At 42.3% G+C, this 72,089-nt stretch overlaps 2 protein-coding genes across 3 annotated transcripts; both read right to left on the reverse strand.

The window, feature by feature from the left end:
- Positions 1-28,017: 28,017 nt before the first annotated feature.
- mepce (methylphosphate capping enzyme) lies at positions 28,018-44,448 on the reverse strand. 2 transcript variants are annotated; one of them, XM_036580757.1, is made up of 5 exons: positions 43,904-44,448; positions 41,198-43,225; positions 34,762-34,980; positions 34,081-34,204; positions 28,018-28,853 (listed from the first exon to the last, which is right to left on the reverse strand). In XM_036580757.1, the coding sequence occupies exons 2-5, from the start codon at positions 43,166-43,168 to the stop codon at positions 28,801-28,803; spliced, it is 2,367 nt and encodes a 788-aa protein (XP_036436650.1). In that variant the 5' UTR covers positions 43,169-43,225; positions 43,904-44,448; the 3' UTR covers positions 28,018-28,800. The 2 variants fall into 2 exon arrangements, with proteins under 2 accessions (XP_036436650.1, XP_036436651.1); XM_036580758.1 differs by having other exon boundaries at positions 43,801-43,909.
- Positions 44,449-49,772: 5,324 nt separating this feature from the next.
- her1 (hairy-related 1) lies at positions 49,773-52,743 on the reverse strand. Its single transcript, XM_036581071.1, has 4 exons — positions 52,702-52,743; positions 51,976-52,071; positions 51,386-51,470; positions 49,773-50,473 (listed from the first exon to the last, which is right to left on the reverse strand). Exons 1-4 carry the CDS (start codon positions 52,741-52,743, stop codon positions 49,773-49,775), a joined length of 924 nt encoding a protein of 307 aa, XP_036436964.1.
- Between the last annotated feature and the right edge of the window lie 19,346 nt (positions 52,744-72,089).

The following is a 72,089-nucleotide window of genomic DNA, read 5'->3' on the forward strand; positions in this document are numbered from 1 at the left end:
TCACTGACGACCACAGTCCTATATGGATTTGTGCAATAAATGGAACGACCGCTAAAGCTAATGGCTCTCATGGCTCTGATTGCAGAGCCTGAATCTCATCTCTTTCAAAAACACACAAACCATGAAATCTGTCTATGTGGTGCCGCGAAGGAGAAAACAACCCCACAAAAATCTGTTTGTTGCTGTCCTTGCTGTGTGTGTGTTCGTGTGTGTGTGTGTGTGTGTGTGCATGTGTCCAATCTGCTTTTTTTCCCGCCACCGTGATGCATCCAGCTGACAGAGGAGAGTGCCAGAGCAGAAATAAGTCCTTTAAGAGCAGCTTCGGTGTGGAGACGTGAACAAGCACACATGCGCAGAGGCAGGTCTGAGGAGCTGCTGCGCTTGCTGAGCAGAGCGTTTTTTGGCAGGTAAAAGTGAAGGTTTTTGGGTTTGCTCAGAGCAGAGTGCGCTGATCCAGATCGGAACACGCACACCTGCACACAGGCTCATTAAACATGCAGAGGAGTTTGAATTTACCAGGAGGTTCAGACACAAACGGGTGCAGAAGCGTGAGATACGCAGAGAAACACACTCGGCATTTAGCTACACTCATCGGCCACTTTACGAGAAGCTACCAAGGTGCACGTCGGTACACACTGCAGTTCATCTGTTGCTGCACGGTTTATCGGCCCCCCTCTACTCATTCATCACTGGCCAGTTTCTGCTGTCCAGATATTATTTGGGTGGTGGTCCATTATAAGAACATCAGACACAGCGGCGTTGCTGGGGTTCAGGGTCACTACTAGGTTGATGACTTGGATTAACCTGAGCCCATCCAAACTCTACAAAACCTCTGCCTATCTGGAACCCATCTAGAGCCCTGCCTGAGCCCATCCAAACTCTTTGGGACCCATCTAGAGCCCTGCCTGAACCCATCCAAACTCTTTGGGACCCATCTAGAGCCCTGCCTGAACCCATCCAAACTCTACAGATTCTCTGAATTTATTCAAATTCTCTGCCTATATGCAACCTGAGTTCATCCGAATCTCTGCCTATCTAGTACCCATCTAGAGCCCTGCCTGAGCCCAACCAAACTCTACAAATTCTCTGCCTATCTGGAACCTATCTAGAGCCTTGTGAGTTTATTCAAATTCTCTGCCTATCTAGTACCCATCTAGCACCTTGCCTAAACTCATCCAAACTCTACAAATGCTCTGCCTGTCTGGAACCTATCTAGAGCCCTATCTAAGTTCATGTAAAATCTCTGCCTATCTGTAACCCATTTAGAGCCCTGCTTGAGCCCATCCAAACTCTCTGGAACCCATTTAGAGCCCTGCTTGAGCCCATCCAAACTCTCTGGAACTCATCTAGAGCCCTACCTGAGTCCATCCAAACTGTCTGGAACCCATCTAGAGCTTAAATGGTTCTTTACATTTCACCAAATGTTCAGACTGATGGAGAACGTGTTGCATTCTATATATAACTTTTTTGAAAATGGTTCTGCATAGCACTAAAATTGGTTCTGTCAAGCTGTCAGGTTGTGACAATATTACAGGGGCAGTCGTGGGCTGGAGGTTAGGGAACCAGCCTTGTGGCCGGAAGGTCGCCCATTCGTTCCCCTCAGCTGACAGTACGTGACTGAAGTGCCCTTGAGCAAGGCACCTATCCACCAACTGCTCCCCGGGTGCTGTGGATAGGGCTGCCCACCGCTCCGGGCAAGTGTGCTCACTGCCCCCTAGTGTGTGTGTTCACTAGTGTGCATGTATGTGGGTGTTTCACTGCACGGATGGGTTAAATGCAGAGGTCTAATTCCTCTGTGTGCAAAACACAGTAGGCTAATGATTCTGAATTATTCAAACATTTTCAAAAAGGTTCTGTATAGAACCATATATAATACATTCTCTATCAATAAGAAGAACCATTTACGCATGAAATGGTTCTATATAGAACTCATGGCTCTAAACAGAACCATTGCCTTTACTAAAGAACCCTTGAAGACAGATCTTCTTTAAGGGTGCAGTGATGAAATTAACATGATCAGCTCTCTGATCAGCAAGATTGATCGCTTTGTGAATATGAGGAATTCTGGATGTTAATTTCATTATTATTTCATTCACAGCTTTCTCAGTTATTAGGGAATCATACACAGCTTTGTTTATCATCGATATTTTTTCACCTACAAATAGTTTGAAACCTGGGTTTTAGTGTCATAGAACAAATTTATACACATTCCTACAACCAACCTGGTTTACATCATTGAAGGCGATGAACTTCTGAATGGTGGTGAATCTGATAGGTGTTTCTGATAAAATGGTAACTCACTCTATAAGCTTAAATGCATAGATGCTCAAAAGAACACAAGCACATTTGCATGGATGTTCACTAAGACACCCCCCTCAACAGAAAATAACAGGCACATAACTGCACACAAGCTCCGCCTGTCTGGGGACTGCTGAGAGTAAGTTCTCTACAGGCCCATAACTCACTGTTCTAATGAAGGGCTAATCAGCACTGCTGCTTTAGTGGCTCCCAGATGCTCCACTGTCAGCTTCCACAATCACAAACACACACTACAGCACATCCAGAGCACATCCACAGCCCATTCTGACTCTCTGCAAACGCTACAAATTCTCTGCCTATCTGGAACCTATCTAGAGCCCTGCTGCACGGTTTTTCGGCCCCCCTCTACTCATTCATCACTGGCCAGTTTCTGCTGTCCAGATATTATTTGGGTGGTGGTCCATTATAAGAACATCTGACACAGCGGCGTTGCTGGGGTTCAGGGTCACTACTAGGTTGATGACTTGGATTAACCTGAGCCCATCCAAACTCTACAAAACCTCTGCCTATCTGGAACCTATCTAGAGCCCTGCCTGAGCCCATCCAAACTCTTTGGGACCCATCTAGAGCTCTGCCTGAGCCCATCCAAACGCTACAAATTCTCTGCCTATCTGGAACCTATCTAGAGCCCTGTCTGAGCCATCCAAATGCTACAAATTCTCTGCCTATCTGGAACCTATCTAGAGCCCTGTCTGAGCCCATCCAAACGCTATAAATTCTCTGCCTATATGCAATCTGAGTTCATCCAAATCTCTGCCTATCTAGTCCCCATCTAGAGCCCTGCCTTAGCTCATCTAAACTCTACAAATTCTCTGCCTATCTGAAACCTATCTAGAACCCTGTCAGAGCCCGTCCAAACTCTCTGGAAACCCAACTAGAGCCCTGCCTGAGCCCATCCAAACTCACTGGAACCCATCTAGAGCCCTGCCTGAGCCCATCCAAACTCACTGGAACTCATCTAGAGCCCTGCCTGAGCCCATCTAAACTCTCTGGAACTCATCTAGAGCCCTGCCTGAGCCCATCTAAACTCACTGGAACCCATCTAGAGCCCTGCCTGAGCCCATCTAAACTCTCTGGAACTCATCTAGAGCCCTGCTTGAGCCCATCTAAACTCACTGGAACTCATCTAGAGCCCTGCCTGAGCCCATTCAAACTCACTGGAACCCAACCAGAGCCCTGTCTGAGCCCATACAAAATTTCTGCCTATCTAGAACCCATCTAGCAAACTGCCTGAGCCTATCCAAACTCTCTGCTTATCTGAAACCCAATAAATGTGCTATCTAACCAACCAAAGACCAACATTCTCTATGAAACACCATCATTCTCCACCAAATACTGTCACTCACCCCACAGCATTAATGTCCACAGCAGAATCAGAAGTTCTACAGTTTGTTTTGACTGTGTACACAAAGCTTTCGCACAGCTTCAGTCACTTTTCCCTGAAGACACTGAGCTGAATCCACAATGTCCTGTCAGCTTGAAATACAGTCCTTCTGTCCATCTCTCACAACAGAGAGAGACACTGGAGAGGGATTAAAAAAAAAACAAGCTTTTTCTTTAAATATAATATCAGGCTGTAGATCTAAGTATCTGTATGTATTAATAATATAATTCTGTGCAAAACTCAGAGACCCTTTATATATTTAATTTCTAGTCAAAACAGCCATTTAGTGCAAAGGATTAATTTTACAGGGAAAGAGCAGAAAATACATTTTACACAATCACACAGAATCCTCAACAACCAAGTCTGACACTATTAGAATTACTTTTCTGAAGTTATCAAACACATTCAGTGGTGTTGAGGTCTGGACTCTGGGGTGGTCAGTCCATTGCTCAGCTTCTTTGTTTGATGTGTCCGTCTCCTTTTCTCAGTGAGGTTCTTCTTGATCAGCTACACATCCTTTCAGACCCACAGCGCTGAGTCGTCTTCTCACAGTGGAAGGATGGACAGAAACACCTGTGGATGTTTTCAGATCTGAAGCAGCTTGATTTTCTCCTCTCTCTCAGAGATGAAAGCTTTAAGTGCTGTTTATCTGATGGGGGCAGGTTTGGGGTCGACCAGCTCTTCCAGGTGGTTGTTAGGAGCCTCATTTTCTCTGGAGCTTTTAGCCAATTTTGGGAAACTTCTGTTTTTTCACTCTGACTTTCTCCATCTTTATGCAAGTGGATTTTCTCATATCTAATCTCCTCACAAATATCTCCTGAAACATGAAGAACTGGATATGAAATACATGAAAGGTGGTCTCTGACTTTTGTACAGTACTGTATATACACTGATCAGGCATAACATTATAAGCACCTCCTTGTTTCTACACTCATTGTCCATTTTATCAGCTCGACTGACCGTACAGTTTCACTCTGTAGTTCTACAGTTACAGACTGTAGTCCATCTGTTTCTCTGCATACTTTGTTACCCTGTTCTTCAATGGTCAGGATCCCCATGGACCCTCACAGAGCAGGTACTATTTGGGTGGTGGGTCATTCTCAGCACTGCCTTAACACTAACACACCACCAGTGTGTTGTGCTGGTCTGAGTGGATCAGACACAGCAGTGCTGCTGGAGTTTTTAAACACCTCAGTGTCACTGCTGGACTGAGAATTGTCCACCAACCAAAAATATCCAGCCAACAGAATCCTGTGGGCAGCGTCCTGTGACCACTGATGAAGGACGAGAGGATGACCAACACAAACTGTGCAGCAGCAGATGAGTTATCGTCTCTGACTTTACATCTACAAGGTGGACCGACAAGGTAGGAGTGTCTAATAGAGTGGACAGTGAGTGGACACAGTGTTTAAAAACTCCAGCAGCACTGCTGTGTCTGATCCACTCGTGCCAGCACAACACACACTAACACACCACCACGTCAGTGTTACTGCAGTGCTGAGAATGATCCACCACCCAAATAGTGCCTGCTCTGTGAGGGTCCATGGGGGTCCTGACCACTGAAGAACAGGGTAAAAGTAACAAAGTATCAGAGAAACAGATGGACTACAGTCTGTAACTGTAGAACTACAAAGTGCACCTATATAGTAAGTGGAGCTGATAAAATGGACAATGAGCGTAGAAACAAGTAGGCGGTCATAAGGTCATGCCTGATCGGTGTATATATGTCTATGTACGCATATATAATATGAATTTTCTGTCGCTGTAGCACTGAAACACTGAAACAAAGCAGTTCAGCTCAGAGTAAAACACACTGCAGACTATTTTTGGAGGAGCCGAAGCAGCTCACTTTCACACTCACTGGGACATATTCAGTTTCTCCAATCCTCAAAACCTTTTAGGAGTAACTCTCTACTCCACAAACACACACACACACACACACACACACACACACACACACACACGCACACTCATATACACACACTCATCATCATCTCAAGTACGATGCACGTGCATACACACACATGCAGAAACCTTCCCTGTCGTTCTCCTCACACATTTCTCTCGCCCACTTCATATTGTCTACTTCTGTGAACTGACAAGCAGGCACTTGCCTCCGTTGCCAAGGGAACAGGCCGAAATCAAATAAAGCCAACGGGAGCTGAGTGACATGCACACTCATCCGCGGCTACACTGCTGATGTAACACACTCACGCATGCACACAAACACCATCAAAACAACATCAACACCAACAGCAGCAGCGATACCCCAAATATAATACAGCCTCCGGTATCAACACTAAGCTAAAAATGGGCTACAACAGCATAACAAAGCATAAAGGCAAACGCTGGCTTATTAACCTCTTTCTGCAGCACCCCCTAGTGACCATTCCAGCAGTGGAAATCGACTCTATTATTTGTGATAATAATAATAAAATAATAAAAATAATCAGTGTTGTGACTCTGTGTTGAGCTGCTAGAGAGCAATGAGGGTGAAAGGGGAGGAGGGAGGACCCCCCGCAGTGAAAAACACTTCACACCTCTCCACAAAGACGACCGTGCCAAAATAAAAAAACGGATCCTGTACAACTGACACAATAAATAAGCTGCCAGGAATCGATGGAATGAATTCCAAGAGTTGATTCCACACAACAACCTCAGTTCCAAGAAACAAGATACAGAGAAGAGCATCTGACAAAAATAAACAGTACAATATTGACTACATTTGACCTCAGCAAGGAAATTTGGTGAGCTAACGATAGCAACATCATCTGAACTAGCTGAATAATGAGGGCTGGCTAAGTTGTACCTGATTCTCAGTAGAAAAACACCATCATTTTCCACCAAACACTATCATTTTCCAACAAACACCATCATTCTTTAGCCAACACCATCATTCTCCGCCAAACACCATCATTCTTTACCCAACATTATCGGCCTCCGCCAAACACCATAATTCTCCAACAAGCACCATAATTTTTTACCCAACACCATTAGTGTCCAACAAGCATCAACATTTTTTACTCAACACTGTCACTCTCCAAGAAACTCCATTGTTCTCCACCAAACACCATCGTTCTCCAACAAACATCATACTCCTACAAACACCACTGTTCTCCATCAAACACCATTGTTCTCCAACAATCACCATCATTTTTTTACCCAACACCATTGTTGTCCAACAAACACCACCACTCTCTACTCAACACCATCACTCTCCAAGAAACACCATCATTCTCCAATAAACAACATCATACTCCTACAAACACCACTGTCCTCTACCAAACACCATGGTTCTCCAATACCATTATTTGGCACCATCATTCTCCAAGAAACGAGCCGAGATCCTGTTCAAAAGACACATTTAAAGTTTTTAATAAACTTTGCTGAAATATTTTTTAATTTCATCGAAATGTCACATAAAGGAGCCGAGGTCACTGCAGTGAGCTCCACAGCAGTGCTGCTGGAGTTTTTAAACACCTCAGTGTCACCGCTGGACTGAGAACCAAAAATGTCCAGCCAACAGAATCCTGTGAGCAGCGTCCTGTGACCACTGATGAAGGACTAGAGGATGACCAACACAAACTGTGCAGCAGCAGATGAGCTATCGTCTCTGACTTTACACCTACAAGGTGGACTGACAAGGTAGGAGTGTCTAATAGAGTGGACAGTGAGTGGACACAGTGTTTAAAAACTCCAGCAGCACTGCTGTGTCTGATCCACTCGCACCAGCGCGAAAACACACTAACACACCACCACCACGTCAGTGTTACTGCAGTGCTGAGAATGATCCACCACCCAAATAGTACCTGGGAGTAAGTGGAAGCTTATACCCCACCAATTAGCCTGCACACCTAAAACATCACTCACTCTCCTCACAGCGTGTGGAGCTGTTCAGTGTCTCTAATAGACTTGATGATGTGGTTTCTGACACTGTATGACTCACTGTTATCTACAAACATGGACCACAGTGGAAAAACGAAAGCAGCAAAAACTTCAGACACCAAACGTTCATGGGGGACAATGGGGAATTCGATTTTTAACCAAACTATCACTTTAACGTTACGGATTATGATAGAAAATGTCAAGAGGAAGATTACATAATCATTTTTTCGAGGCTAACGCAGCGGTCAGCACGAGAATTTTTATGAACACAAGCTGCTGGACATCAAACCAGGCTTTACATCTTTCTGCCAGGATGCTTCATTTACATATGTGAGTACATTACCTTCTCTCTCTCTCTCCCTATCTCTCTCTCTCTCTCTCTCTCTCTCTTTCTTTTATCACTGTTAACTCAGACTACAGAGGCCCCCTGCCTGTTATGTAGCAGCTCTCTCATCCAAACCTACGCTCCATTCCTCCCTCTTCTCTCTCTCTCTTTTTACTCACCATTCACCCAGGGATGAGGCACAGCATTTCCACCTCAGCCTACGCACAAGCAAGCGCTTCTCTTTCTTTACCTCCTATTCTCTCTCACTCTTTCTCTCTCTTGCGCTTTTTCTCTCTCTTTATCTCTTTCTTTCCCCTTTCTCCACCCCCCCCCCTCCCCCCGTCTGTTTCTCTGCCTCACTGTTGGTTAAAATGTGGGATTGTGTGCTTAAGGAGCCCACCTGTGAGAGAGAGAGAGAGAGAGAGAGAGAGAGAGGGTGGATACCTGCCCAGGAGAGATAGAGCCAACATTACATAAACGCTTCTTGGCCACTTTATCAGAAACACCTACCATGTATCTGCACTCAGAGCACCCTACTCATCAAAGGTGTGTGCCGTCAGATCTGATCGTAGAAAGTTCTGTTCTTCATCAGTTTCATCTTTGTACGATAAAATTCACGTCTGAGTTTAAAACTGAGCATAATAGTTTAACGACCTGAAAAAAGCTTGAAGCACTGAGGCTATTTTTAATATCATCTATAACACCAAGAATAAAAATAGAAAATGACAATAATACGAACAGTACCAAAGTGGATGTACTCGCACATTATATTCCGAGTTTTATTTAAAGACATCTTACACTGTGCTTTTGTTTTATACTGCTGACTCAAAACAAACAATACAAAACACAGCTAGTGCAGAAGCATCTCACACACTGCAGTAATACTACATTAAAATATGTTATTTTAGGAAAATAATAATCACACTACACAAACACCTCAAAACACCTTTTCCATAATGCTATCTACTAGCGTCCCTATGGGACTCTGGTGGTATGTTAGCGCTAAGCTAACAGTGATTCACATTGACGTGTTTTGGCCATTCTAGATTGAACATGGAGATCTGAAGTTTGTAGAAGACTTTACGTGTTTGTGTGAAGTTTGTAGAAGACACAGTAACATATATGTGAGCATGTATGTATAAAGAGTCCTGGCACTGAGCTGCCACCATCCCCAAAACTACCCAGAACACTGCTTAGACTATGACTTGTATTCGTAGTCAGTTATCTAGAACTTCCAGAAGACCTAGAGAGAAGTTTTTTCTCTCAAACTGGTCTCGTTGTAAATCATTCTACCATCTTAATGAAACTAAGGCATTTTGTTTCTTTCACATTTAATTCTTTCCAGTGGTCGTAATTTTAACACTACAAAGTTTGGTCAGTAGGGGGAGCAATGTGCTCACCGTTCCACCTCAATCTCCACCTACGAGCACAGCCATTTGCTCATGAGCAGCTGAATGCTGTTGTTTTATTGGCTCCCTACCTACCATCTGCATTAATCAGAGCATGCTTTATGTAAATGAGGTAGCGGAAGGCTGGCACTTGATTTCACGCACTGGAGCTGATTCATCATTGGCGCTCAAATCTCTGGACAATCTTATCAGCTCCACTGACCATACAAGTCCACTTTAGAGTTCTAAAGTTATTTGTAAGACCCCACGACCACCACAGAGCTGGTACTATTTGGGTGGTGGATCATTCTCAGCACTGCAGTAACACTGACGTGGTGTGTTAGAGTGTGTTGCGGTGGTCAGAGTGGATCAGACACAGCAGTGGAGTTTTTAAACACCTCAGTGTCGCTGCTGGACTGAGAATAGTCCACCAACCAAAAACATCCAGCCAACAGCGTCCTGTGGGCAGCATCCTGTGGGCAGCGTCCTACATTAGGAATAAGGAACTTTTCAAAGTGCTTTAAAAGACCTTCAGTTCAGGCCAAAAATATCAAAACACCTTTTCCATAATGCTATCTACTAGCGCCCCTATGGGATTCTGGTGGTATGTTAGCGCTAAGCTAACAGTGATGCACACTGACATTTTTTGTCCATTCTAGATTGAACACGGAGATCTGAAGTTTGTAGAAGACTTTATGTTGTAATTCACACCTTAAAAGACATAGTAATAGATATGTGAGCTTGTTTGTATCAGTTTTACAGTCACTTTCAGTAAAGAGTTCTGACATAGAGCTGCAGCCACTGTTTTACATTCCTAACAACTACCCGGAACACTGCTTAGACTATGGCTCGTGTTCACAGTCAGTTATCTAGAACTTCCAGAAGATGTTTTCCTCACTAAACTGGTCATTTTGTAAATCAAAGCGTGATTGGCTGATATCTCTGTCACTTCCTCATTGTGTTGGCAGTTAATCTAGCATGTAAGGCCTTCAGTCCAGCTCCTGAAGTCCTGACCAATGGGAGAGCTTGCTTGGCCGTATCGACCAAGATATCACAAAAAAAAATCGTGGATTGGATTATTTTCAACATTTCAATCCTTAAGATTTTAATCCTTTTGTTTCCAAACAAAACAACGAAATATTACTAGAACACCAGTGAAGTTCAAGTTCGACAAGCATGACGAGTGTTAATCAAAGAATTAACTCAAAGTTACAGATATTATGAAATCGTTAGACCTTTTCTGTTATTCGCTCTCCCACTGAACTCCACCCACACCATCCCTCCACCTCATCACCACGCTGTTTCACACCCTCACACTCTCACGCAGGGGTGAGACAGAGGTAGAGAGAGAGAGAGAGAGAGAGAGAGAGAAAGAGAGAGAGAGACTGAGCAACATATGAAGGAGGTTACCACGTGCAAGTACAGAGCGAGAGTGAGTGAGAGAGGAAAAAGATATTGAGTGAGTGAGTGAGTGAAAGAGAGACAAAAGAGAGAGAGAGAGAAAGGGACCGAAAGGTGGAGAAAGAAAAGAGTGTAAGTGAGAGAGAAAAGAGAGAGCGAGTGACAGTGAGAAACGAACGAGGGAGAAAGTGAGGAGAGAGCAGAAGAGAAAAAGAGAGAGAGAGAGAGAGAGAGAGACAGAGAGAAAGAGAGAGGGAAAAAGAAAAGAGAGTGTGGGTGAGAGAAAAGAGAGTTAAGGAGAGAGTGGAGAGAGAGAGAAAAGAGAGAAAGAGTGAGCGAGTAAAAGAGAGAGTGAGAGATGAAAAAGATAAAGCGAGAGAGTGCATCACATAAAAGAACAGAGAAGTACTGAGGCCAAGAGTATCTGTGGAGTGATCCACTTCACTCCATCACTCCATCATTCTATCCGTATTCACACACTAAGACGACCAGAGAGCTCAAGCAGGGAAAAGAGAGAGAGACAGAGAGAGAGAGAGAGAGAGTTTCTTATGCACCACAGATTAGGAATAAGACATTAACAAAGCCAAGAGAAAGAAGAGAGGGACATTAGAGAGAGAGAGTGAGAGAGAGAGAGAGAGAGAGAGAGAGAGAGAGAGAGAAAGAGAGAGAGAGAGAGCTTACCTTTGTGGTTACGATGCAGAGGCAGTCCATGGTAGAGAAAGCCCAAACGGGGGAAAAATCCAAACACCCCAGTCCCCCCTTTCCCTCACCCCTGCCTTCCCTCCAGCTCCTTCTCTCTTTCTCTCCTCCTTCTCTCTCTCCTTCTCTCTCTCTCTCTCCCACACACACATGCACACACACTCACACTCCTGCCTTTCCCCCTTTTACTGCTCTTCTGTGTCTCTCTTTGGACTGACTGAACCAGAGAGGGAAATAAAGGAGGGATGGAGGGAGGGAGGGAGGGATGGAGGGAGGGGGGGACGTAAAAGAGGAAGGGGAGGGACGGATTGAGAAGGTGGGATCCGTATTTCTGTGGAAAGAGAAAGAGCGGCAGAAGAGGAAGAGCACGTTCTTACGAGAGAGGAGATGAGAAAGAGAAAAAAGGAGGAGAGGAGAGGAGAGGAGATGAGAGGAGCAAGAGGGGAGGATGAAAGGAGGGGGAAAAATGGGTGCAGGGTAAGGAGGATGAGTGCAGAGAGGAGAGAGGAGGTGATGGAGGTGAAGAGAGGGGGGACCGCTCCGGCGAGAACGAAGAAAGGGAAGAGAGAGCGAGCGGAGGACAAGAGAGCGTGAGAGAGAGAGAGAGAGAGAGAGAGAGAGAGAGAGAGAGAGAGAGGGAGAGAGGAGGGGGAGCAAGATAAAGAGAAGATGTCAGAGAGAAAGAGAGAGAGTCACTTATGCATCACAAATCAGGAAGACACATAAAATATTAGACATAGCAAAGCGAAGAGAAAGAAAAGAGGGACACAAGGGATAGAGAGAGAGAGAGAGGAGAGTGAGCGAAAGAGAGAGAAATAAAGGAGAGAGAGAGAAAGAGAAAGAGAGAGGGCGAGAAAGGCAGAGAGAGAGAGAAAAAAAGAGAGGGAGAGAGAGAGAGAGATGCTGGGAAAAAACTGCTCTGGTTGCCGTGGCACTCTGCAGCTGTTGCCTTAGCAATGGTGCAGTTGTTGCCGTGGCAATAGCGAGGGTTGTTGTCATGTGGCTGAGGCACAATTGTGGAGAGCAGAAAGGAGAGAGAGAGTATGTAATAATCAGAGAGAGAGAGAGAGGATGACAGTAATTTTAATGTACCAACTGGTCCCTTTTAGATGAGCTCAATTTATCTCTGAAATGAGCGAGAGAGGGAGAGATAAGAGAGAGGGAGAGAGAGTGAGAGAGGAGGCTTCTTCACAATCCGTCTATTTATAGCGAAGCCGTCATCACAGACACTCTTATTTGCTTCTTTTCATGCCTTTGTGCGCGTTAACGCTCATACTCCCTCATTACTGTAACACTGCCTCCGATTCCAGCACCGCACACACAGCTGGACGGAAAACGAGGGATGGAGTGATGGAGGTAGACGACAGGGAGGGATGGAGGGAGGCGGGAGAGCGTAACCCCTTCGTTATGACACAGATGAAGCAGGGAAAGGAGGAGAGAAGGGGTAGTGCTGTTTTTTTTGGTCCAGAATAGAAAACTCGTTCACACCACGGCTTTAAGACAGCGGGCTGTACCACTGGACGGAGGTGAGGGGGGTGTCACAAGTGTCACAATCCAAACATCACCACCCTTGTTACTGAACAAAGGCCACCGCACCCCCCCATGTTCTAAATGGCGCCAGGCTGTATTACTGGTGAGGCGTGAGGGGTGACAGAGTGTCAGGATGTAAACATCAGCACCTCTTTGGCTATGGAAAAGCCAGCACACCCTCCGCACCCTGAATGGACTCACCCAACCAAGGAGCAATGGTGCAGCAATAAAGCAATTCTCAATGATGAACACATGCTTATTCCCCCGGGTGGAGAGGAGAGGCGAAGATCCAACCTGCTGCTGACACTCGCACAAAGTCCTCGGTGACCTTAGTGAACTTTACAGCTCGGCGCACTCTCGTACCTACACAAACACACAAACACACACACACATACACACATGCACTTATACACAAACATACAAACTTTACAGGACGAGGAAAAACAAACCTTTAACGAAAGTAAAGCTACGTTCACTTTACAAGCCTCGTTGCTCAAATCTCTCTGACACGATGGTTCACACTCGTTTAGATAAGTGACTCAAATCTATCACTAATGTGACAAACCAGCGTCCTGAAATGACCCTCATGAGCTCATCCTACTCAGTAACGTCACGTGAATGAATCACGTTCATCATCAACACAAACTAACGAGCAGAACGAGCTTCGCTGAGAAGATCATTAACTCTGATCAGCTCTCAGCTTCATTATTAGAGCGAGACGAAGGAGAAAAAGGTGAGATGAGCTGCTTTTCCACCGTTTACAGGCTTTAACTTCTGTTCGGCGCTGCTGCCATGGTAACACTGAACGATGGCGCAGTGGAAAAAAGCACATGAACTCCGTATCCGATCCAGGACCACATATGAAAGTGGCTCAGGTCGGATTTGAAAAGATCAGATTCGTGTCCACACAGCCCTGAAAACATCAGATCTGAGTCACATTAGGGCAAAAAATTGGATTTGTGCTGCTTCACCATGGTAATGTGAACTTAGTCTAAACAACATAAATATAACACACATACACACATACATACATCATCTAAACTGCTTATCCTTCTGGGTCGCGGTGGGGTGCTGGAGCCTATCCCAGCTGTCACTGGGCGGAAGGCAGGATACACCCTGGACAGGTCGCCAGTCCATCGCAGGGCATTATAAATAACACTTTTTCAGAAAATAAATTAAGTTATAATTAATAATAATCAACTTCAACAGGTATTCCGTCAAGAAATGTAGTTCCTTTAGATTTTGGTATCGTTGCCAAGCAACCATGGACGGCCGAATGAGGAGAGCGTTCTGTCGCCCATCACTGTACACTGCAGTCATTTCATGAATGTTTTACTTTTTTGTCGTATAATAATGAACATATGATAACACAGCACTGCTTCATGTAAAAACTTTCGCTTTGTTAGTGCTTTTTGTTCACTAAATTACCACCACGAGTCTTATTTAGCACAATGCTAACGGCGGTCCTCTTCTCACACTGGGGCTGAATCTCAAACGGCTCTCTGCTCCCTACATAGTGCACTACGTAGGAGTTTAACTACTGGATCCTGCAGCCCAACAGAGCAAAATACAGCTAAGAAACAGTCATTTGAGACTCAAACACATCCACACTCGATACATGATGCACTGTTTGGCTGTAGAGGCTAGAATTTCTGAACTGTCATAGCTAGAACACTATTTAGGGAGTATGGAGCCATTTGGGATTCAGTCTGGGTTTGACGCGACTTCTGACTGAAACACGGACATTTGAAGTGTGTAAAACATTCAAATGACATTTTTTAGACTTTTACTGCTACTCCCTAAATAGTGCATTATGTAAGTTTTGAAATTCTAGCTTCCACAGCCAAACAGTGCACTATTAGTCGAGTGTGGATGTGTCTGAATCCCAAATGAATATTTTAGCTATATTATGCACTGGTGTGGTTCAGGATCCAGTATTTAAACTCCTACGTAGTGCACTATGTAGGGAGCAGGGAGCCGTTTGAGATTCAGCCCCAGTGTGAGAAGAAGGCGCCGCTGGATTGTACTTTATAATAAATAAAAACTTTTTAATAAGTAACCCGGAAAAGTTAGACTTAAAACTATTTAGAGAGATTCTTTCTCTGTGTGTGCATACTGTTACACTAAAGTGCAAGGTTTATTATTTATCTTTTTAGCACAATTGTTTTGCTCTTTATATTGTAAAACACAAAAAAAGCCATTCACAAAAACAAAAACATATCGCTAGGAACAAAACCTTGTATCTCCAAAATGGTAACCTTACAGGAGAAGGAAAAAGCCTACTTTACTTTTAATGTAAGTCAATGGAACCAGACGTCTTTCAAACTAATTTTGGGTCGTTTCTTTTAATCCAACCATCATGAAATTTACACACAATATAAAGGACAAACAGACACTTTTAAATTAGATCAAAACCTGAAAAACAACAAAAATGGAGATACAAGGTTTTGTTCTGTTTTTGGATGCGTCAGTATGTTTGTTTAAAAAAGTGCAGCCTTACCTCAACATGAGGTCACCAACTTTATTACAGTCTCAGCTAAACGAGTCGCGCTGAACACCTGGGAATGGACATAGGTCAGAGAGGAGGTGGTGAAGAATGACCTCACACTGTGACCACATGACTGGGTGAGACTGTCTACTAAACCTGATTCTCAGATCTGTTTAAACCGGGTGAAGAGCTGCTCTGATGGATGACGGAGTTGAGGAAGGTTGTGCTGATGAGGTCTATCAGGAAGTGTGTGTGTGTGTATACTTTCATTTGATCTATTTTGTTCTTCTCTCATTCTAACTATGTCAATCTGCACAGAATATCGCACTGCAATTATACACAGTTTTGCTTTGGTTTGGTTTTGTGTGGTTTGATTTGGGTTTATTTAGTTTGCTGCTGTGGTTAGGTTAGATTTGGTTTAGTGTGATTGGTGTGGTTATGCTAGATTTGGTTTGGTTTGGTTCACTGTGGTTTGGTTTAGTTTGTTTCGGTTGGTTTGGTTTATTTTGGTTTGGTGTGGTTTGAGTTGTCGGTGTGGTTAGGTTAGATTTGGTTTAGTTTGGTTGGTGTGGTTAGGTTAGATTTGGTTGGTGTGGTTAGGTTAGATTTGGTTTAGTTTGGTTGGTGTGGTTTGAGTTGTCGGTGTGGTTAGGTTAGATTTGGTTTAGTTTGGTTGGCGTGGTTAGGTTAGATTTGGTTTAGTTTGGTTGGTGTGGTTATGCTAGATTTGGTTTGTTTCAGTTTGTTTTGGTTGGTATGGTCTGGTTTGGTTTATTTTGGTTTGGTGTGGTTTGAGTGGCTGTGGTTAGGCTAGACTTGGTTTAGTTTGCTTTGGTGTAATGTGGTTTGGTTCAGTTTGTTTCGGTTGGAGTGGTTTGCTTTGGTTTATTTTGGTTTGGTTTGAGTTGTTGCTGTGGTGTGGCTAGATTTGGTTTAGTTTGGTTTGGTGTGATGTAGTGTAGTGTAGTGTAGTGTAGTGTAGTTTGGTTTGTGTGCTTGGGTCAGATTTAATTTGGTTAGTGTGGTTACATTTGGTTTGATGTAGTGTGGTTACATTTGGTTTGATGTGGTGTAGTGTGGTTTAGTTTGGTTGGTGTGGTTAGGTAACATTTGGTTTGGCTTGGTTCTGTGTGGTTTGGAGTAATGTGGTTCAGCTTAGTTTGTTTTGGCTGGTTTGGTTAAGTTTGCCTGAGTTTGGTTTGGTTCCATGTGTTCTGGTTCGGAGTGGTTTAGTTTATACTGCTGTGTCTAGGTTAGATAAGGTTGAGTTTGGTTTGGTGTAGTGTGGTGTTGTTTGGATGGGTTGGGTTTTGTTTAGTTTGGTGGGGTTTGGTTCTGTTAGGTTTGGTTTGATTGGGTTCAATAGGTAGAACAGATCAAGTTCGGTTCGGTATGTCTTGGTTTTGTGTGGTTTTGGTTTGGATCGGTTTGGTTGTCTTTGGTTTGGTATGGCTCCGTCTGGATCAAAATCACTGAGCTTTTTTGGTACGGCAGCTTCATCCTGCTTTGGCTGACAGTTTGAGTGTTTCTTAATAAAACGCTGCAGAAATGCAGGATCATTTCAACCGTGGCTGTCCAGCCGATGACCATGAAACACGTCGCAGAGTAGGAGGGATAAATAGAGTGTGAATACAGGGCCAGAGCAGAGAGAGTGAATGTGGAAAAGCGCTTATCATCTACATTTCTCCTGTTGAGTCAGAATATAGACAAGCTACTTATACACACACTTCCAAATGCTTCTTCCACCAGCATTCAGTCTTAATTGGATTGACCTGTTTACATCTTTATGCTTCTATCAGTTACATAACTCCATGTATATATGTGTGTGTGTGTGTGTGTGTGTGAGAGAGAGAGAGAGAGTGAGTGAGAGTGAGAAAGAGAGAGGGAATTTGCACATACATTGGCTTGCATGTGTTAATTTTAGCATCCTTTGATTTGATCCTTGAATCCTTGACTTACAAAAGGCGTTAGCAGGAGTAGGCAATGGTGTAGGCCCAACGCCTCAGTGGAACTTTAAAGCAGAGAGTAGATAAAGTCTACTGAGCTCACTGCAGTGCGAGTGTGTGTGTGTGTGTGTGTGTGTGTTATTGTGCGGTTAAAACATTCAATACTGCATCACACCAACACACAAGCACAATGAAAGCGCCAAATAGTGAGGAGAACCAAGACTGTTGGCGCTAGGCCTTCAGTTCAGCCCATAAATGACCAAAGTCGGTCAAAAAAGTACACATAAAACACCTGCAACAATGCTAATTTCTGCCAGCACCCCTGTGGTTTTCTAATAGTATGTTAGCGCTAAGCTAACGACAATTCACATGAACATTTTTTGGCTGTTCTAGATTAAACACCATAGAGATAAATATCTATATGTTGCGTTGTCTGTTGTTGTCTATCTGAGGCGACACGTCTGCGCGTCCGCCATGTTGGAGAGGTCAAGATCTGCTTGTGAACAGATTCACTTGTACTGAGAGACGATGAGTCTCAGGATTAAATGGGCCACAACTTCCTTACTACTCAACCGATTTTCACCAAATCTGTTTAGTTATAATCCTCAGACACAGATTAATCTGGGCTGCACGGATCTGCTCTCGGTAGCTGTTACTACTTTAATAACTGATCGTGATAATTAGCCGTCCGGACCAGCAGGAAAGTATTCAGTCTGCACCTGACGTTAAAAACCGAGTTTAGCGTTTAGTTTAAACTCACACACATCAGCAGATCCATCAAGGAGTGAATCACTTCTAATCTTAATACACAGTGAGAAGGACGAAGCTGAAGTTGGCTTCCTATTCACCAGCTTCTTGCTCGAGTTTTCCCGTTCCACCTTAAATGGTGCAGCTTCAGAAAGTAACCGCTGCACCATATAAGGTGGAACGGGAAAATGCGAACAAGAAGCTTTTTTGACCCTAATGCTGCTAGTATGAACCACCGAGGGTACTGATGAAATAAGAACCCGTTTTTTGTTTAAACTGAGGAACTGACAGCTTATTTTCTTACCTAGAACTGGCTGGTCAGCTAGCTAACAGGCTGAACGATAGCAAACATGCTAAATAAGTCCATCATTAATATCACAGGCTTGAATTTAACCACTCACAACATGATTAACTGTAAAATCGCAACACGAAAGTCTAAAAATGTGACTTGAATGTCTCACACGCTTCAAATGTCCGTGTTTCAGTCTGAAGTAACGTCAAACACAGGCCGAATCCCAAACGGCTTCGTACTCCCTAGATAGTGTGCTAGGGCAGTTTGGAAATTCTAGCTTCTACAGGCAAACACTGGACTATTTGTCGAGTGTGGATGTGTTTGAGTCCCAATTGACTATTTTTAGCTGTATTTTGCTCTGTTGGGCTGCGGTAGCAAGTATTTACATTCCTACGTAGTGCACTATGTAGGGAGCAGGGAGCCGTTTGAGATTCAGCCCCCAGTGTGAGAAGAGGGGCGCTGAATGTGCTAAATAAGCGTCGCGGTGGTAATTTAGTGACCGAAAAACACTTATAAAGTGGTAGTTTTTACATTAAGCACTGCTGTGTTATCATATGTTCGTTGTTTTATGACAAAAAGTTTAAAAGTTTATGAAATTACCGTAACATGCAGCGTTATTGGAGAACGAACGTTCCTCAGCAGTCCATGGTTGCTCGGCAACGATACCATACAAATGAACTACATTTCTTGGCGGAATACTTGCTTATATCGATTTTTATTAATAATAGCGTAAATAATGTTCTGTAAAAGTGTGTATTTTATCATATTTCATGTTGCAGATGTTTTATAAAAGCAATAAGCTGCTTGATGCCGGGCGTTTAAAGTTTAAGGACGCCCTTCCCTGTGATAAGTAACGTTAGGAGTGACGCAAAGCCTCAGGTGGCTTATTGCCTTTATATGCGCTTCATCATACAAATGAATATTTTCCACCATATATTCTTAAATATGTGTTACGCCTACGTTTGTATATGTTGATGTATGGCTGAAATATATGTGATATAGATTTTAGATATATGTGTGTTTTAGCCATAGTTGTTATTGAGGGGATATTTCATTCCCAAATATTAAAGGGGACACGTTTAGAACTTTAAACAACTACGACTATATATATATATATATATATATATATATATATATATATATATATATATATAAAGTTGCCATATCATATGTGTCCATATGTGACATAAAAAAGCTGGTTATAAGGGAAATACATCTGAAAATCTGAATATCTTATCAACAGAAATGAACGAATAGAACCTATGTCAGGATGGAAAGACTTCTAGGATGAAGCTGAGAATGTAACCGCTGCACCTTTTAATTATTTGTCATTAATTATTTGTCAACAAACATATTTTTTTAGAATATGTTACGCATCTTTTGATCCATGTCCGTATGAAAACTGAGCACATGCTGTGAAATCCTTTTGTTTTTCTGTATTAAAACTCTCGCTGAGGGGTTGGAGAGTCTGCACTCTGTTTTGGTGTGAAACAGTGACGCCGTGTGGCCGCTTTGAGTATTGCAGCTTTAGTTGCTTCGGTTGCTGATGGACTTTAGTTCAAACGTCCTGTTTCTTAGTGTTTTCCAGTTTAAATACTTTCACATACAGCCAATCTATTATACAGCCTATCTATTTTACACACACACACACACACACACACATATATACATACATATCTGCAGTTACAATAAATCTACACTTAGACATTAAAGAGAGCTGTACAAATACAGTGCGTTATACTATCACTGCTTCTGTTGTTAACAGTATATTAATATCATCCGAGTTGGTTTGTAACGTGTGGGCGTGACGCCACACGCAGCCGAATGGCGTCACCACCGTCTAGCGGTAACGCCATTCCGATGCACATTCATGTATGAAAGGTGCCATAAAAAAAAAAACGGGTGACGTCATAAAAGAGCAGATGACGTCACACGACCTAAGTTTATATAAGGACGCCCCTGCAGGTCAGCGTCTGAACGTCATCATGCCCTGCCACTCCCGCTTCACTCGGCGCCACGCCCCCAGGAGGAGCGCGATGAAAAGCGCGAGACACCGCAGAAGGACCGTGGGCCGCCGGAGGCGGCGCTAGTGCGGTATGACGTCGTTGGGCCATAACAGCCGACCCCCCCCTCCGCCCCACCATCACCTCTCACCTGCATTTCAGGTCATCCCGATGTACAGCAACCAATAAATGGCATCTGAAAAGGCACGTGACTGACTCTGTCTCTTTTTCTCACATAGCTGATGTTTTTATATGAAAAAATTGGCCACTTTATTAGAAACACATACCTTGGGCTTCCACTCTCTTGCCAGTTTATTAGAAACACATACCTTGTACTTCCACTGACTGGTCACTTCATTGGAAACACCTACCCTGTGCTTCCACTCACTGGCCACTTTATTAGAAACAACTACCTTGTACTTCCACTAACTGTCCATTTTACCTTTGGTCTGTTACAAATACTCCAGGCTAAAAGTTTACAAGCAACATTAATACTATAAAAACAAAACGTACCTTTTTAAAGTATTTATTAACACAGAATGAAACAGTTCGACTCAATGCAGCAACACTGTGTGCTAACTCAGCAGAATGAACATGCTAACATGGCTAAAAATGAATGGAAGCTAGTAGGCACCGGTCAGCACAGTCTTTTGCATAATGCTATGACTTATTGATGAATCCAGAGGATGGACAACACAAACTGATGAGCTACAGTCTCTAACTGAACACCAGCAAGGTGGAGCTACAAGAGAGGGGTTTCTGATAAACTGGCCAGGGGGTCTAAAGGCTTTGCTTAATGTTCAGCTTATTTAAAATAAATATAAATAGAGAACAAACTAAACTAATTCACTCAGAGACGACAGTTTAAAAATAAGCAGAAAGCCATGATGGTAACAGTGACAGGAGACAATATCAGCAAAAAACATTGTTTATTATCCAACTACATTTAGTCATTTATTATAGTTTCACACACATCTTTCACTTTAACATTCAGCTGCTTTAGTCAGGGTTTAATACCTCGTTTAAGAACGTAATAAAATCTAAGACGGTTTAGTCCTCAGATCCGGCGTTCGTCTTCAGAAGCGTATTAATCTTGAGTTGGTTAGTCTTCTCGTCTTCAGTCGGGACCCTTTTACAGAACAACGTAAACACAGAGAGCTGATGAGAAGCTGCTGTTCTCCAACCTTCACGCACACGTATTTACACTTAGGCTGAACCTCACGGCTCACCCTAGCTCCACCCACACGCTCTGATTGGTTGCCTGTGTTGTTATATCTGATAATTGCATTTTTTTTTCCACCATAGCTGCATCACTCCACCGACCACCGGTTGCTAAGACACAGAAGTGATCGCTTTATTGGGTTGCTAGGTATGGTAGGTAACAAAAGTGGTCCCTTTAGTGGTTGCTAGGTAATGGAAGTTGCTTTACTGGTTGCTAATTAACAAAGCTAATGGTCACTTTACTTGTTGCTAAGTAACAATGATAATCGCTTTACTTGTTGCCAATAAACAACAATGGTCGCTTTGCTGGTTGCCTAGTAACAGTGACCATGGTCGCTTGACTGGTTGCCTAGTAACAGTGACCATGGTCGCTTGACTGGTTGCCTGGTAACAGTGACCATGGTCGCTTGACTGGTTGCCTGGTAACAGTGACCATGGTCGCTTTACTGGTTGTCTAGTAACAGTGACCATGGTCGCTTGACTGGTTGCTTAGTAACAGTGACAATGGTCGCTTTACTGGTTGCCTGGTAACAGTGACATTGGTCGCTTTACTGGTTGACAAATTTCTTCTGCCAAAAAAAGTACTTTTAAAAAAGACGGTTCTTTAGTAAAGACAATGGTTCTCTATGGAACCATGAACACTCAGCAAACTATTTGCATGACGACATGGTTCTTCAGATTGATGGAGAATGTGTTGTACATGGTTCCATATAGCACCAAAAAGGGTCTATTATTATGATATCAAGCTTGTAACAATAACAGAACCCTTTTTGGTGCTACATACACTCTTAAACAAAAGATGGTTCTTTGAGGTTTCTTTAATAAAGAAAATGGTTCTATATAGCACCAAGAACACACAAGATTGCATGATCAAAGGGTTCTTTGCATCATGACATGGTTCTTCAGACTGATGGAGCGTGTGCTGTCTATAGTTCTATATGGAAACTTTTTGAGAAGGGTTCCATATAGTACCAAAAAGGGTTCTGCTATCGTTAGAAGCGTCACATCGTAATATTAGAAGAACCCTATTAGGTGCAATACAGAACAAAAAGGTTCCATTTAGAACCATCTACAGCACGTTCTCCATCAATCTGAAGAACCATTTCACAATGCAAAGAACATTTTGATCATGCAAAGGGTTCTTTGTGTGTTCATGGTGCTATACAGAACCATTTTCTTTATTAAAAAGAAACCTCAAAGAACCATCACTATTTTCGAAAAAACGTTCTACATAGAACTAAATACAACACATTCTACTTCAGTATGAAGAACTTCACTATACAAAGAACACTTTAAGCATGCAGAATGGTTCTTTGAGTGTTCATGGCTCTATACAGAACCATTAGGCCTCATTCACCAACCGTTCTTATGGAGAACATTCTTAAGACCCTCTTACGCAGTTCTGACGAAGATTCTGACTCACCAACGTTCTCTAATGTGGGATTTGTTCTTAGGTAAGAACAGAATCGACACACTCAAGAGCACAAAGGTGAGAACAGTTCTGCGCTTTTAGAACACGTCACAAATCTGACGGAGACTTTTTCTTAGGATCTTTCTCAAGAACACATTTAAGAACAAACTTAGGAGGATACTGGAGAACGAGGCCGCATGTCTTTACTAAAGAACCCTTGAAGAACCGTCTTTAAGAGTGCAGTTCCAGCAGCTTGGAGGAAAGTGACCACTGTTGTTGCTTAGCAACCACATGTCAGTGGAATGATGCAGGTATGATGAAAAACCTGTTGAGATATAACAACAATGCTTTTCAACCAATCGGCTTGTGGGGGTGGGGCTGTGTGTTTATTGTGCTGAAACAGACCCGTGTTCACACCGGGGGTATGAAGGTTCTGGATTTCTCAGTGAACGCGTGTGGCTGACTGGACTCTGGGCCGGAGCTCAGCGCTTTAATAACAGGAAAAAAAAGTAAACAGTTCATTCAGAGTAAAAACGCTGATCTGGGGTCTGTTTCCTCTTTTCATCGCTTTCACGGCCTTTTTCTCCGTCCATTTTCATCTCCTGACGCCTCAAAACACTCCTGGCTCCTTTGTGGCTCTACCAGAGAACTTATAGAGAGGAGAATTTCCACTCTGTAATGTCTTCTGGGTTTCTCAAACACTAGAGGGCGCTCCCAAGGGGGTCCAAAATGAATGGGTTAAGATGGAGCATTTGGAAAAATCAGTTTATAAATCTTAAACATTTTTAATGTGTTAGAATTCATTCATTTCCTGAACACAGAACAGCATAAAACATTTTAACACCGCTGTTATATTTTTAAGAGCTTTTAAACTCGAGTTATAGGAGTTTAAAACAGCGCCACATGTACGTTCATGAAGTCTGTGAGCACGAACAGCCAATGAGCTGCTCCGCTTGCCAACCAATCAGCGTTCAGTAGCAGTAATGTTAGCATCCTGCTGCCCAAAACCCGTTTGCTGTAGAATAAAGGAAACATACAGGTGAGTTTTCTGTTTTTTTTAGTGAAATTCATCCTTCAACTTTCTAAAATTAAAGGAAAGTTCTGGTTCAGTGATTAGAAACTATTTTAACTTTTCGTTTTCAGCCGTTGAGCTCCATTTACTCCCATTCATTGAGGACTCGCTTGCTGGCGCCCTCTGCTGTTTGCAGTCCTGTTTTTGATATAACGGGGGAAATAGGAAGTGGCCAGACTCCTCATAAACCAGCTCTGGCGTTACGGCCTAATTTGTCAGGTTTTCTCACACTAGAGGGCGCCAGTGTTCAATGTAGATCTACCAAAACACCAAATAATGCAACTCTGTGGCATTAAAGGGCCCATATCACAGAAAACCACCACTGTGCCCACCAGATATGAGCTGACATGGTGAGTAAACACCGTTAAAACTGCAAAACGTCACGATCACTCCTCAGTCCATACATCACCGCTACCGGAACAAAACCTCACATCTCCAAAAGGTAACTTTACAGGACAAGGAAAAACGTTCCCAATGTTTACTGGAAGTAAATGGAGAAACATTTTTGTCCAAGTAATTGTGGACCATTTCTGTTCATCATGAAATTTTGACACAACATGAAGGGCGACTGCATTTTCTGAATTATGCCAAAAAATGAAAAGCGAGGTTTCGTCCTGACGGCAAGGATATGAAAATCTAAGCTGCAAAAACAACCTGTTTTGCACTCATTGCTGGTGATGTCACAACCAACACATTTGCATATACCCTGGTATTCAGCCTACAGCAGTTTAGCCCCACCCATTCTGTTAAGCCCCATTCACACTGACATTTAGAAGTGTTTACCTCTGGAATTTTGGGCCAAAGAAACTACAAACTACAAGGAAGCCAGTCAGAACAGAACAGAACTAATTTACATATCACTGCTGTCAGAACAAAACCTCATGGAAGCACTTTATCTGGAGGCGTGTTTGACACGATTAATAAATCCTTAGCAGATTATCAGTAACACATCAACATGTTGTTAGTATGTTCCATTACGCAAAACCTAACCTTACCAACCTTCCCCAACACCTAACCCTCACCCTGGCCCTAATCCTAACCCTAACCTCAACCCTGGCCCTAATCCTAACCCTAACCTCAACCCTGGCCCTAATCCTAACCCTAACCTCAACCCTGGCCCTAATCCTAACCCCAACCTTAACCCAGACCCTAACCCTAACCTCAACCCTGGCCCTAATCCTAACCCCAACCTTAACCCAGACCCTAATCCTAACCTCAACCCTGGCCCTAATCCTAACCCTAACCTCAACCCTGGCCCTAATCCTAACCCCAACCTTAACCCAGACCCTAATCCTAACCTCAACCCTGGCCCTAATCCTAACCCTAACCTCAACCCAGACCCAGACCTTAACCTCAACCCTGGCCCTAATCCTAACCCTAACCTCAACCCAGACCCAGACCTTAACCTCAACCCTGGCCCTAATCCTAACCCTAACCTCAACCCAGACCCAGACCTTAACCTTAACCTCAACCCTGGCCCTAATCCTAACCCTAACCTCAACCCAGACCCAGACCTTAACCTCAACCCTGGCCCTAATCCTAACCCTAACCTCAACCCAGACCCAGACCTTAACCTCAACCCTGGCCCTAATCCTAACCCTAACCTCAACCCAGACCCAGACCTTAACCTCAACCCTGGCCCTAATCCTAACCCTAACCTCAACCCAGACCCAGACCTTAACCTCAACCCTGGCCCTAATCCTAACCCTAACCTCAACCCAGACCTTAACCTCAACCCTGGCCCTAATCCTAACCCTAACCTCAACCCAGACCCAGACCTTAACCTCAACCCTGGCCCTAATCCTAACCCTAACCTCAACCCAGACCCAGACCTTAACCTCAACCCTGGCCCTAATCCTAACCCTAACCTCAACCCAGACCTTAACCTCAACCCTGGCCCTAATCCTAACCCTAACCTCAACCCAGACCCAGACCTTAACCTCAACCCTGGCCCTAATCCTAACCCTAACCTCAACCCAGACCCAGACCTTAACCTCAACCCTGGCCCTAATCCTAACCCTAACCTCAACCCAGACCCAGACCTTAACCTCAACCCTGGCCCTAATCCTAACCCTAACCTCAACCCAGACCCAGACCTTAACCTCAACCCTGGCCCTAATCCTAACCCTAACCTCAACCCAGACCCAGACCTTAACCTCAACCCTGGCCCTAATCCTAACCCTCATGTTTTGATGTTAAAGAGTCTGTCGAGTGTTTGTTTCATCTAAAAGGACACTCAAAATAAAATGTCTCCAACCTCGTATCTCCATTTTTCAGTTTGACATCATGTGAAAACGCCTGTCGTCCTTTACATTGTGTGTAAATTTAATAATGAAGGGACCAAAAGAAACGACCCAAAATTACTTGGAAAAACGTCTGGTTCCATTGACTTACATTAAAAGCAGAGTATGTTTTTCCGTCTCATGTAAAGTTACCATTTTGGACATACGAGGTTTTGTTCTGACAGCAGCGACATCAGTCTTAAAAAGGCACAGTAGCAAATTCTCAGAAATAAACAGACGATTATGTAAAACTGAACGACTGTTTAGAGAACATAAAAACCACGTCATAACATCAGAAAACCAAAATATAGGGATTACAACTTAGGACATGTGCCCTTTAAGTTCTCCATAACCACAGCATTGCTGGGTTATTCAGATTTGATGGCTTTTCAGATTTTAATGCATATAGCACATTAAACAGATCAGCATTCTCACTCAAATACACTTCACACACACATCCTGCTCTACTCAAAGCCTGTAGAGGATGCTGGGAGTGTAAAAATGCATTAATCTGAACCGACTGATGGTTTTGGAACGATAAGAATGAATTATAAATCAACTAATATAATATTCAATAAACTACATGCTTACGTTTTGGCCAAAAATAAAAAAAAAACACACATTTGAGCTAATATCTAATACTGCGTAAATAGTCCCTCCACTTACGTTTGTGTGTTCAGTGTTTTATAAAATAAATTCTGAAGTGTACCAAAATAATGAAAATCTAAATCATGAAATTTGAGATGAAGCATCAGACTGTCCTTGTTTCTACACTCATTGTCCATCTTTTCAGCTCCACTGACCGTATAGTTTCACTCTGTAGTTCTACAGTTACAGACTGTAGTCCATCTGTTTCTCTGCATACTTTGTTACCCTGTTCTTCAGTGGTCAGGACCCCCATGGACCCCCACAGAGCAGGTACTATTTGGGTGGTGGATCATTCTCAGCACTGCAGTAACACTGACGTGGTGGTGTGTTAGTGTGTGTTGTGCTGGCACGAGTGGATCAGACACAGCAGTGCTGCTGGAGTTTTTAAACACTGTGTCCACTCACTGTCCACTCTATTAGACACTCCTACCTTGTCGGTCCACCTTGTAGATGTAAAGTCAGAGACGATAGCTCATCTGCTGCTGCACAGTTTGTGTTGGTCATCCTCTAGTCCTTCATCAGTGGTCACAGGACGCTGTTGGCTGGATGTTTTTGGTTGGTGGACTATTCTCAGTCCAGCAGTGACACTGAGGTGTTTAAAAACTCCAGCAGCACTGCTGTCTGATCCACTCAGACCAGCACAACACACACTAACACACCACCACCACATCAGTGTTACTGCAGTGCTGAGAATGATCCACCACCCAAATAGTACCTGCTCTGTGGGGGTCCATGGGGGTCCTGACCTCTGAAGAACAGGGAGACAAAGTATGCAGAGAAACAGACTGACTACAGTCTGTAACTGTAGAACTACAGAGTGAAACTATATGGTCAGTGGAGCTGATAAAGTGGACAATGAGTGTAGAAACAAGGAGTTGGACTTGAAGTGGCCGGTCAGTGTGAACCCCTACATGGCATCTGAGTGATGTGCACTGATTAACTCAGCCCAGTTTCCACAGTAAGAGAAGGCAGTCGATTCTCGAAGGAGGTTTTATTGTATGAGTGAGCAGAAAGGTTGGCTTTAAACTGATCAGATTGAAGAGAAAAGAGAAAAATAGTTATGTTTGGATGGTTGGAGCATCTATAAAGACATAAAGGCCTGTTCAGATCACTCTACTTATCTGGAGGCTGTGAGTTGGCAACTGTTTTTGAATTTGAGAGGAAAGGAAATCACAGAAAAAAAAGGAAGAAAACAAGAAAAAGAACAGAAGTAAACGTCACCAACCTGAACGGGAGTGAAGAAAACAAACCAAACATTCCTTACAAGCAAATGAAAAACACAAATCTTCTGAGACATCAACTGAAAAACGTCTACATAAATCCTCGAAAACACACAACTTCATCGTTTGTGCGCAAAAAGAGAACGGGGGGCAAAAGCTGATCAAATGTGACCGTGTTAAAAAGCTCGAATCCTACAAATCCTTCTCCCTTTCGTTGTGTAACGATGGCGCTTCCAGGCGATCCATTTCAGTCTGACACTTTAGGCTGATCAGTTCTATTAGGGTTCCACTGGGGCTGATTTGTAACAAGGCAATAAAATGTTCTACATTTGCCCTCCAGCGCCTTCTTTCTCTGCACCAACCACGACGGGTTTTAAATACAGTTCCAAACACTCCAGAGTTCGAAGGCTGATTTCGATCTCACACTTACAAAAGGACGTTTAGTTGACTCATCAGTTCCAGTCTGTCGGCGAATGTGTCCTGGCTCACTCCTCATCGTTTAAACGACTCCTAGAGTGGTCAGCCTGGTTTTTAAGAGGTCACTGTCGAGGAGCTGGGCCTTTGTGAAACACGTAGATCGGCCGCTGAAAACCTGCATTAAAAAACAAAAACAAGGTTTGGGAGGGTAGCATCGACTCACAATGCAAATAGTCCTGGGTGATATGAACTCAAATCAATATCACGATTAGCTGAATGTTAACTAATGTGTTGAGATAAAGAAACATGCACTACTTGTGGAACAGCTATCAGTTTCAATGAGCTATTATAATATAAAACCCACTTTAGGGGACCTAAAGGGGCTTCTCTGCTTTTTTTCTTTCCTTTAGCATCTTCAACCAAGTTTCCCTCTGCACTCCACCAAAACACCACCACGCTTCAGACTCCGTCCTCTTAGGAGGCTGAGAAATCTCGGGAGCGCCCACCATGTTTACACTGACACAAAACAAACCGAATGCTGCGCCTGCGTCTGGGAGACCAGTACTAACTTTGGCTGATGCTGATGAGTTTTTAAAGTGCGGTAAATCAACCACAATATTAATCATTCAAATGTGAAACAATAACAGCAGCCATCTGGAATCTTAGTGTAGTTTACTGTGAAACCAGTATCTGTCCCATCACTACAGTAATGTCATTTAAAAGGTACTGGTCCTATACGGCCTCTTACACTTTTTCTCTGCGTTTCTGTTCAATATCTTTTTTTTCGAAGCTGTTGTCCAGTTTGGGGGTGGCCTATGCGCAAAACAGCGCTGTCAGTTTGATTGTGCTTTACGATTGGTCAACAACATTGGTTTGACACTGAAAAGCCCCAAACAAGTGGCTGCCTGGGGCGCTTCAGTCTGGCGACAGACATCACGCAGCCGTGGCAGTTAGGGCGTTAAATGCTTGTCGTTCCTTGTTAGATTAACAGCCTTGTTAGTATCAATTGCTGTCATTTAGTTACATGTTAATCTCCTGAACTATTTTCTATATTTACTGAAAAGTTACCTTAACTCTGTAGATCCATTATACAAGCTTTGATATGAATGTTAACTGAGACGTGCAGGAGTTATGCTATCATTTTAATCCCTTCCCTCTTTTTCTCTACGAAGGTGGGGAAGGTGACCCTTTTATTTCTCTGTTTTGGTTGGGGGAAGGAAGCTTTGTGGGCGGTTGTTCTTTTTGTTTGTTGTTTTGGCTTTAGCCCACCCTGACGTTACATCTCACGCTGTAGTGGCTAAATCTAAATCCATGTAAACTTCAAAAGGGTGCAACTTTCTGGCAACAGAAAAAGAAAAAAAGTAAATATAACTGCTTGGCTTTAGGACAGACGCTATTACAGAACAGTTCTAAAGTTCATAATCTCATCATGAACTCCAGGTAAGAAAACAGCATCACACAAACATCCTAACTAGACCAAACCTCCTAAATCCTGTCCTAACTTTAGGATGAACCCCAACAGGGTCCTCACTTCTGTTTAAGGTCCGTTTCTATGGTTTTTAGGCAGCTGAGTCAGCAGCATAGTTCACTACCAGCATAATGAGCTCCATTTATCTCTACTGTAAAACGCTGCTTTCACTGTGAGATGATTTTCTTTTCTAACTCTGCGTTTTAAAGATCTCAGACGCTGCAGACTCGATCTCCACCGCCCCTCTGATCACCTTCGTGTGTTAATGTTGATGATGAAATATTACAGTGATGGTGGTGAATAATGAGACAGAGCTGAACGTGTGTCTGTTTATTAGGAGGAGTAACGTTAGCGCGCTCGGCTAAAGCGTTTGGGAAATGGAGACAAACTGGGGAGCGGCGACACTCTGATAAACAGCAGGGGGCGCTCTCATAGCATTCACAACTTAGTTTATCAATTTAGTTTGAGCTTTTTTGTACATCAGTAACGGTAGCTAACTGCCTGGCTAACTAGCTTAAGGTTACTTTGATTACGTGTTTACCTTTCAGCTGTGCGCGTGTGGTCGGTTGCTAGGTAACAGACAACAGTTGACAACTTCAATCATGTAAGTTAAGATTTCCTAACTTGAGATAAGAAAAGAAGCTGTAAGATAAGATAAGATTCCTAAATTAAGGTCAGATTTGCTTCTGTAATATGAATGTTAATCTTGTCTTAACTTAAGGTCTGACAGGTCAAGATAAGATAAGTTTCTGTAATGCAGCCTCCTTATGTTATTTTACCCATGCTGCTCTCTCAGTTCATACTGCCTATATTTGCATTCTCTCCACTCACTCTATTTATGTATATTATATTTATATTATATTCTACTGTCCTTAATTGCACATATTGTAACCACAGCATAGCTTATCATGGTCACTTTCCTGCACGTTATCTGTAAATAATACTGTATTTTGCACTTCTGGTTAGATGCTAACTGCATTTCATTGGCTCTGTGCCTGCAGTCTGCACAATGGCAGAGATTGAACCCAATCTACATAATCTCCGAGACCCTCCTAGACTAGAGTGGGTTATGACAGTCCTACCTTGTACAGCACTGACAGACGTCTACTCCGAATGGCTGAAGACTGCGACTGTATTAACCATTTCTTCTCTGCCGAGCTCACTGAAGCCCAATCTGAATGTGTGTAAACAAACGTTTACACACTCGGCTGTACCGAGCAGGTGGATGACGTGTCCAGTCAGTGAGAGACTGACAGCAGACTGAACCAAAACACTGTCAATAATGGTGAAATAGTGTTTGAGGCTTTAAATGTTTTTAAATGAAAATGGGGTCCATGTGCTTTAAGAAGTGCCTCTTTTTTCCCTGTTACTGCTGAGAAAGAAAGAAAATAAATGCCGCTGTGCTTCACACCTCCACGCTAATGTGATATCAGTGACTGGGTATCATCTCTGAGCCCTGACTCTGGGACTTTTAATAAAAAAGCAATATGAAACCCAGAGGCTGAAAGTGAAGGCACGGTTTGCTAATTGCTGCTATGTTGGTGCCAAGCTTTGTTACACCAGATAGAATAAAGACTGCTGATGAAGTTAACCCTAGGGTACTCTGGGGTAATTGTTTGGTATTTGGGTCAATTACAATTGCAATTATATTTACATGAGACAGTCACACATGCCATATGTTGTGATTCTTAGAAGCTACTCAGATATGCCATTATTTCACACATAAATACTAACAGAAATTTGATCTTTATTAATTTGGCTAATTTTTAATCAAAAATTTACCTAGCGCCTGCAAAATTTTGTAATTTTTTGTTTATAGAGCTCTTAAAATGAGTGTCACCTCAAATACCTTTTCAGAAATTGTTAGTCCGGAGTGTCTGAGAGCTGAAAGTGCAAGAATTCTGATAGTGAAAAACCAATTAGCATAAGGAGGCGATGATTTTCTGTCCTCTTGGATTCATGCTGAGTGCTGAAACTCTGATGCACAGCAAGACAGGCTTTATTTTTAATTACAAATTGAGCTGCATATTTAATATCAGATATTTTTCATACTCAATCAACATAAACTGAAAGACAGAGCTAAATATTATTAAGTTTCATTAGTTTAATTAAACACTGCAGTGTCAGTGAAAGGCTGGCCGCTCATGATTAAACTACAATATTAACCCCACACAGTCCCGTCAATCAAGACGCTATCACAGTGGGAAGATCAGTCAAAATAGAGTTCAACAGGTATTGTGCACCTTAGCTTTAGTAGCACACGGGTTTACCAACATCAACAACGATGGCTTTAGGAGCGCGCCGGTTAAGCAACAGAACCCGAGAGGGAGTGTGTTATCACAAAATAACATCATGGCTGTGATTTGGTCGCCGTAGATCATCACAGCCGTGATGTTATTGGTGATAACACACTCCGAGTGTTCTGTCGCTTTAATACAACAGTTAAATAAATAAAGTAATAAATTAATAAACTGGGCCGTGAACGCGGCGTTTAATATGTTTTAATGTTCGCAGTTCCTTCACCAAATTAGAGTTCCTTAACGAGCAGCTTGTTGCTACGCCACAGTAACGAGCTCCACCCACTCGCTGCACAGCCGGCAGTTCGTTCTCCAGCTCCTTACACTAAATTCCCAAACTGTCATCAGCACTGAGCAGCTTTTCAGTCGGCAGCTGTGACAGAAGAACAGCTAAACAACCTGGAATCAGCCAGAAATGAACCCAATACCATTCGCCAAACGTGTAGTCTGATCTTCAGAGTCTGACCAAATCGGACTGAGCCATAAAACTGACTCTATCAATATCTTGACAATATCTTGACAATATCAAGTTCAGCTCAGTTTTGTCAATTTTTGCCAAATCAATATTAATGTTTTGTTCCAGCCAGTCTGTAAAGCATCTTACAGCCCATTTAGTTTGGCGTTCCCTCCGTTATATAATCCTATCCCACTTTCTGAGTGCAATATTCTTGAAATAGGGTAATTTTGGACAGTACCTGTCTCAAACTGCCGCTCTGTAATGGTACTAAATGTTGACTGCCCCAAAATGGCAGCGCCGTTGACGTGCCTGGCTGGACCCAACGCGGCATCTAGGTATGTATATCTATGGGCTAAAACCGTCTGAATAATCTGCTCCACTGACGACGTTTCATTCGGCACTTCGGCTCAACTCTGCTCTGACTGTTCGAGCAACGTTCGCCCACTTCCTGTAATCATTTCAAATCAAAAGCCCTTCTGGAATTGCGACTTCATGACATTCCATAAAATTCTGATGCCATGGCAATAATTTTGCAGTGGCAGGTCACTGAACACGGCCACATCTGTAACCAAGACTGGACGTTAAAACAGTCTTGGTTATAATTATTAATACATTTTAATTGGTTAATGAATACATTTAATACATTAATATATTTTATCGGACTCGCTCCAGTGATCGGATCAGCGTTCAGGTGCTGAGAGCTTTTACTGAACTGTGAAAACCTGCTTTTAGCTGCAGAGCAACTTTTTCACATTTTAAACTCACCCTGGCGCCGTTTTATTTGATTCTAATTAACTTTTAATTTGATTTTAGTATGTTTTGGTTATTGTGACATTTATTTTTAACGTTTCCTTTGTTTTTACTGAAAAATTAATATTACTTTTATTATTTGTTAGTTGCATTTTTTTTATACTTTTACCTTGAGCTTTTTAATTGTGATTATTAATATATTTTATCCCTATTTGATCTGTTATTTCTTATTTTATTTTTGTAATTTTAACAATTTGGTCTAATCCGCTTTTTTAAACTACTAAGTTTACTATTATGATCATTATTATGACTTTTTAGCATTTGATGTTTTTAACACTCATTTTTTCAATCCCTGCACAGCTACATCGTAAACGAGGGTCGTCCTCAATGCCCTCGGAGTTTAAATAAGGGTTGATTGAGATCTGCTGACCTCTGGATAAATTGTTGGGGGTCCCAATGAGCTCGTAGCTGGAGAAGCCCACCTCACTGGTCAGATAGGAGGAAAACTGCTCTGGCTTGAAGCAGATACTATAGTAGTTCTTGGAGATGGACTCCTACAAAAAAAAAACAACAAAAAGACAGACATTGAAACGTAGCATGTATTAGGTGCATGTAAATGAAAATATTATATTTGAGAGTTTTCTTAACCTTTACGATGGACATACGCTTGTCTTAGGCTGTAAGAGTCGACACAGTGAGCATCTAAATGTATCAATTTATCTACTCCAGCCAATCCAAGTCTCACAATTATTGTATTTTCCAAAGAGGATTGTTTTTCCTGTTGGCTGTTTCTCCCACTATCACCTCTAGTTTCTTCCACTACCACCTCTGTTTGCTAAAAACACTTGATGTGTTTCCTTCGTTTTGCTCCTCTGAGCAGACTAAACTAAATAACAGAAATCACAGTGAATACAAATTCAAAATGTATCTTGCGTCATTTACAGTATAGGACAGAATGCAACGCAGCATACTTAAGAAAACAATGAAGATTTTCTTAAGAAAACCTTAAGAAAATAATTAAGATTATCTTAAGAGAACAGTGTTTTTTTTTGTTTTTTTTTTTTAAGTTTTTGTGAATCCGGCCCCTCTATCCGGTTCTGCGTGTGTTTACCGTGAGCTTTTTCCTCTTGCTGTAGGAGTGCCACGGCTGCGGCTCGAGGATGAAGAGGCCGCCGGGTCGCAGGTGGCGGTAGACGCGCTGAAAGAGCCGCTTCAGTCCCGCGTCGCCCCAGTTCAGGTGAACCCACTTAGTTACGCTCAAACACAGAATCACATCAAACTCCTCATGCTGAGTCAGCAGCAGCGCATCACTGTCTAACACGTAGTTACCCTAGAGAGAGAGAGAGAGAGAGAGAGAAGGGAAAAAAGACAGATGTGAGAGAGGAAGAAGATAGAGTGTAAAAGAGACAAAGAACAAAAGAGAAGAAAAGGAATGTATGAGATGAAAGGGAAAGAGGAAAAGATGAAAATGAGGAAAAATGGGAAAAAAGAAAACATTTGTATAATTTTATACATATTACACAACTGAACACACAGACACACACACACACACACACACACACACAGCAGTAGTGGCAGTGTGAGGTGGTGGTGTCTTATACATGTTCTTTCTCAGTGTGCAGTGAAGAACCACGACTGTTTCTCGTCTGCTCTGTTCTTTAGAGAACACTGTTAATGTTCTGCCTCCTTTTCTGACCGACTGCATAAACAAAACAGTAACACTCCAGTGAAGCTCAGCGACTCCGACACACCCAGCGCCTAAACACACCAACACAACCTGAGAGCGCAGGAGAGTCAGAGTTACACTGAACACACACACACACACACACACACACACACACACACACACAGAGCTATCACAGCAGCATGCTAAGCTAAGCTAACATGCTACGCTAAACCCTCCTGCTGCTGTGTGGGAGTCGGCATGAGATTAAAGCTTATCTACAGAAACAGGATACAGCAGAGGCTAGGCTAACAACTAGCGTCCAGCACACTGCAGAATGTGATCAGACAGGTATCACCACACACACGTTTATACAGAGCATGAGGACGTACACCGTATGAATTTTATAAACATTAGTACCTACATTTAATAAATTATGTCCTGCATCTTGTGTGTATACATACACACACACACACAATATGAATGATAAACTCGAATGTATACACAGAGAGAACCTATATGTAATGAAAATATATCCCATATGTAAATAACTATACATACTATTATGCCAACAACAACAACACTGTGCAAAGAAAAACGTCCAGATTTGCTGATTTTTATTTTTCTACATCATTTGAACTCGGCATTTGTTCTTTACATTGTGTAATAATTTCATGATGAATGGACCAATAGAAACGCTCCAAAATCACTTGGAAAAAGCTCTTATTTTAAAAATAACTTCATTTAATTTTCTTTAACAGTCAAAATGTTTTTGCCTTCTCATGTAAAGTTACTATTTCCAAAAAACCATTACTTTATTTGGGCAGCGACAATATGCATGTATAAATTTTTACAAGTACCCACATGTAATAATAATAATAATAATAATAATAATAATAATAATATCAAACCATAAGTAATATACAGATTAGCTTGTATACATGTGTACACATTCATGTAAGTATTTATACAAATACCTACATGTAGTAATAATTTGTAATAAAAAATAAACCATTTGTAAAGTAATATGCAAATTAACTTGCGTTTTTTTTTTTGAAAAAGCACTTTACAAAGTCAGGGCCACGGAATAAACCTAGTTCTCCCTCCTCAGTCAGTCCTAAACGCCACAGGACTTTTACAGAGGAAAATGAGTGTTTAACGCCAAATTTACCGCGATAATGGTAAATGTTGTCATACTGCCCACCCTAATCCCCCCGGTCACTTATGCCAACAGTGAGGACTGTCCAACAGAAACGCCAGTGACTTATCCTCCTATAGGACAGGCTGGACTTTAGGCTCAGCTTATCTGGCTAACAGAAATCCTGCTTTACCACCACCCCCCGACCCCCCCCGACCCCCCACCTAACCAAGCTCACAGAGACCAACTGAACAGCAGGTTTTGATGGAGCACCTGAGGGAGACCTTTCAGGATAGCCAGTGTGTAGGTAACTTGCCATCTCACACACACACACACACACACACACACACACACACACACACACACACACACTTCTACATTTAAGTCCAGAAAAATAAATTGCTTGCCAAAAAAAGTATTCATTTCCCTTTTATACACACTGTATGACACCGACCCATAAACTAGGACTAAAGTGCATCACAGTTAAAGCCGGTTTCTGAATTTAGTCCCTGTTTATAGACGCAGTGAGTCACAGAGTCATAAACCACACAATCAAGTCTTTTATGCTGTTGCAGAAACAGTGCAATATAGAGCGTCAGCATTTTGTAGCGTGGTGTGAAATCTCAAAAACTTTAATCCCTATTCAGTTCACTAACGAATACCCACAATGCATTGCAAATTTCAGTGTACAGTTGATTGTGTACACTACAAATTCCAATGTAACTGTGGCTTATCAAACCAGTAGAAGAACCTGAGTGAGATGCGTCCAGAGCCGGGTTATGAGGAGCCTGGCCACTTCCTATTTCCTTCGTTATATCAAAAACAGGACTGCAAACAGCAGAGGGCGCCCACGAGCGAGTCCTCAATGAATGGGAGTGAATGGACCTCAGCTAAAAACGAAAAGTTAAATAGTTTCTAATCACTGAACCAGAACTTTCCTTTAATTTTAGAGAGTAGAAGGATGGATTTCACTAAAAAAAACAAAGAAAACTCATCTGTATGTTTCCTTTATTCTACAGCAAACGGGTTTTGGGCAGCAGGTTGCTAACATTACTGCTAGTGAGTGCTGATTGGTTGGCGAGCGGAGCAGCTCATTGGCTGTTTGTGCTCACGGACATCCTGAACATACATGAGGCGCCGTTTTAAACTCCTATAACTCGAGTTTAAAAGCTCTTAAAAATATAACAGCAGTGTTAAAATGTTTTATGCTGCTCTGTGTTCGGGAAATTATTTATTCTTTTACAATAAAAATGTTTCAGCATTTATAAACTATGATTTTACTCAAATGCTCCATCTTAACCCATTCATTTTGGATTCGCTTGGGAGCGCCCTCTAGTGTTTGAGACACCCAGAAGACATTACAGAGTGTAATTCTCCTCTCTACAAGTTCTCTAACACATGTCCTCAGAGCGGCGACACGCACAGACAGCAGAGGGCGCCACACTGAAATTATCTACAAATGTAAGTCAATATTAGTCGAACTACTGAAAATAATGCTTATATTAGCAAACAAACAATGCATACTTTACAATAAACAGCTTTACTGAGAGATCAACTTTAGGAGGCACAATTTGACTAAATTTATGACGGCTGGTCAGTTATTTACTCGCTCATCCTGACGTTTTACCTCCGCGTCCTCTGATGGTCAAAGTCGCTGCAAAAATATCTACCTATAAGGCTGCAGGCTGAGGTGACAGCAGATCCTAAGACATTCACATTTTCTTGGTGTTAGAAGATTAAAACACCCCGGAGGCCGATTTCTGAATTAAACGCTCACCAGGAGAAATGAGGAGCTGAACATCAGCATTAGATGATGTTCTGGAGATAAATGAGAAAATGAAAGATCTCCTTCCGCTTTGGCAGAGACTAAAAATGTCTGAGATGCAGAAGAGAGCTTTATAGATTAAAAATATAATAATAATAATAATAATAATAATAATACTACATGCAGTTGTTTGTTATGTAATACTTGAACAGTGAGTAGCAAAATGGACCCAGGGAACCTCATATCACGGGAAACCTGTTGGCTACGACACACAACAAAAAGGGTTCTTCTACTGTTACAACATCAAGCATGTAATAACAGAAGAACCCGTTTGGGTGCTATACAGAACCATCTACAGCACATCCTCCATCAGTGTGAAGAACCATTTCATGATGCAATCATGCAGTGTGCCTATCTAGAACCCTTGAAGAACCATCATTTTTAAGTGTGCACATTAGTCCCATAGCTCCGGTGCTAAACTAATGAAGACAGGGTTCCTCAGGAGATCCTTTAGTAAAGACAGTAGTTCTATATAGAATTATGAACACAAAGTACCCTTTGCATGATTAAAGGGTTCTTTGCATCATGAAACGTTCTTCAAATTGATGGAGTATTTGTTGTGTATGGTTCTATATAACACCAAAAGGTTCTTCTACTGCTGCGATGTCAAGCATGTAATGATAAAAGAACCCGTTTGGGTGCTATACAGAACTGTCTACAGCACATTCTCCACCAATCTGAAAAACCATTTTATGATGCAAAGAACCCTTTAATCCTGCAAAGTGCTCTTTGAGTGTTCATGGTTCTATACAGAACCACTGAAGAACCCTCATTTTTAAGTGTGTACATTAGCCCCGTAGCTCCAGCACTAAAACTAAAGAAGCAAACTAAACACGGTTCTTCAAGGTTTTTAAGACAGTGCTTCTGTATAGAACCATGAACACTCGAAGAACCCTTTGCATGATTAAAGGGTTCCTTACATCGAAAGTGTTCTTCAAATTGATGGAGAATGTGTTGCATATGGTTCTATATAGCACCAAAAGGGTTCTTCTACTGTTACGATGTCAAGCTTGTAATAATGGGGGGAAAAAAACAAAAAAAACAAAAAAAAAAAAAAACCTTTTGGTTCTATATAGAACCATTTTCAAAAAGGTGCTACATGGTACCATATACAGCACATTCTCCATTAATCTGAAGAACCGTTTCATGATGCAAACCCTTTAATCACGCAAAGGATTCCTTGAGTATTCACGGTTCTATACAGAACCCTTGAAGAACCATCATTTTTAAGTGTGTACATTAGTCTCACTGCTCCAGTGCTGGAACTAAAGTAGCACACTTAAGACACGGTTCTTCAAAGGGTCTCAAGTAAAGATAATTGTTCTATATAGAACCATAAACACTCAAAGAACCCTTTGTATAATTAAGCGTTCTTGGCATCATGCAAGTGTTCTTCAAATTGATGGAGAACGTGTAAAGGGTTTATATATAGCACCAAAAATTGTTCTGTTTGGGTGCTATACAGAACTACCTACAGCACATTCTGCATCAATCTGAAGAACCACTTCATGATGCAAAGAACCCTTTAATCCTGCAAAGGGTTCTTTGAGCGTTCATGGTTCTATATAGAACCCCTGAAGAACCCTCATTTTTCAGTGTGTACGTTAGCCCTGTAGCTCCAGCGCGAAAACTAAAGAAGCAAACTTCACTCCACTCAATGTGATGTTAGTATGGATGTCACAAGCATTGGGAGATGAAAGCGAAGGTCCAGCCAAGCATATAAGCTGTCATGTCTGTTTATCTATGTATCCATACCCAAGTCTGCGTATATAGATAACGGAGATATACAGTGTCAAACCACTTAAGTCTATTAGAACAACTCGACAGCTCCACACGCTCTGAGGAGAGTGTGATGAGCTTTTGCTAGCTGGTGGAGTCTGATCAGAGGTAGGGCTGAACAATTTTAGCAAAATAATCACAATAGTTCTTCACTTTTAATGGAAGTAAATGGAAGTTATTTTTTTGGGGAAGTCATTTTGGACCATTTCTGTTGACTGACCTTTTCAAACTACACAGATCAGGCATAACATTATGACCACCTCCTTGTTTCTACGCTCATTGTCCATTTTATCAGCTCCACTTACTATATAGGTGCACTTTGTAGTTCTACAGTTACAGACTGTAGTCCATCTGTTTCTCTGATACTTTGTTAGCCCCCTTTTACCCTGTTCTTCAGTGGTCAGGACCCCCATGGACCCCCACAGAGCAGGTACTATTGGGGTGGTGGATCATTCTCAGCACTGCAGTAACACTGACGTGGTGGTGGTGTGTTAGTGTGTGTTGTGTTGGTCTGAGTGGATCAGACACAGCAGTGCTGCTGGAGTTTTTAAACACCTCAGTGTCACTGCTGGACTGAGAATAGTCCACCAACCAAAAATATCCAGACAACAGTGTCCTGTGGACAGCGTCCTGTGACCACTGATGAAGGACTAGAGGATGACCAACACAAACTGTGCAGCAGCAGATGAGCTATCGTCTCTGACTTTACATCTACAAGGTGGACCGACAAGGTAGGAGTGTCTAATAGAGTGGACAGTGAGTGGACACAGTGTTTGTAACTGTAGAACTAAAGTGCACCTATATAGTAAGTGGAGCTGATAAAATGGACAATGAGTGTAGAAACAAGAAGGTGGTCATAAAGTTATGCCTGATCGGTGTGTATCAAAAAAAAAATGCCTAAATGGAAATACAACAGCAACAACACTATTATTGTGGCCTAATTTATGAAGATAGCGATATACCCTCGTACTGTCCAGCCCTAAATATGAGCTTCCATTGCTTGTTAGCTACAATAGCCTTGTAGCTCCAGTAAAAGCTTAAGAACTTCAACCACTGGTTCATTTCCACCAAAACTATGGCTTTAAGCTTCCCAAGACTACAGTAAGTGTTACACAGGAAACACAAACCCTTTCTCCATTTACCTTGACGAACGTGACGTTGGCAGGGAAGTCCCCCGGCGGCAGGGTGGGTGTTTCAGGGAGCGGAGGGGCAGCAATGGGTCCTCTGGAGATGCGGAGAGAGACGGGGAACAGATGATTTCCATTGGAGGAGAAAAAAGGTGCTTTTCTTTCGTCCGTCCTCACTGCATCCCTTTCTCCTGCTGTTTCTTTGGCCGTGTCGTCTCCTCGGTCCACGGCGATGTCGCTTTTCTCTTCTCTCTGTTTACTTCCAGCCTCTTGAGCCGTTCCCTTCACATCCGCTGGCTCTTCTTCCGTCTTCACCCGCTCATTTACACCATCCTTTCCTCTCTGCTTCTCCTCCTCTGAGGCTCCTGGCCTGTCCGTTTTCTCCTCAGGCACTGCACTTTCCTTTTTGTCCACCGACACCTCCATCTCCTCCTCCTTGTTCGCTCCATCCTTTTCCCTCTCCTTTCCTTCCTCCAACTTCTCCTTCGCTCCACCTCCTGAACGTGCCTTAAGCACCTGCATCTCGGAGAGGTAATAGCGGATATTCTGCTTTGCTGCGTGGATCAGAGAGCCGTCTATGTCCAAACCCACGATTCGTGAAGGCTGCCAGTTCTTGGCTATCGTGAGGGTGATGCGGCCTGTGTTGCAGCCCAAGTCTAGCACTTCTTTCCCTTTAAACCACTCAGGCTTGAGAGTGTGCAGCCGAGGATCTTCTGTAGAACCCGGGTTCCTATAACCGTAGTATTTGTCATAGTTGCCATATTGAAACTTCTTTTTCTGCTGCTGTCGTTGTGGCTGCTGGTTCTTGTTCTGCTGTTGGTGTTGCTGGATGGGTTTCTGTTGGTTCCTCTGTTGCCTCCTGTGGTTTGGGTGCTGTTGTTGGCCCTGGGGGCCCATTCCTTGGGCACGATTGGGCTGAGGCTGCCTTCCTGATCCAGATCCAGAAGCTGGAGCTTTGTTCTTGTCCCAGCAGGGGGCACCAAAGTTCTCGGACTTGCTGGTGGTGCGTTTGCGTTTACGTTGCCGGTGGGTGGTAGGTGTGACAGTCGTGGAAGGTGTGGCGTTTTCCGACACAACTGGCTTCTCATCCTTTTCTTCTCGGCCAGCTGTGGAGTTTGGCCCACTAGGACACTGAGCTTCCTGGGCTGGAACGGCGTTGGACTCCAAAACGTCCTCAGTCGCAGCCTCGGAGGCCAAAGGAGGCCCTGAGGACACTAACGCCAACTCTGTCTGCGACGCTGAACACACTTTTCCTTTCTCAGAATCAGAAACGTCAAACTGGGTCACCGTTCCTTCACTTCCTCTCCCAGTTCCTCCCAATCCTGCCGCTCCACCGTGATGTCTGTTTCGGTGTCGCCTCCTACCACTTCCACCGCTCTTTAATGGAGTTAAAAGAAGTCCCCCGTCACCAGCTGTGCAGCAGTTCAGGTTTAGCGGGTCAGTTATGTCTCTTGGGATCAGGATTTCTACAGGATCTCTGCTTTTGGCCGGCAGGGGCGAAGATTTCGGTGTCTCGGCATTTAGCGCTCGGTTCACCTCCTCGTCTAATAAGCTGTTGAGGTTTAGCGGGTCGAAGATGTTCCCTCCCAGGAGGAAATTGGTAGGCAGGACCGACTCGCTCTCCGAGGTGGCTCGCCGTCGGCGTTTGCCGAAGATGGGGTGTTTGAAGCCGCTGTTCATCGTGCTGCGACGCTTGTTTAGCCTCTGTTGAGGTTTAGGGAGCTGGACACCATTCTGGTTCTGGGTGGTGAGATCAAGGGCAGCCTGGCTGGGGACGAAGGCCGTTTTGTTGTCTCCGCGCTCACCAAGGTTACAGGCCTCATCCTCCTTGGTGCTGTGTTGGACTGTCGTCTCCGAGGGTTGCTGAGGGTCTTCAGTGCGTTTATCATGAAGCAGAGAGTGCTGTTGGGGTGGTGGGGGTAAGGAGGCGCCCCCTGGCCGCTCACTGGGTAATACAGTCTCTTTATCAACAGACATCTCTATCATCTTCCAGTGGGTTTAGTGCCAGCTGGTACTGAAAGATCAGGCATTGATCTGAAGGACCTGAAACATTCAGAAAAAAAAAAAAAATTACATCAAAAACAGAGCACAAACATTACACAAACATGTACACTCCTAAAAATATATTAAGAATCTATATAGTTCTATATGGAACCATTTATATGCTTAAACAGTTCTTTACATGGTGAAATTGTTCATCAGATTGATGAAGAATGCGTTGTATATGGCTCAATATAGAACCATATTGACAATGTTTCTATATAGCATCAAAAAGGGTTCTTCTAATGTTACTTTAGCTACCTAGCTTATAACAGCAGAACTGTTTTCAAAAAGGTTCTTTATAGAAGCATTTACAACACATAATCCATCATTTTGAAGAGCCATTTCACCACACAAAGAACTGCTTCAGCATTTAAATGGTTTTGTATAGAATTCCTGGTTCTAAACACAACTACTCCCTTTACTAAGGAACCCTTGAAGAACCATCTTTAAGACTGTACACATACACATCCTTAGACTACAGTAAGCACAGCTGGCCCACAATACACGTTCCTATGTGGTCTAAATCAAACTTATTAGGTCTACAAACACATTTCTGACCCAGGCTGCTTACTTACACCTGATCCCAGCATCAACGCATGCATATGTAAAGGAAAATACAACTGAAGGAAAAGAAGAAGAAAGCAAACGTCCAGTTTGCGTCTGAAGGCATGGACCCACCTTTCCTGTGCGTAGCTCCGCCTCCAGACCGCCGTGATTTTGCATAGTCCCGCCTCCAAGCGTGACGCTTATGAATAAGTCATGAGCAGACAGAGAGCGAGCTCGACGGGACGGAGGAAAACACACACAGAAATAATAAATCAAAAATGTCTATCAGGGCTGGTTCCTCGGAAACAGCCTACCCGCCTTCTCTTAGAGATAACATGTAGCTGTCCGTACCGCAAAGGAAAAAACAAACAAACAAAAAACAAACAACAACAAAAAAAGGAAAACAAAAACAACACCAGCCGCGTCAGTCCAGCAACTGTCGCCTTGGCAGCGCTGGCAGTTTCTCACCTTAGCAACCGTCACTCAGTTAGCCAGCACAGCTGCAAAAACAATAAGACCAGCCCTCAAAAATACACATAAACCCTGCTCGAATCTAAAATTAAACAGATTTAGGGAGTCTGTGGATCTGTGTGAAGACGTGAGGAAGTTAATAATGTTTTGTTTTCTTTTTAAACTCGTTTCCCGCTCGCGCCACACAACTTTCCACTCATCTGCAGAACCTCGCTTTGGCGAAAGGCGCTTTCTCGCCTTATATAGTCCCGAAGCCCGGGCGACGTCATGACGAGCAACTGAACCAGCCAATCGTCTGCTAGACAGCGCCTAACGTGCGTGGTGCCGACCAATGCGAGGCCGCTTGGGGCGGGACTAGCCTACTTTTCATACTCTAGGAGTCCGACTGGACGCCTGAACGAAACCGCTGAGGAACCGCCAGAAAATGAAAACGTACATTTTAACTCGCTGCCAACGTGCCGGACGCGTTTAGTGTGATTATTAAGTCGCGAATTTGTAATAACGTTTGCCTGCTTTTGGATCATTTCGCGCTTCTTCGCAGGCAACGAATGATCCAACTAAGTTAAGCTTCCACTCACCAAGCGAGCAAATACTGAGTTTTTACGCACACAAACGTGGTTTAAATGACATTTATAATACAAAGCCTTTGTTTACTACTCAAACAGTCACCGGATTATGCTTGAAGTTACTCGTATAAACAAGAAATATGATCAAATCGTGAACGTGTTCGGTTCCCGCCCCCATTGCATAGCGTGTAGAGAGACTTATGGGAAATGTAGTTTTAGTTCCGCAGCATGGTTGTTCGCCTTCTGATGCCTTTCTACTCGCACTAAAACGGTCGTTTAACCCGTAATTTCAGCAGGAAGCTTGGTTAAAGCGTCGTGAATGTGCCTGATGTTTTGATGTCCACCTACAAACGAACATTAGCAGGCCCAGGATGACCACGTTTACTGCAAGAGTCCAAGTGCTCTAATTAGAATCTAATTTTAACTAGCCTACTGTTGTCTGATGTCACACACTGGCCTACTGAAATAGAATTGAAACATTTCTCTCCAACAATAAACAGCCTAAACATAGAGCTGTGGGTTTAATGATGTGTTGGTCATTGCGAGGCTTTTCTGTGCAGGCTTTGGCTAACTAAAGGGGTCATAGCGTAGGCCCAACAGTTATGGCTTGCTGACTAAATCATTGATGAATGTAATTATGAAGCTTATTCAAGAATTTCAGGCCTTCTGCTGCTAAAACTGAACGACATATCCCTCGGTTCATATCCACTGGTTCATAATAGACCATTAGAACCAACAGGATTAAAACCTGAGGGTTTTGCTTTCTAACTTGGCTTAATGGTAACCTTTAGAGTCGACTAACTTCCTGCAGGACACCTTTAGATGCCTTTAGGAGACCACCAAATGCATCTGGAATCAGTCCCAGGACACCTGTTAAATCATTGGAGTCCTTTACAGTGTAAGATCAACCCAACAGGAAAACTCAAGATGCCACTTCTGACCACTGGACACCACTAGGAACCAGCAGGAACTTTGAATGTTTTCCGTGATTTATTCAGAAGGGATACTGCTACTGTTGGCCTTGCTGTAGATGGCTTATTCAAATGATTGTCCTGGTTTCTTTACAGAGATTCGTGTTATTTATTATTTCTGTTACACACCTACATACAGTTCAACCAGTCAAAAGACCAGTAACAACACAAAGTTCCATCCAAACAGGAACATTAAGAGCTATGGGAGGGTATTATTGCAGTTTTACAGTACATTGTATGTGCACATTCTACCAGTGCTTCCCATTTCTATATATAGCCATTTCCTCCAAAGATGCAAAGTAGGAACTTCCTCTGTGCTTCCTTAAACCTAAATATTATTACAGTATCACAGTGTTGTTGATTTTTCAGTGCGTTTAAAGAGAGTAGCTACCTCAAAAGTATTGAAAAGGGCATTAAAAGGTGTGGCAAGTCTGTAAACTTGCCTGAGCATGCCCTTATTCTTTATAATCAGAAGGGAAACTACAGTAGCACAATATGTCCACCAGGGGGAGGTAAAGGTCTTTATTTTGTTGCTGTAAAGCCCCAAACAGGAATTGCTTAGGTGGGATTGGTCGGCACATGTGCCAGCCTGTACAGGTGTAGCGCTGCTGCAACGAACCTACACCGATCAGCCATAACGTTAAAACTACCTCTTTGTTTCTACACTGACTGTCCATTTTATCAGCTCCACTGACCATATAGGAGCACTTTGTAGTTCTACAGTTACAGACTGTAGTCCATCTGTTTCTCTGCATACTTTGTTAGCCCCCTTTTACCCTGTTCTTCAGTGGTCAGGACCCCCATGGACCCTCACCGAGCACGTAATATTGGGGTGGTGGGTCATTCTCAGCACTGCAGTAACACTGACGTGGTGGTGGTGTGTTAGTGCGTGTTGCGCTGGTGCGAGTGGATCAGACACAGCAGTGCTGCTGGAGTTTTTAAATACTGTGTCCACTCACTGTCCACTCTATTAGACACTCCTACCTTGTCAGTCCACCTTGTAGATGTAAAGTCAGAGACGATAGCTCATCTGCTGCTGCACTGTTGGTCATCCTCTAGTCCTTCATCAGTGGTCACAGGACGCTGCCCACAGGACGCTGTTGGCTGGATATTTTTGGTTGGTGGACTATTCTCAGTCCAGCAGTGACACTGAGGTGTTTAAGAACTCCAGCAGCACTGCTGTGTCTGATCCACTCAGACCAGCGCAACACACACTAACACACCACCACCACGTCAGTGTTACTGCAATGCTGAGAATGATCCACCACCCCAATAGTACCTGCTCTGTGGGGGTCCATGGGGGTCCTGACCACTGAAGAACAAGGTAAAAGGGGGCTAACAAAGTATGCAGAGAAACAGATGGACTACAGTCTGTAACTGTAGAAACAAGGAGGTGGTTTTAATGTTATGGCTGATCAGTGTAAATTGTAATATACACTGCATATATGCTAAATGAAATTCTACCACAATGCAGTACTGTACTGTATCACTGCTCAGATTAAATTTACATTAAATCTGTAGTTGTTCTTCTAATCTATATTAAAGAGCTCTTAGAAAATTGAGTGAAAGTCTTTAAACTTGCCTCAGAGTTCTTTAACTCTTTATAATCAGAAGAGAAACAATTACAGTTGCCCAATTTGGCCACTAGAGGGAGATAGCGCTCTATATTTCGATATACACCGATCAGGCATAACATTCTGACCACCTCCTTGTTTCTATGCTCATTGTCCATTTTATCAGCTCCACTTACTATATAGGTGCACTTTGTAGTTCTACAGTTACAGACTGTAGTCCATCTGTTTCTCTGATACTTTGTTAGCCCCCTTTTACCCTGTTCTTCAGTGGTCAGGACCCCATGGACCCTCACAGAGCAGGTACTATTTGGGTGGTGGATCATTCTCAGCACTGCAGTAACACTGACATGGTGGTGGTGTGTTAGTGTGTGTTGTGCTGGTGCGAGTGGATCAGACACAGCAGTGCTGCTGGAGTTCAGTGACACCTCAGTGTCACTGCTGGACTGAGAATAGTCCACCAACCAAAAATATCCAGACAGCAGCGTCCTGTGGGCAGCGTCCTGTGACCACTGATGAAGGACGAGAGGATGACCAACACAAACTGTGCAGCAGCAGATGAGCTATCGTCTCTGACTTTACATCTACAAGGTGGACTGACCAGGTAGGAGTGTCTAATAGAGTGGACAGTGTTTTTTACACAAGTCATGAACGCACTAACTCCAAGACTGTAAGTTGTTTGTTTTTTTTTTTTAGCTGTTTATGTTTCATTTACTGCTGGTTGAGTTATCCTAATGTACAGTATGCCTGCGATATACAGCAGAGAGTGAAACCTGTGCTAAATAGCCCCACTCTCCCCTACCACAAGTCTGAATTAACTAATTAACCTTTTAAACTCCTTGAGACCACCGGTGGTTCCAAAACGCACTTCGTCATATTCTTCATAACTTTCATATTTCATAAGCTACATTCTAAAGGTGGGGGTTGTATGAGAGCTGTAACTGTCTTCTCTCCAGTCAAATAGATGGGTGACGTAACTTTAAACCCTTATAATAAAAGAAGCTGAACTCATTTTTTTTTTTGTCTACTGAAAGTCGACCCATTTTTCCACAAATCTGGGCTATAAATTATAAACAGATGGCGTCTCTTCAGTGATCTGATCTGTAAACATTATTTTTATAAAATAATACAAAGAGCGTCTAAGATTTTTGGCTTTCAGCAGTAAATGGTAAGCATATAGCAATATGTGTAGATCATAAAACACGTTCTGTTAATTTGAGGGAGATCTTACAAAAAATAAATAAATAAATAAAAAATTTACATTTATTTCATGCAGTTACTGAATGATTTGCCTTATGATTTGGTCGTGTAAATTCAGATGGACAAACCAAAATACGCCCATGAGCATAAGAGAAATTTAATCCAGTTCAACTCAGTGTAACCCAGTGTTCAGCCTAACTTAATTCATGATCAATAAAGCCCTGCACTGAGCCTAAAGTTCTCTCCCTCATGGCTCTCCACCAGGGGGAGGTAGCTTTACTGATAGTCAACAGCACTGAAACCTGTAGTCAGCTATGAATGGAGCTCAAGTTTGGTTTAAGCTTGTGAACCCGTGACTCCAGCTTCGTAATTTACCCAGAGCTTCTGACCAGAGAACGTTCATCCAATTATTTCTGAAGAAAAACAAAAACAAACTCAAGCCATAAACCGTAACAAAATTAGAGCTTTATTAAGTGTAAAATGTACAATTAATTTACAACGCTGTACACGGACAGAAAAAAATAAATATATTTACATGGTTTCTTTATAATATAAAGGGAAAAGGCAGAACAGGTAGATAAAGTCAGGACAGTACAGAGAAATATTGACAGTGAGGATAGTTTCTATGACAACAATATCTGAAAAACATATGTTTATAACAGCTTGTCTTATTAGAGAAGTGACATCCTCAGGTCGCGTGACGTTGGGAGAGCTGGCCTGTGAGGTATGTGGTTCCTTCTCGCCTCATTTCAGAGCTGCCATAGTAACACACCTTTATTCTCAGCCACATTCAGAGGCGCTGAATGAGTCAGGGGGGCCAAGGTTAGCTAGATAGGGGGCTTAATGACCCCGTAGCCCTGACTTCAACCCATCACTTTCATACATAACATATATTAGTTTCACAGTGGAAACGGAATAATTTATAGTACTGTTACCAGATAATATGTCTTATAAATAGCTGTATTAAAGCCTGAGGTTTAAAGGGGTAACTAACGTTATGCCGTAGTACTTTGTAGGCTTTTCTCAGGGTTCTCTGGGATTTCCAGTCCTGGACCTTTACGTAAATGTGACCTCCAGTCCTTTTCTCTTGGAATGCCAAAGCCAAAAGCCCAAGCCATGACCTCTGAGACCCTGAGGCCACACCTACAGCAGTGTGACCTTTTGACTGCAGAGTCCCCAACACTCCGGGTCTTAACTACCAGTATAACTGGTTATTCAGTGTTCACCATGGCCTCCAGATGTTCTGCTGCTGGTTCTGAAACAAGGCTCTCCTCAGAGTCCTCTGGGGGTGACAGGAGGGGGGTGTTGGAACTGCCGGCCGGAGCGGCGTTGGAGGTCTGGCCTTGACCGGAGGTTGGGGGGCCGCTACCACGGTAACCACTGGAGTGGAAGTGGCGAAAGACGAGGAGGACGAGGAGTCAGAAGACAGAGGGGATACGGACGGAGGGAATGGGAAGTGGCAGGGAACAGAGAGGTACGTGGGGGAGGTGGTGAAGGGCGGGGAGGCGCTGGAGTAGCAGGGGGAGGGCGGAGGAGAGAGGGAGTATGGAGGAGAAGAGTAAGGGTGAGTTAAAGCCTGTCCCGAAGCATGAGGGTGATGGAGAACGAAGGATTTGGGATACAGTTGGTGGTTGTTGGTGTAGGAGAACGGTTCTGAGGTTCCGGAGGCCCAGGGGTGGCTGGGAATGCGGACGGAATGCGAATCCAGATGGTGCCGGAGGCCCTGGATGAAGTGTTCTCTCTGTGACGGCTCCACGCAATCGACGAAGCTGGCCAAACGCGAGATGCACTCCTGGAAGCCGGCTGTGTAGAGCGGGTTGCTGGCCTGGTGCTGGGTGGGGTCGTGGAGGGAGATGCAAGGCAGGCGGGGTTTCCTGGCGGTCAGCGCAGCTGCTACAGTGTCCGACGACTCCTTCTTGAAATCTGCAGGGTGAGGAGAGAAGGAGAAAGAGGGCACAAAGCCGGAGAGAGGAATCACAGGGAAAGTGGAAAGGTGGAAAAGTGAAGCATGAGGAGGAAAGAAAAAGATGAGAGGAATGAAAGTGTTATGAATTAAAAGTGGTGAAAATTAGATTAGAGGCAGATTAATAAGTGTCATTGTAGTTATTGGGGGTAGATATTTGCATAGTTGTTAGAGGGGAAGACAGAAGGACAACAAGCAAATGAATGAAGGACAGTGGGAGTTTTAGGAGGTTTAGAAAGAGAGAGAATTTATTTAGGGAGAAGAAGAGCAAGAAAGACAAAGAAGTTGAATGAGAGAAGAGAAGAGAAGAGAAGAGAAGAGAAGGGAAGATGAATTAGAATGATTCATACCACATGACTTCTATTAGAAGCAGACCACCTTCATAAACAGCATTTTGGCTTCCAAACATCAAAAATCAAACATTTTCTGAAAACATTAGATCTCTAACAGATCTCTTCTGATTAGATCTCTTCTGTTTAGTTTGGTTCCATGAGGAACCAAAGAGAAGAACCCTCATTGGAGACCCTTGGCCAGTCCATATTTTACTCTGTTCCAACTCAACTTAGGCATATCAGAGTTCTGGTTTAAATGTACAAGGTGCCAGGACAGAACATTACCCCGCTCTAGCTGAGGGTCCACATGGAGCCGGACTGAAGACCTCTAAGGAGATCCCACAAAACTGACCTCCTACATGGACCAGCGGGCTGTTAATTGGCCCATGTGGGCACAGCTTCAACTAGAAACAGCATGGTGGCCCAAGAGTGAAGAAAATGTGGACAAATGGTCCAGTTTGGCCACAAAACGTCTTGTCCTAAACGTAGGAGCTCCGTTTTAAGATCTTTGGCCCACATTTGGAGAAACGGTAATCTTACCTTTGCTTTCTTCCGTTTTCCTCCTGATGTACTCGACAGTGAGCTCCAGGATCTCCGCTTTCTCCAGTTTGGGGTTCTGGAGTCTCTGTAGAAAAAGCAAGATTGTTAATTCATGGTTCAAACAGGATGGGTCAAAGCTAAACATACACTATATAGAACCACGAGTTCTATACAGAATCATTTGCTTAAAGGGTTCTTTGCAAGCTGAAATGGTTCTATATAGCATCAAAAAGAGAACGTCTATTGTTTTAAGCTTGACATTGTAACAATAGAAGAACTATTTTTGGTTTTATAAAGAACTTTATTATAAAGACTGTAAGTAGAACCATATACAGCACATGTCCCATCGATCTCACCGTGCAAAGAACCATTTAAGCACGAAATGGTTCTAAATAGAAGTCACTGTTCTAAACAGAACCACTCCCTTTACCACAGAACCCTTGAACTTCTTTAACAGTAGCACTGATCGGTTCGCCCGTGGAGAAGTTCGCGCTAAGCTTGCAGGTGAAAATGAGCTCTAAACTGCCGCCGTGTTGGATTTGACGATCTTGGAATCAGTTAAATAATTCGGTTCAGATTCATTCATTTACCGTGTCCAGCGTGTTGTCCAGCAGAAGCGTCCGCAGCTCGTCTAATCTCTGGTTGATGCGGTCTCTCCTCTTTTTCTCAATCACTGGCTTTAAAATCTGCAAAAGTGAAACAAAAAGCAGTTATTAATTTTTCACATTTACGTTGCCGTATGCGTCATCAACACGTGCGAACGTGCAATATGTTTACAAACTCGAATTCTTTTCATGAGGGTTATATTTAAAAAACGCAGAAAAAATTTGTTGTATGGCTGAATTGGACCAAGAAGGAAAGCCTCTGTAAAGGTTTGTGTACAGGAATTGAAGGAAAAAGCACTAAAAATAAAACTGAATTGAATTAAACTGATATACACATTTATATGAATTGTTATTTTTCCTCATTTTACTCATTCCTTCCTCATTTTCACTGTAAAAAAAACAACAACTTTAAAACATCAAGTTCTGAGGGATGACTGTGTTTTACATTTGTTAACTTATGATTTGAATGTTTATTTTTCAGTGAACTCGAATTTCAAGTTAACCCAGTTACTTTTTTTTTATTTTAAAGCACAATTTTTCACTACTTCTGTGAATATTTACATTCATTTTGAAAGTAGTTTTACACAAAAATCTGTGGACTGTTGAATAAACAGCCAAGACAAAATGCAAAAAATTTGCCCAGTTTTTTTTTTTAGTAACTTTTTGACTTTTTTAAGTGACTTTTAAGTGAAAAAAACAATAATTACTCACTCTTTTGGATGCTCTGCGGTTTGGCATTTTTGGAGGCCCCATGTTAAATATCCTGTCCTCGAGGCAGCAGCAGGACTGAGGAGCAAAAACCAAAAATTAGAGCAAAAATTTAAAAAAAAGTTTTAGCTTTTAGCAGAAGCTCAGCTGAGGTTTGTTCTCTGTAGTTCTCTGTGGAAAAAAGCTGTGATGGTGCTGCTCTTATTTATAGGTCCTGGGTTTGGGGGGAGGGCTAGGGGGTGGGCGTCAATGACACACCTCCAAACATTCAGCCCCCCCAACCCCCCAACACCCCCCCAACGCCCCCCCTCACCACAGTCCATCTCATAATATCCAAGATAAGAAACCTATAAACCAATCATTCCCCCCAAATCTGAAACTGCTACTGTAGACTTTTAAACTGAACTGCAGTCAACAGACTGGAGGAGGCCAATGGAAGCTCAATAGCTGGATTGATCTGAAATACTCTTCAAAAGGAGGGTTCTTCAAGGGTTCTTGAGTAAAGGCGGTAGTTCTATATGAAACCATGAACATATTCATATGCTTAGATGTTTTTTTTGCGTGGTGAAATGGGTCTACAGATTGGTTGTATATGGTCCTATATAGCACCAAAAAGGGTTCTTTTGCTAGCTATATAGAACCACGTACAACATTCTCCGTCAGTCTGAAGATCCATTTCACCAAGAGGAGAACCATTTAAGCATGCAATAATTTTAAAAAGCAGGGTTTCATATAGAACCGCTGTCTTTAATCTCGAGGAACTCTTGAAGAACCATCTGTTTTAAGATGTATGGAATGTAAACGAACCTGAATAAAGAGGAAAAGTTATGAGAACCAAAAATGAAGCCTAATTAGTGTATTTTTACAGTGGTTTATAAATGCAAATACGGCAGATACAGCAAATACCAGACGAGAAATGCAGTGTTGCTGGACTTTGAGGACTTTCTCATGGAAGTTATAAAGTAAACAAGTCATAAATAGGCTAATTTTAAGCTATGCCATTATAACCTCAGGCCAACCCCCACCCACCCCCACCCCATTTACCCCCTTATCCACCCCCCCCCCACACACCCCACTTACCCCCTTAACCACCCCCCCTCCCAACCTGGGGCTGCTCTGGGTTATTGGTGATTAGCTGAAGGCTGTATGTGGTGATGATTGGTGTCTTTATGGTCCAGTTTGTGCTGGTTTATTACAGTTTGTTAACCTGGAGGGTCTGAACCCTTCACACCAAACTCCTGCATGGGGTCATGACCTCCAGGTCATAGCAGATCAGATGAATTTGAAAATGTAGTATTATTATATTATTAATATGATTATTATTATTAGTAGTAGCACTAGTAGTGGTTGATTTATAGTAAGAAGAATATAGAAAGGTGGGGGACCACAGCCTTCATCTGCACACCACTACTGAAAATAAAACAGTTTGGATAAAATTACATACTACTAAAATAAACACTTAATACTGCAGTCATTTTTAATGAGTATTATAATGGCACAACACTCAACACTCTCAGACATAAAGGTACTAAACTGTCACTGGGTCAGTGCCCCTCCTGTCATTGGGGTGGAACCCTCAAGGGTTCATCTCAGTACCTTCAGTCAGGGAACATAACTGAACCATAATCCACTGAAATGATATGTTCTAAGCTGTACTGACTCCACACACCCCGTCTCGTCTCCAGGCTTTTATTTTACTGTTCTGTTTAAAACATTCGGTTATGAAAAGGTACAAATACGAACTTTTCACCTGGAAAAACTTATTTAAGGTTCACAATCAGACCTTAAAACCACTGTTGGAGCTTTGAGGGAACATTTACACTGTTTGTACCTTAATGATCCTGCACAGAACCTTTATTTCTAACAGTGAATGTCAAAAGTTTATAATAAGCCCAGTAACACCATATCACTCATTATTAATGCTCTGCATTGTATACAGTAGGTTTTTATGATGCTGTAATTTTCACTAAGTGTCTACAGAAGAGCTTCGTTCTGTAGTGTTTGTGTTATTTACTGTCTCTCCACAGTAACATGGGAGAAGGTTTCTCGTGGGAAATGAATACCAGTGCAGCCTCCGATGTGTAAGAATGAACACACTCACACGCCGACGCGTGAGACCCAAAGCGCTCACGCCTCTGCGTGAGCCGGTAAGAGTGAATACACAATGAGCTTGGAGAAAGAAAACACATCACCATAAAAAACTCCAGCAGTATAAGTGAGACAATCTGAACCAACTCACATTAGTCGACACTACACTCTCAAAAAAGATGGTTCTTCAAGGGTTCTTTGCATGGTGAAGTGATTCTTCAGATTGATGGAGAATGTGTTATATATGGTTCTATGTAGCACCAAAAAGGGTTCTGCTATTGTGATGATGCCAAGCTTGTAACAGTAGAAGAACCCTTTTACCTCTTTACTAAAGATGTCATGCAAACTTATTGCCTTGAAGTAAAGTTAGTGAACAGGTTGAAGCTTAACTAACCCCACACTGTTAGAAATAAAGGTTCTGTTCAGGTACATTTTTGTTCATCAAGGTACAAACAGTGTAAATGTTCCCTCAAAGCTCCAACAGTGGTTTTAAGGTCTGATTGTGAACCTTAAATAAGTTTCTCCAGGTGAAAAGTTCATATTTGTACCTTTTCATAACCGAATGTTTTAAACAGAACAGTAAAATAAAAGCCTGGAGACGAGACGGGGTGTGTGGAGTCAGTACAGCTTAGAACATATCATTTCAGTGGATTATGGTTCAGTTATGTTCCCTGACTAAAGGTACTGAGATGGACCCTTGAGGGAACCACCCCAGTGACAACAGGGGCACTGACCCAGAGACACTTTACTTCCTTAGATTCTGAGAGTGTATATGTGAGTTATAGATACTACAGATTTCTAATGTTCAGTGATCTCGGACGGAGCTGGTCTGGTGCAACTTCACTGCCCCGCAAGGTGCTTGGTGACAGCAAGCACTGTAGAAAGGAGTAAAACCAGCAACACTTGATGACTGGAGAACTCCACACTTTGTCTGATATCTGAATGATGATTGCGTTGTTGTTTAAATACACAAAGAACAGGAAATACAATTTAAAAACTTAAAAACAACCAATAAAATGGCTGAAACACCCATATTCCCATCAGAACAAAGGAAGTTACAGAGCTGAACAATAGGCAGCTCACACACCTCAAATGAACAGTTTTCAGGTTTTTCTTAATTCTAACAAACATCCAAAATAAAAGAGAACTTTTAAGATGGTCAGTGAGTCAGATTAACCCAAACAGCCCAGTCAGTGTACATGGTCTCCACTGAGCTGCAGGCTCTACTTTTAAAAGCTCTGCTTTAGTTATTCAGGTTAACTTGAATCAAACACTTGCCTTTCCGTAATGTACCAGCATCAAAACAACTACACTATATTAAATTGAGTGTTTTGTGCAGTCATGAATTAATGCCTTATATAGGACTAGAATAACTCATTATCTGAGACTCTAATAGCTTAATGCATGTTTGCTGTCCTGTCAGCATAGAACTTAGAACCGATGAACCTAAACACTAAACACCATCATACTGAGACTAACAACAACATGTAAAATGCATCCATGCTTTACAGTTAATATCATATGTTCTGGCACAAAAATAACACTTTGAAATATTTATTGATATTCGTAAATTAGAACAATAACAGAAACCAGCAAAACCAATAAGAATGCTGGGAAGCTTTTTGGGCAAAAGACTCCAGTCTGTAGGATTACAAATAAACTGATCTTAACTAGACAACTACACACTTAAAAAGGTTCTTCAAGTGTTCTTTAATAAAGAAGATGGTTCTATATAGAACCATGAACACTCAAAGAACCCTTTGGATCGATTAAAGGATTCTTTGCATCGTGAAAGTGTTCTTCAGATTGCAGGTTGCGGAGTGCTGTAGATGTTTGAAAATGGTTCTATAAAGCACCAAAAATGGTTCTGCTGACATTGTAACAAAAGCAGAACCCTTTTTGGAGCATATCCAACACGTTGTCCATCAATCTGAAGAACCGTCTCACCATGCAGAGAACCATTCAATCATATAAAGGGTTCTTGGACCATTCTTGGTTCTATATAAAACCATTTTCTTTACTAAAGAACCCTTGGAGAACCATCTTTTTTACCTACCTCAGTAACTAAGGATTGTACAAGAAATAATATGTGTTACTAGATTTGTATCCCTTTATCAAATTGAGTTGCAATTGTTATGTTTTAGGGAATCTAAGTGAACTTCAGTTCAAGAATCAGATTCACCCAGTTTAAATTCTGCACATTAGTGCATTTTGGGCTGTAGTTTGTGTTTCTGAAACTCATTCAGCTGCTTCCTTCAGACTGCTGAACCTTCTTCACTCACCTGTTGAGTCCTAAACTCACCGCACACTCAAAAGTGAACCAGCTATAATCCCAAAAATACACACTTATCAATCCCTGATAGATGTTTGTCCAGACCTGTCCAGAAACCATTCACGAGCTAACTATGCTAAGCCCACTTTGATTCATCATATGGCGATTAAACGTGTTTACACTGTAAAGAAAATATCTCACTGTAAAATTACTGGTTGAATTTACAATTATTTACAGTAATTTTACTGTAGCATGTTAACAGTAAAATAGCATGTTTGTACTGCATGACTTTGTACTGTAGAATTAATGCATCTCAGTAGCTCATAATTTATTGCCTTTTATTTTGACATTTTAATTCATTTAAATTGTAATTTAATTATTTTAATTATATATTTTTTTACTTTTATGAAAATACTTTTAATCATACTTTAATAATTTAACACACTTTACTAAGTATAATACATAATATATAACATAAAACATTAAATTTCATATTCATTGTACTTTAATTCTACTTTTTATCCTACTGATACACATGTTCTTTTAATAAACAATACAAATAGACTTCAATGAAGATATTCAGTATCTGAAATTTGCTGTGTTCTTACAGAAAATATCTTCAGGTGAGCTGATTTCAGAATGAATACAGTTTTATGCAAGGCACAATGAAAACACCCTTAATGATATTTCAACATCATATCCACGTGAATGAAATACTTTTCATGAGCATAATTCCCGCCAAAAGCGAGGGAAAGACAGACCTGTGCTGTTTCATTTAGACGGAAATTCTGTGCACTTTTTGTTTAATGAACTGAATTTTTGAAAAATTGCATTTTTCTTTTTTATTTTTTCATATTAGCATTATTCGTAAAGACCAAGTGGTGTTTGGCCTTTTCACCCGGCACCTTCTTTTAATGAACCCACCAAAACCGAAAAAGTCCCGTGGGAAAGCTTAAGGTGAGCTCGAGCGCACACCTTTTGCCCGTGACACCTTCGTTAGCGCCATGATCGTCTTGACACGTGCTGCTGGTGCTCTGGCACGTTTCCGTGGGAACGATTGCTGGCCAAAGTGTGCGTGTCAGGGTGACAACTACCCCCCCCCCAACACACACACACCCACCGCCACGACCCCCCACCACCATACCGTTTTTCCCCATGGAGGTGGGGGGAGTATGGAGGGTGGAGGTGAGTTTGTGGAGATTTGATCCTGATGGATAAACAGAGCGGAGCTCCAGCACCATAAACTCATAAAGCCATAACAGCGCTTTAATTCAGTGGTGGAAAGTGCATCATGAGGTCAGGCCGGTGGACACGGGGCTGTTCTGACCCGCCGCTGACCTGCACACATTTCTGTGAAGCTTCAATTTTTGGGAACAAAAAATGATCCAGAATTTTTCCCGCTTTCTCTGTAAAACGCGCGTGAACGTTTCACGCACAGCTACACAGCAAAACCCCTCAGTGATGGACCTGCAGCCTGGCACGTGGACACAGATTACCACGGCAGTAATCAACAATGGATGGACTCAATATTGCAAAAGTGAAATCAAACATTAGGAATTCGTTCTAGACTCTAAGACCGAATTAAGGATCGTAAGAACGAATTCAGTTGTGAAATTTCTGCTGAGTAATTGTGATAAATATGAATTCACACTGAGTGAATTCAGCGCTGAGTTCGTTCAATTAGGACTGAACTGGATAACAACATTCAACACTGTAACACTGTAATAATTCATCAGAATCTCTTAACACCCATTCGACGCTGTTGGCGACCATGGAATGAATTCAATTGTGAAAATTTCGCTGATTATTTGTTATGAATATGAATTTACACTGAGTGAATTCACCACTGCAAAGATGAATTCAGTCAAGACTAAACTAGCTAAAAATGAAGACTTACAGTTAGACACTGTAATAACTCTTACAAGAGCTAGAACTCCTTCTGTTCTGTTCTCGACCGTAAGAATGAATTAAATTCTGAAAATATTCAGATTAATTGTCATAAATATGAACCCACACTGAGTGAATTCAGCACTGCAAAAATAAATTAGATCAAGACTAAATTAGCTAAAAGAATTTCAAGACTTTAAAACGCTGTAATAACTCGTTCAAATCTGTTAGAACTCGTTCTGTTCTGTTCTCGACCGTAAGAATGAATTAAATTCTGAAAATGTTCAGATGAGTTGTGATGAATATGAATCCACACTGAGTGAGTTCAGCTGTAAGAGTGAGTTCAGTCCGACTGAACTACAGAATCAGACTCTAAAACACTGTAAAGCTGTTCTGATCTGTCAGAACTGCTCCATTCTGATCTCCACCTTATAAGAATGAACTGGACTGTGATGTTTTGCTGGTCAGTTGTGCTGAATGGGAGCTGGTCAGGAGTGAAGAAGTGGCTCTGCTCCTCCTTCTGCTCCTCTGGAGGTTGAGGAGCTCTTGAGGAGGATGTTTGATGTGGGAAAGTGTGAAGTGCTCGTTTAAGTCCAGCCTGAGCCGTTAAGCGTTAAGAGTTAGCTGCTCCTCTCATGTCCTTCAGACCGCTGGAGCGCTGATTAATGACCACACCGGTGTCCGTCTCCCTCCATGCAGGTCCATCTCTGCGCTAATGGACGGACCCCTGCAGAGCTGGAACTCCAGCACAGGTGTGGAGGGGCGAGCTGAGCACGCTTAGCACCACAACACCATCAGAGAGGTGTGAGCACGAGCCGCCGCGACTAAACGCTGTTTATTTATTTAGTTTTGGGCTTTTGTTGCAGCTTCGGATCTGCTGTGGAGTTCATGGAGGAAAAGCAGCAGGAAGATGATCTGATTCAGCACATTAATGTGATTAATACGAGTTTAACTCTGAGCTGGAGATTTATTGAGATTTTAGTCTCTGTAATGAACCGAGGTCGATTGAGATTCACCCAGAGTTTCATTTCTAACAACCACCTGGAATATTTGTGATGTTTTGCTGGTTCAGCTGAAGTGCAGGTCTGTAGGAGCTGCTGATGCTGGAGTTCCTCGTCTGAAATTCCAGTTTACAGATCGTCCTGATTTTTACTGTAATGTTTATGAACCTCAGTGTGAGGAAAGTCTGCAGCGCTAACAGGCCCGCCAACTGTGTGTCTGTAAATGATGAGTATTTCCTGTTTTTATAGGTTCATTTTTTTAGAATTTAGGCTGGTTGACTTTCTAGGTTCTCGTGGGAAAGCTCGCGCTGTCCTGCGAAAAGTGTAAGTGCGCGCACTTCTGCCGAGTGTAACTCTGTTCTTATTATGATCTTGTTTACACCGAACGTGCCGCGGAAAGAGGACAAACGGTGGAGAAATTCCAGCTTCATGGTGGGAATGGATGAGGCTGACTGGATGTTGCCTGTTTTGCGCAGTCAAGCGCCCCCTGCTGACCGCACTCGTGGTCTGGTTGATGAGATGGACTCCGGCTCTCACAATCTGCCAGACTACGGGTGTGAAACTGCCGCTATCAGCTGTTAATGTAATGTAATGTAATGTAATGTGGTGTAATGTAATGTAATGTAATGTAATGTCTCTGGCTTTGTGTACAACGTTGCATCCCCAATCTTGGATTTAATCCCTACACACTTAAAAAAGATGGTTCTTTAGTAAAGCCAATGGTTCTATTTAGAGCCATTAGCTCTATATATAGAACCATTTCATGCTTAAATGGTTCTTTGCATGCTGAAATAGTTCTTTAGATTGATGGAGAGTGTGTTGTATATGGTTCTGTGTAGAACCTTTTTGAAAATGGTTCTATATAGCACTAAAAAGGGTTGTTGTGTTGTTTGAAGCTTTTGGTGCTACACAGAGCCATTTTCAGAAAGGTGCTGTACAGAACCATATACAACACACTCTTAAAAAGATGGTTCTTCAAGGGTTCTTTGGTAAAGGCAGACAATGGTTCTATACAGGACCATGAACACTCAAAGAAACGTTTGCATGCTTAAAAAAATGTCTTTGCATTGCGAAATCGTTCATCAGATTGATGGAGAACGTGTTGTATATGGTTTTATGTAGAACCTTTTTGAAAATGGTTCTATATAGCACCAGAAAGTGTTCTTCTGTTACAAGCTTGACAGTGCTACGCAGAACCATTTTTTAAAAGTTTTATATAGAACTACATACAATACACTCTTTAAAAAGATGGTGTGCACAGTCAAGCGCCCCCTACTGACCACACTTGTGGTCTGGTTGATGAAATGGACTCCAGCTCTTACAATCTGTCAGACTAGGAGTGTTGGGGAGTGAACTACATGTAATTAAACTGGTAGTTTAACTACATTCATATTTGCATAGTGATTCAAGTGGTTAATTTACTTTTTTTGCCATTTTTATGTAGTTGTATAAACAATTTTGGGCCATAAACAGGCAACATCCAGTCAGCCTCATCCATTCCCACCATGAAGCTGGAATTTCTCCACCGTTTGTCCTCTTTCCGCGGCACGTTCGGTGTAAACAAGATCATAATAAGAACAGAGTTACACTCGGCAGAAGTGCGCGCACTTACACTTTTCGCAGGACAGCGCGAGCTTTCCCACGAGAACCTAGAAAGTCAACCAGCCTAAATTCTAAAAAAATGAACCTATAAAAACAGGAAATACTCATCATTTACAGACACACAGTTGGCGGGCCTGTTAGCGCTGCAGACTTTCCTCACACTGAGGTTCATAAACATTACAGTAAAAATCAGGACGATCTGTAAACTGGAATTTCAGACGAGGAACTCCAGCATCAGCAGCTCCTACAGACCTGCACTTCAGCTGAACCAGCAAAACATCACAAATATTCCAGGTGGTTGTTAGAAATGAAACTCTGGGTGAATCTCAATCGACCTCGGTTCATTACAGAGACTAAAATCTCAATAAATCTCCAGCTCAGAGTTAAACTCGTATTAATCACATTAATGTGCTGAATCAGATCATCTTCCTGCTGCTTTTCCTCCATGAACTCCACAGCAGATCCGAAGCTGCAACAAAAGCCCAAAACTAAATAAATAAACAGCGTTTAGTCGCGGCGGCTCGTGCTCACACCTCTCTGATGGTGTTGTGGTGCTAAGCGTGCTCAGCTCGCCCCTCCACACCTGTGCTGGAGTTCCAGCTCTGCAGGGGTCCGTCCATTAGCGCAGAGAGGGACCTGCAGGGAGGGAGACGGACACCGGTGTGGTCATTAATCAGCGCTCCAGCGGTCTGAAGGACATGAGAGGAGCAGCTAACTCTTAACGCTTAACGGCTCAGGCTGGACTTAAACGAGCACTTCACACTTTCCCACATCAAACATCCTCCTCAAGAGCTCCTCAACCTCCAGAGGAGCAGAAGGAGGAGCAGAGCCACTTCTTCACTCCTGACCAGCTCCCATTCAGCACAACTGACCAGCAAAACATCACAGTCCAGTTCATTCTTATAAGGTGGAGATCAGAATGGAGCAGTTCTGACAGATCAGAACAGCTTTTACAGTGTTTTAGAGTCTGATTCTGTAGTTCAGTCGGACTGAACTCACTCTTACAGCTGAACTCACTCAGTGTGGATTCATATTCATCACAACTCATCTGAACATTTTCAGAATTTAGTTCATTCTTACGGTCGAGAACAGAACGAGTTCTAACAGATTTGAACGAGTTATTACAGCGTTTTAAAGTCTTGAAATTCTTTTGGCTAATTTAGTCTTGATCTAATTTATTTTTGCAGTGCTGAATTCACTCAGTGTGGGTTCATATTTATGACAATTAATCTGAATATTTTCAGAATTTAATTCATTCTTACGGTCGAGAACAGAACAGAAGGAGTTCTAGCTCTTTTAAGAGTTATTACAGTGTCTAACTGTAAGTCTTGATTTTTAGCTAGTTTAGTCTTGACTGAATTCATCTTTGCAGTGGTGAATTCACTCAGTGTAAATTCATATTCATAACAAATAATCAGCGAAGTTTTCACAATTGAATTCATTCCATGGTCGCCAACAGCGTCGAATGGGTGTTAAGAGATTCTGATGAATTATTACAGTGTTACAGTGTTGAATGTTGTTATCCAGTTCAGTCCTAATTGAACGAACTCAGCGCTGAATTCCCTCAGTGTGAATTCATATTTATCACAATTACTCAGCAGAAATTTCACAACTGAATTCGTTCTTACGATCCTTAATTCGGTCTTAGAGTCTAGAACGAATTCCTAATGTTTGATTTCACTTTTGCAATATTGAGTCCATCCATTGTTGATTACTGGCGTGGTAATCTGTGTCCACGTGCCAGGCTGCAGGTCCATCACTGAGGGGTTTTGCTGTGTAGCTGTGCGTGAAACGTTCACGCACGTTTTACAGAGAAATCGGGAAAAATTCTGGATCATTTTTTGTTCCCAAAAATTGAAGCTTCACAGAAATGTGTGCAGGTCAGCGGCGGGTCAGAGCAGCCCCATGTCCACCGGCCTGACCTCATGATGCACTTTCCACCACTGAATTAAAGCGCTGTTATGGCTTTATGAGTTTATGGTGCTGGAGCTCCGCTCTGTTTATCCATCAGGATCAAATCTCCACAAAGTCGTTCCCACCATGAAGCTGGAGTTTCTCCACCGTTTGTCCTGTTTTCGCGGCACTTTCGGTGTAAACAAGATCACAACAAGAACAGGGTCACACTTGGAGGAGTGCGCGTGCTGTCACTTTGTACAGGGCAGCGCGAGCTTTCCCACGAGAACCTAGAAAGTCAACCAGACTGGAATTTAATAAATGAAACCAGAAAAAATCAGAAATACAAACTTTTTCAGAGACTGAAAATTGCTTAAAACTTTCCATCTGAATTCTAGATTCACTCAAACTCTCCTCTCAGTCTGGAGGATGAAGTTCATGAACATGATGGTGAAATATTAGAGCAATTTTTATCACGTTCATTGCGGAAAGTTTCAAATAAAATAATAAAATGCACGAAAAAATGTGAATAATGAGATCAAATTTCATTTTCAAAAAGAATATTCATTTTCTCTCCTTCTCTAAATGTATTACTCATTTAGTCATTCTTTGCTTTCATTTTCTTCTATTTGTTATTTTTTCTGATACATTTTTTTGCTTCTGAATCTATTTTTTTTGTTTCTGACTTTTAGCTTTTTTTTTGGGGTTGCTTCACCTGCACTCTCAATAGGTCAGTTGAATGGGAGTGACAGGTCTTCTGAACAGCTGACCAATAGAGAGTGCAGGTGAGGCTAAGACCCACCTCCCATGAAAATGTGCCGAAAGTCAGAAGCAAAAGAAAAATTTCAGAAGCAAAAAATATTCAGGCCGGAAAAATGAGAAATGTATTTATATCAGAAAGAGTCAAAATGAGTAGTAATATTTTTGAAACATTAATTTAGATTTAACTTAATTATTTGTGTTTGCAACATATTTTTGGAGACTATCATATTTAACATTTTGCTCGTGGATTTTATTATTTTATTAGAAATTTCTGCCACAGTATTAACTCCATAGATTTGTAGACTGGGATTTCAGCTTTTCTGATTGGTTGTTGGGTGTGTAAGGGTGTGTGAGGGTGTATGTAGGTGTGTGTGAGGATCGTGGGAAAGCAGCGCAGGTTTCACAGCTACTAAAAAGTGAGGAAGCGTTTTAATTCTCTGCGTTAGAGAGAGTGAGAGTCTCTCCACCCCAGCACTGCTCACTGACCACAGCAGGAATAATAATGACCAGTTAAATATTTCACACATCCAGCTAAATCCAGCACGGAGAACATCACATCCAGCGGTTCTCCACATTCTCCATCCATCTGAAGAACCATTCCACCATGCGAAGAACCACTCAAGCATGAAACAGAACCACTGCCTTTACCAAAGAACCCTCAAAGAACCGTTTTAAGTATGTCCAGTGCTCATACAAGTCCAGCTGGACAACAGTGAACACTATAAAAGTCAGTTCAGTTCGTAACGCTGTAAGACAGTCGAATGTGGACATTTTTTAGACTTTCTGGTTAAACCTTTCTCGTGGGAAAGCGCGCGCTGTCCTTTGTAAAGTGTCAGCACGCGCACTCCCCCCAGGTGTAACTCTGCTGTTATAATGGTTTTTGACACGTCTTGTTAACACCGACCACCAAAAGAGGACAAACGGTGAAGAAGTTCCAGTTCAGAGGTGGGAATGAATGGACTGACTGGTCCAGCGCGCTCCAGCGCCCCCTGCTGACCGTTCTGGTGATCTGGGAGTCCTGGTGAAAAAAAACAGCCCAGACCAGTAAGCATTTCATGCTGGTTTAAGCTGGTCTGTGCTGGTCTGGTGCTGGTTTAGCTGATCACCCCATCATGGCCATGCTGGTTGACCAGCATACCAGCACACAAAACACAACGCTGGTGGCCACCCATGCAGCTCTATACTGACTTTTCTAGAAGGGAACACCTGTTAAAGCCATGATCCACCGTTATAAGCTGTTTGAGACCTGTTATAATGCCCAGTTCATCCTTTTCATCAAAATATAACAAAATTGGAATAATAATCTATAATAAATAAAGTAAAATGAAACAACATCATGAGCTTATCTGGACTTCAGGGCCAACACTGTGTTGTACACATTTTTTCTCATATATATATATATATATGTGTGTGTGTGTGTGTGTGTGTGTGTGTGTGTGTATAGCGGTTTTTTGAGTGTTCATGGTTTCATGGTTCCATTCACCTTGATTGAGAATGTGTTGTATGTGGTTCTATGTAGCATCTATGTAAGGGTTCTTACAAGCTTGACATTGAAACAATGACAGAACCCTTTTTGGTGCTATATAGAACCATATACAGCACATTTTGCTTTAGTTTCACCATGCAGAGAACCATTTAAGCACGCAAAAAATAGAAATAAATAGAACCATTGTCTTCACTGAAGAACCCTTGACGTACCGTCTAGTGTATAACATTATTTGAACACGGATGAACGAAAATGTTTTTTCTGACGGTGCAAGAGTGAAGTAAAGGCTGTTGGTTCTTCAAGGGTTCTTTAGTAAAGGCAATGGTTCTATTTAGAACGATGAATCCATGTTTAAATGGTTCCAAGCTCGGCATCTTTTTGGCGCCTTTGTTCCTGACAGTGTAAGAGTGAATTAAAAGCTGTCGGTCTTAGTGGTCATTTTGAGACTGTCCAGCTGACCTGTGGGTTCTCGTGGGAAAGCTCGCGCTGTCCTGTGAGAAGTGCGAGCACGCGCGCTCCTCTAAGTGCTAATCTATTCTTATTATGATCGTTTTGACACGTCTCGTTAACACCGAACGTGCAACCATGGGAACGGCTGAGGTCGCCTGTTCAGCGCATTCCAGCGCCCCCTGCTGACAGGAGGATGGAACTGGCTCATGGGAGGCACTGTTTACTGCCGCTCTGACTCTGATCTGCCTGACCAAGCTTTGGCGTAATGGCCAGTTTGTCCTTTCACTCAAATAAAAATGTACATATTTTAAATAAATGACATTTTAATGTTAAATTTAAATTAATAAATTGTTTATGTTTCATGAGTTAAACTAGATTCATGTAATGATTGGGACTTTAGACACAGTGTTGGAGTGATAGTGCTCTTACTTTGTGGCCAGTTTCTACACTCTTAAAAAAGACGGTTCTGCAAGGGGTTCTTTTAATAAAGGGAATGGTTCTATTTAGAACCACGAGTTCTGTATCTAACTGTTTAATGCTCAAATGGTTCTTTGTTTGTTCAAACGGTTCTTCAGACTGATGGAGAAAGTGTTGTATATGGTTCTATATAGCACCAAAGGTTCCTCTATTGTGATGTCAAGCTTATATACAATAGCAGAACCCTTTTTATTGCTATATAGAACCATTTTCAAAAAGGTTCTACACAGAACACATTCTCCATCAATCTGAAGAAGCATTTTACCATGCAAAGAACCCATTTAGCATGAAACAGCTCCATATAGAACATGTGGTCCTAAATAGAAACCATTGGTTTTACTAGTAATGTTGTATTTGGTTCTATAGAACCTTTTTGAAAGTGGCTTTACATAGTACAAAAAGGGTTCTTGACATCGTGACAACAGCAGAACCCTTTTTGGTGCAATATAGAGCAATTCCCTAAAAAGAACCTTTGCCTTTACTAAAGAACCCCTGAAGAACCATCCCTTGTAAAAGTGTAGGTAAACCATTTGAGTTTACTGTTTCTAACTGACCTCGTGGGAAAGCTCGTGCCGCCCTGTTTGAAGTGTAAGCACGCGCACTCCTCCAAGTGTGACGCTGTCCTTATGATCTGTCTGACACGTCTTGTTTACACCACGAAAGGTGAAGAAATTCCAGCTTCACGGTGGGAACGACTGAGACTGAGCGGTTCAGCGCCCCCTATTGACAGTACTGGTGATAGCCGGCGCCCTTTGGCAGATGGAATAAACTGCTAAACATTAAAATCTTCCAAACTAAAATAGTCTAGCAATAATAACTAGTTTGTTCTTTTGCTCAGCCTGAAAAACTGATACAGTCCCCTGTTGTGTTTAGTGAGAAAGCAAAATTTAACAACAGTGAAAACAATGATTTAGACTTCAGACACAACCTTGAATCTCTGGTGGTTTTTATGACCTACAGAGGTCAAATAAGCCCAATTGGACACCAGTGAACACTGTAACAGCGCAAAGTGCACTCAAGTGAATTCAACACTGAGGATTGTTCAGACTTTCTGAATAAACCTGTTGAATTTACATTTTCTGAGCTTGAGAAAGTTTGAGATGTTTTGATTAAACATGTGTTGGTAAACTGACTATTTTTAAAACCTATGCACATTTGGCCTGTCGTGTGTTATGGACAGAGCCCAGTCCCACCAAGTAGGTGTCAGCAGCAGCAGTGTTTGCCTGGGAACCGGCTTCTCGGCCTGTTCTCTCCGTCATTAGTGAGAACTGAAACACCTCAGCCCCAACGACCCTGTTCTACACGTCCTCACCGTCCAGAAGTGTGCAGCACCTATAGGTGAAGGAGAAGAGATTAAAGATTTTTTAGTAGGAATGAACTTGCCCTTGGAAAATGTCCTTAGAATTGAAAGACATACAGATTTTCCTCTGAGCCCAAAGTTTTTCCACTGGTTCCACTGGTGCTACAAGGCTAATACAGCAGCCAATGATACGCTATGTTTTGATGCTATGTACAACCATCTACAGCGCATTCTCCATCAATCTGAAGAACTCTTTAACTATGCAAAGAACTATTTAATCACGCAAAGGGTTCTTTAACTGTTCATGGTTCCCTTGAAGAACCATATTTTTAAGAGTGTATTTATTAACCCTCTATTGCATGAATTATAACTTAAATATGATAAAATGTTTTAATGTGTTTTTTGTTATTTAAAATTGCTTAAATAATAGAAATATATATATATATATATATATATATATATATACATACATACACACACACACACACACACACACACACACACACACACACATATATATATATATATATATATATATATATTTTCCATATGGCAACAATGCACAATTGTACCATAGCACCATAAAATAAAAAAAAAAAATCTAATTTTTCTCTAAAAACATCCTTTTATTGAAAACAGGACCAAACAAATCCAACTTATACTTAGTGAAACGTACGACCCAATATTTACTTATATTATAAAATAATTCAGTTTCAATTGGTATTTGGAATATATGGTAATAACAACATCATAATAAAAATTCCTGGTCATGCGATGTCTTAAAATATTTGTCCTTTCAAAGTGAAAGACACTTTTTCCAGAATTAAATAGGAAAACACAGATTTTATATCACTGCTTTTCAGTAAAATTGACTTAAAGTAATTGTTGCCATATGGCAACACCATGAAATAGTGGGTTATTTCTTGTTTTATTACTCCTTTACAGAAATACATGTATACTTGGCAAAATAAAGGGATTGTGATTCTGATAATAAGCCAAGAATTCAAGCTTTAAGCTTCACTTCCATTTGGACACCCCCCCATTCTAACCCTCTGCCTACAGATAGTTTACCTAATTTGCATAATGGCTGCGTGAACAAAATGAAAGTTATTGTGATGAGAGAAGCAGACACTGTAAATCTTTCAGAGCTCGTTTAGAGAAGTGACCCGTCCAGATTGAATTCAGTGTGATTAGAATGTGTTCGGCTTTTTTTCAGTGCTTATAACCTGTTGTGTTGTAATCAAATCGCAGTGTTTTCTTATTAAGTTCTGAGGTTTACAGTGATGCTCACTCAGTCCCTTGATCCCTCCAAGGGTGCATCTACTGCACTTCACCGAAGTCAATAAATGAAGATGACATTATGATGGTGATGGAGACTCTATGGAGGGGGGGGGATTCAGGAGCTGATGGACTAAAGCTTATATATAAACAGAAGCTCAGTTGGAGACTCTGTAGGGCCTTAATCAGCACCAGCTCTTGCCTAAGCAGTTGCTCAGGGACCCAGGGGTCTCCAGGGGCCACAGGTATGTACTACTTGTTAAATGTTTTTTCACGGTATTTGGTTGGCTGTTGGTAAACGGACTATTTTTAAACCTGCGTCCATTCATTTGGCCTGTCGTGCGTTATGGACAGAGCCCAGTCCCACCAAGTAGGTGTCAGCAGCAGCAGTGTTTGCCTGGGAACCGGCTTCTTGGCCTGTTCTCTCCGTCATTAGTGAGAACTGAAACACCTCAGCCCCAACGACCCTGTTCTACACGTCTTCACCGTCCAGAAGTGTGCAGCACCTACCTCACACGTAGGTGAAGGACAAGAGATTAAAGATTTTTCAGCAGGAATGAACTTTCCCTTGGAAAAATTTCCTTATATTTGAAAAGCACACAGATTTCCCCTGAGCCCAAAGTTTTTCCACTGGTTCCACTGGTTCTACAGGGCTAATACAGCAACCTAACATGTCTCAGCTGGTCGACGACGTTTGAAATAAGGACAAAAACTGTAAATTTGAATTTTTGCCAAACTATTCTTAGGTAGAAACATGCTAGACAAACACAAGCTTGCTTGTTGACTAGTCTACAGGTTAATATACATGCTTAAAAATAAAGGTGCCAAATAGAACCCTTTGGAGTGGAGCCATACAGTTTTAAAACTGATGGTTCTTCAAGGGTTCTTTAGTAAAGAAATTAGTTCTATATAGAATCCTGAACTTTGCATGATTAAAGGGTTCTTCAGATTGATGGAGAATATGCTGTAGATGGTTAGGTATAGAACCTTTTTGAAAGGGTTCTGTATAGCACAGTGTCATTAGGGTGGTTCTTTTACTAAAGAAAATGGTTCTATATACAACCATGAACACTCAAAAAAAAAAAAATTTGCATGATGGAGAATGTGCTGTAGACGGTTCTATATAGAACCTTATTGAAAGGGTTCCATCTTATTCTGGAGATGTCAAGCTTGACACAATACAAAAACTCTTTTTGGTGCCATATAGAACCCTTTGAATGTTCATGGTTCTATATAGAACCATATAGTTCTATAACGTACCACTGTCTATACTGAAGAGCCTTTGAAGGACCATCCTTTTATTATTATTATTATTATTAATATTATTATTACTATTATAGTTTTATGTGGGAAGACAGGTTCTACTTTGTCTGTTCCAAATTATTAAACATCGTAATCCATATCGTGAAGTGCCTGAAGTATTGTGATATAATACTGTCCGCCGTATCACCCACCCCTACCAGGTTTTTAAGCATTGCCCGTTTCTTCCGCCAAAAAAAGTAGTCCCAGCTGCTTCGAGTAAAGCGACCGTTGTTGTTACTCAGTGAGCGGAGGATATATCTGCTAGCAGATATAACACCGCTTCCAACGCTGTTCAGCCAATCGGATTGTGTGGGCGGGGCTAGCTGCTGTATTAACTCTGATCAACAGACGTATGGGAGAATTGCGCCCCCCACCCCATTACGTCCCCCCACCAGTTCACACCTCGCACGCGCCCACACGTCCCCAGTTCACACCTCCCAGTCTCGTTCTTCCGTCCAGCGCGTGCCATTTGCTTTGATCTCCAGCATTTGCATGTGTTTAGAGCTTGTATGGAAATGGGAGTCTGCAGAACGCTTCTCGGGGGATTAGCTAGAGCTTTTAAGAATGAGGTGGCCAGGCCCTGGGGGGGCGCAGGATAGACCCAGAAATGTTAGCGGGATGGGGGGGGGGCGGTGTACAACTACTGCTGAGAAAGAACTGAAAGACAAAAGTGTGCTGATTACGCTGCACATTCTCCACCACTCTGTAGAACCACTTCACCACGCAAAGAACCATTAACGCATGAAATGGTCCCATATAGAACTCATGGTTCTAAACGGAACCATTGTCTTTGCTAAAGATCCTTGTGGAACCAGGTTTTTAAGAGTGCTTGTCGAACTCTTTTCTTTAAAGAGGCAGGAAATTCAGTTTCCAGAGTTCAGAGGGGCTCTTTAAAGTCTTTAGACCCCTTCTGAGGGTCTGTTTTGTCCTAAATCTCTCTACATTTGCCCCTCTGATGAGATGGGGGGTGTCTGTCTGCCTGTGTGGTGGTGGGGGGGGGATAGGTATGAGGCGGCGCGTGCTCACACCTTTTTTGTGGCGCTTCCCTGCTGCGCGCAGCGCGTGCCAGCATCGCGCCTCCGTCGCCGACTATAGAAGGGGAGCAGAGGCGCGAGGCCGTGTTCATATGCAAATGAGGGAGCTTTTATTCAACACAGTGCAAAAAGACAGTGCTTTTATTCGACAATGCAAAGCATTCATGCACATGCTGCTCCTCAGCGGAGGCGCGCGCGAACATCTCCTGCGCAAAGACGTCCACGCGTAAAAGTGGCACGCTGGTGATCTCGCGGGCTCCGCGCGCCTCCAGAGCGCTCGGCTCCACTGAATCAGTTCGAATAAGCTGTAAGGTTGTTACGTAATCAGCTCCCTCGCGCTGCCACAGCTTCTACAGGCGCGTGAGTGATCGGTACACTGTTAAAAAGATGGTTCTCCAAGGGTTCTTTAGTAAAGACAGCGGTGCTATGTTGAACCATGAGCACTCAAGGACACGTGCACGACTGAATGGTTCTCTGCATGGTGGAATGGTTCTTCGGGTTGATGGAGAATGTGTTGTGTATGGTTCCATATAGAACCTTCTTGAAAAGGGTTCCATAT

The sequence above is a fragment of the Colossoma macropomum genome, unplaced genomic scaffold, assembly GCF_904425465.1.
Source record: "Colossoma macropomum unplaced genomic scaffold, Colossoma_macropomum, whole genome shotgun sequence".
NCBI lineage: Eukaryota > Metazoa > Chordata > Actinopteri > Characiformes > Serrasalmidae > Colossoma > Colossoma macropomum.

Bases quoted from the DNA above. Each gene is read 5' to 3' on its own strand.
- her1 (XM_036581071.1), bottom strand. From the start codon at position 52,743: ATGGGGCCTCCAAAAATGCCAAACCGCAGAGCATCCAAAAGA. The intron at 52,072-52,701 runs GTGAGTAATTAT...TCACTTTTGCAG, and splicing joins ACCGCAGAGCATCCAAAAGA to ATTTTAAAGCCAGTGATTGA. The intron at 51,471-51,975 runs GTAAATGAATGA...CTTTTTCTACAG, and splicing joins TGGACAACACGCTGGACACG to AGACTCCAGAACCCCAAACT.
- mepce (XM_036580757.1), bottom strand. From the start codon at position 43,168: ATGATAGAGATGTCTGTTGATAAAGAGACTGTATTACCCAGTGAGCGG. The intron at 34,981-41,197 runs GTAAATGGAGAA...CTCTCTCTCTAG, and splicing joins CCAACGTCACGTTCGTCAAG to GGTAACTACGTGTTAGACAG. The intron at 34,205-34,761 runs GTAAACACACGC...TTTTTTTTGTAG, and splicing joins GCAAGAGGAAAAAGCTCACG to GAGTCCATCTCCAAGAACTA.